The sequence below is a fragment of the Cryptomeria japonica genome, chromosome 9 (assembly GCF_030272615.1).
Source record: "Cryptomeria japonica chromosome 9, Sugi_1.0, whole genome shotgun sequence".
NCBI classification, from domain to species: domain Eukaryota; kingdom Viridiplantae; phylum Streptophyta; class Pinopsida; order Cupressales; family Cupressaceae; genus Cryptomeria; species Cryptomeria japonica.
In genome coordinates, this window is record NC_081413.1 from 485,439,555 (window position 1) to 485,511,643 (window position 72,089).

Consider the following 72,089-nt stretch of genomic DNA (forward strand, 5'->3'; position numbering starts at 1 on the left):
TCCAAATTTTCAGGGATGAAAGATATTATGATTTTGTTGCGGAATCCAAAGTTACAGCTGATTTGGAAATGTTTTGATCAGTGAAATTATCAGCCAAAGGTTGAATCAAGGAGGTTTTAAAAATTAGGGTTTTGACACTTAACCACTTAATTTTCAGAATTAAAGCACAAATATGAATTGACAATTTGTAATAGAAGGGTAGATCTGAAACAAGCATTAACAATTAAACATTTCACAAGCTCAATTACTAAAAAGAAAATTTAGGGTTTTTATGCAATTAACCTTTAAAATTTGCAAAAGATCAAACATGGAAATGTAATCAAGGCATCCAATTTTCAGATCTAGTCATGAATAATCAGGAAGGATGTTCACGTCAGGTTCACCAAAATGTAAAACGGAAAATCGCGAGCGAACCCTAAGTGTTCCCCCCACCTCTCCAAGGAGAGAGAAAGGGGGTCACTAGGGTTGACGATTTTCACTTAGGGGAGACTTTACATTCAAAAGAGGGGTTGAAACCCATAAGATCCAATCCCACACAATGCAAGATTGGATTCTAAATGAGTTTCAAGGGTTAAGACAACAAGGCTACCCTCTTTTGTAAAGAATGTAGATAGAAGGATTAAGCTAGGAATGCATGAAAAGTGAGAAAGATTCACTTATAAACAGAGATAGGAATATAGGATGAAGCTGCGGACCTGGAATTAGTAGTAAAATGTCGAGACGGTGTTGTCCTGCAAATTTGAGCGAAAGTTGACGGGACAATGGCGCCCGGCGTGCACACGGTCCTCCGAAAAATCCGTGAAACGAAGGGGGATCTGTTCTTCTCTGCACAAGGATTCCAAATCTTCAATTACAACCGCATACCTGCAACCTACACATAGAAAAGCAAGGACGATTGGGGGGTTAGGGATTAGGGGTTGCCCTTAGGTCAAACCCCGGTTTTGGAATTAACCAAGAAATGACAAATGCTGTAAATGTAAATGATTGTAATGTAATAAAGTGCCAATACCTTGTTGTAAGAATGTTTGTATTCTTACATGCAAAGCTGTAGATGTTGTTGTATGTTGTATGTTGTATGTGGTCTCCTCTTCAATGGTTGAATCCTTGTCTTGAATGCAACACTTAGCCTTGAATGGAGACTTAGAATGATCAATTGCTTGAAGGAATGCTTGAATGCTTGAATGCTTGAATGCTTGAATTTTTGAATATCGTTTCCACGTCTTGTACACATCTGTCTTTCCTTTTCAAAATGGGAGAGGAAATGTAGTTTATATACTTGTCAATTAGGGTTAAAAGACTGATTTTTCCGACCTTAGGCCGACCAAGAAACCTTATTTTCCAATTTGCAAACTAAAAGACCCGAAGCCCCATAAGAGACTGGGCCCAAAATAGGGCCAGGGACCAGGGCGCTGGGTGCCATGGTCCTGAGGGACCAGGGCGCTAGGTGCCATGGTCCTAGGGTACCAGGGCGCTGGGCGCCATGGTCCCACCTCCCGGGACAGCAGGGTGCAAGGAGGATCAGGCCAGGGTACTGAAAAAATGCAGTTTTTGATGTCATGAACAAGTTTCGGGGTCTCCATTCAGGTTCAGTGTTGCGTCGCCATCGTGAAGACCCAAATGTAGTCGAAATTACAAGTGTCGCAATTTTAGGACGCTACAATAATATAGTTATTATAGATAGTAAAGACATGTTAGACTGTAAACCTACCTAACTAGATGTGTTGGCACTGATGGTTTATGCCCACGATGATCAAAATAAGAATTAGGCTCCGTTGCAACTTTTTATTGAATGCCTCTAATGGCTTTTGCGCCAACAGAAAAATTGTTGCCCTAGGAAAATTGCTCTGGATCTTGAAAATCCGAGATAGGTTATTGTAGAGGGGCCTAACATGACCATGTAGGTTCAGATAATCATTCGCAAGTGCCATGGATTTTGACAAACAACCAAAGTTTGATAATTTTTTTCACTTAGGGCACTTAAGGGACAACGTTGCTAGGGTATGGCACTGAGTGTTTGGGCGAGTTGGGATGCAACACAAGAGTATGCCTAGGGTAAAATTGCTTAACCATACATGTTGGCACCGATGGTTCACACCCACGATGAACAAAATGAGAATCAGGCTTTGTTGCAACTTTTCATTGAATACCTCTAGCAATTTTTGCATCAATAGAAAAATCACTACCCTATAAAAATTGATCCGAATCTTGAAAATTTGAGATAGTTTATTGTAGAGGGGCCTCGTATGACCCTATAGGTTTAGATGGATCATTTGCAAGTGCCATAAATTCTAAAAAATAACCTGTCAAAGTTTGACAATTTTTTACACTTAGGGCACTTAAGGGACAACGTTGTTAGGGTATGGCACCAAGGGTTCAGTCGAGTTGGGAGGACAAATAGGAGTATGCCTAGGGTAAAATTGACTAACCAGATGTGTTGGCATTGATAGTTTGTCCCCACGATTAACAAAATGAGAATTAGGCTTCGTTGCAAATTTTCATTGAATGCCTCTGATAGATTTTGTGCCAACAGAAAAATCATTGGCCTAGGGAAACCACTTTGAATCTTGAAAATCCTAGATAGGTTATTATAGAGGGGCCTCACATGACCCTATAGGTTTAGATGAATCATTAAAAAGTGCCAAAGATTATGAGAAATAACTTGTCAAAGTTTGACAAATTTTTTCACTTAGGGCACTTAAGGGACAATGTTGCTAGGGTATGGCATTGAGAATTCTACCAAGTTGGGAGGCAAAACAAGAGTATGCCTAGGGTAAAATTGTCTAGTTGGACATGTTGACACCAATAGTTTGTGCCCACAATGAACATAATGAGAATTAGGCAAAAATCGTTGCCCTCGAAAAACCGCTCCGAATCTTGAAAATATGAGACTGGTTATTATAGAGGGGCCTTATGTGACTCTATAGGTTTAGACAGATCATTCGCAAGTGCCACAGATTCTATTAAATATCTTGTCAAAGTCTGATAATTTTTTTCACTTAGGGAACTAAGGGACAACGTTGCTAGGGTATGGCACTGAGGGTTGGTCAAGTTGGGAGGTAAAAGAGGAGTATGCTTAGGGTAAATCTGCCTAATTGGATATGTTGGCATCCACAATTCATGCCCACAATGAATAGAATGAGAATTAGGCTCCATTACAACTTTTCATTGAATGGCTTTGACGATTTTTGTATCAACAAAAAAATCATTGCCCTAGGAAAACCTCTTTGAAACTTTAAAATCCAAGATGGGTTATTGTAGATGGGCCTCACGCATGTGACCCTATAGGTTCAAATAGATCACTGAAAATTGCCACAAATTCTGAGAAATAGCTTATCAAAGTTTGATAATTTTTTGCACTTAGGGCATTTAAGGGACAACGTTGCTAGGGTATGGCATTCAACATTTGACCAAGTCGGAAGGCAAAATAGGAGTATCCCTAGGGTAAAACCACCTAACCAAATGTGTTGACACCAACGGTTTGTGCCCATGATAACTTTTGAAATTTTGCAATTAATTGTCCTCACTCATTACTAAACACAATTAACCATACTTATTACATCCACATAAACAATGAATCTTTTTGGCTCAAATATGTCAAAGTGCATAGGAGGTAGAACATGAATTAAATCCAATTTTGTTTACTTGTCATTTGTCATTATTAAGCATCTATGTTATGATTAATAACAATACCAATATGTTCATTAAATTTGGTGAAGTTGCCCGAGGCAACCAAATTTACCACTTAAGATTTAGATGGAACAAATTATATCGAATCTCAAGATTATGAAATACAAAATGCTATTGTTCATTATTTAACCAATGTTCATTATTACATTCAAGATTAAAGTTTCAAAGAATGAAGACATGCACATGAGGAATAGATTATATCAAATCTCAACTTCTATATGTCAAATTGTCGAATAATTACGAGTGTATATCCATATACAAAAATGGCATAAACACCAACTCAAACAAAGTGTATGTCCATATACAAAATACACATGTATGAATCACAAAATGTCTCTATCACATCCTAATTTACTGATGGATCATCAAAATTGATCCTCTTCAAAGCACTCTTTGACTCTAAAGGATCCTGCACAAAAAAAATTCAAACCACAATTGAGATTAGCTATATTATATAATTTACATTCAATAAATTAACATCAAAATCAATATACATTGAACTATAATTGAACTCTAGAATTGAATTCTTGTTTACCTTGGATCTACGTCTTCTCCTAGGATGGTTGTGAGTCCTAGTATATGCCTATGGAAGAGAAGGAATGTTATTGACATTTTTCATAGACAACCTATATATGTTCACAAACATAAAATTGATACAAGTTATCATATAATTGTCGGTGATAGGAAATATTTACTAAACACAATATAAAATAAACACATACTCGAGGCATCTCTTCTGATTCTTCTTTAGGTATTGTGGAAGTAGTCAACAATGATGTGAAACCAACAATTCCCTATACACAAAAAAGACAAGTACGTGAAACTATCAATCTATGCAGACGTGTATAATCATTATAAGTTCTTTAAAATCTTAATTCAATCAAATTTACATTTGATTACCTTTCTCTTGTCTATCATTGCGCTTCCAGAGTTTGGATTCCGCTGCACCTCACTTGCACCAGGTGTGTCCTACAAGAGTAAATGACTAAGTGCAAAAATATATATCGTGTAGCTATCAAGGCCAAATGAAATGAGTGAGAGGGTGTCACCATAGACCTATGTCATCTCCTCCTCGGACATCAATTGTTAAATAGATCATGTATATAAACATTGGTACTTAATACTATCTCTTATAAATATTCATTTAAAATAAAATTCATTATGATATTACAAGTTAAGTATTAGCACTATATTGTTAGTGTACAATGAAGGTACCTCCTCATCTAGCATGCAAGGACTCCCTAGGGTGTGCTCTAATTAGTTTCGTCTCATTTGGTGCACTAGCCATATCATGAACCTTATAATCAGATGTGTTAATGAGATGCTCAATAGGTTGTCCAAGAGGACCTAAGCATATGTGATTGCACATAGTGAAAGTATGCAACATACAAATATGTGGATGTGAGGAGGAAGTGTTAGTGCCACCTGATCCATCGCCAACATCAAGGTCATGTGGTTGAGCTAGTGTCGCGACCTGAGAAACCAAAAGGCCACTCAAAGATTAAATAGTCGATATAGTTTGTGATGTTGCCTTTGTAAAAATATTTGGAGGTTGTATTGGAGGTGGGAAAGTAATGCAAGGAGGGGGAACATATGGGCCTTGTACTACTCGAACTGCCCCAATTCTATCATGGGGCATACCTGCCCCCATGCCTCATAAATGTATGATGTCGAAGTAGTTGACATGCTTGACTAACACAAACTCGACATATAATTTCTTAATGAAATAAAATAACACATCGAGATTGTTGTTGGGTGGTCTATCAAAAACCATCCAGGTTAATGATCCCAAAATTTATCTCACATATCATCATTCACACACCATTTTATGAAAAGTTTTGGGTTTTTAACATCAACGAGTTGTTTAGTGCGGGGATGAATAAATTGGGTGGTTATTTCAGCTTTTGATATTTTGAGGTTCTTCACCTCGTCATAGGACAATCTATCTACATATCATTCCCTCATGGCATCTTGCCACAAAAAAACAACATTGTGCTCAAAGCTAACTGTTTCTACATTAGAGATTATTGACTTTAATGTGGCTATCATCAAGGATAAATGAGGGATTGTACTATAGACATTGACAATTCCCCTAAAATGATCCAAATTTTGACCAATTAAATCATGAATTGAAGTGGGGTTTGGTAGCAAAGGATTTGGCGGTTGTGGATTTTCATTGTTCTCAACCATATTACCTGATTAAAGTTGAAATTTTATATTTAATTAATAGATTTTAAACAACAAAGTGTATTTCAAATAAAAAACCTAATTTATAACTAAAACATGGAAAAACAAATAAAAATATACAAATGAATGATAAAAAATGAAGGAATTTGAAAAAAAAATCATACCTAATGCTTGGAATTGATGAATTTTTTTAAGGCAATCAGATATCAAATATATTCGGATATCGGATCGTTGAAAACTCAAACCTGTGGGTTAAAATGACCCACAACAGGCACATTAAAATGGCAACGAAAGTAGCAGGAATGTCAGAATTTACTTGATAGTGTAGATCGTTGTTTATGTAGTCCTCACCCATAATCTCTTTGACTACACGATTCACCAAATCATCCATCTTGTTCATAATTCTCCCCCATCTCTCTGTTTAAAGTTTGTCCCTGAATGCCATGAGCCTATTATTTGCTGCAGAAACCGGTCTCAAATTCAACTCCATTCTTTATTAGTGAATTCTCTATATTTTTCCACAAGGCCCAACTACTAATGTAGCTTAAAAGCCTAGAAGCTACCAAAAGGCGATAATTGGAATGCCAAGAAATCTGAAGCTCAAGCTACTCACATGCCTTGGCACGAGTGGAAAGTCTACCTATTGGTGTTATGATGTAACCGTTAATCGCCAATAAGGCTCCCTATTAAATAGAATGATATTTCAGATTAATCTCGATCATTCTGAGGGACCCACCACTAACCATATCATCGCTGACTAGGCTTCCGTGTCTACTCATGTCCTAGTACACTTACAACTCATATGTGTTATTACCTACTTGGAAGAAATTCATTTTAATATAAAGACATACCTACCTAGAGCTTGATGCGCTCATTTAATCTTGTCGCCTTCATCTTGGATTAATACTATATTTTAAAGGCACTTCCTTCCTTATCAACCACCCTCCATAACCTTTGGGGCACCTCTTCCTACATTGTTCTCTATCTAATCATCCTAGTCTATGCAACCTATAGCCTCAAATATGCTACCATCTGCTCTCAAATTAGCTAATTTATCCGCCTCAACATTTCCTTCTCTATAAATGTGATTAATTAAAATGTCATCAAAGTAATCTAATAGTTTTGTGGTTCTTCCCAACTTAGAATTTAATTTCCAATTCGGGGTTTGCCTTGTTCTTATAAATTTAATGATAATTTGAGAATCACTTTCTATAGCTAGTTTGTTGATATCTAAATCTTTAATCAGTAATAATCCTTTTATTAAGGTTTCCATTTTAGCAATATTGTTTGTGGTCCGACCAATTGGTCTGGCTAATTTGGCACAAATAGAGCCATCCCAATGGTGTATGATGCAACCTATTCCAGTAGTCCTAAGATTTCCTCTAGAGGCTCCATCGAAGTTAAGTTTGTACCAACCAAAGTTTGGTTTTGACCCTACGCATTGTTCCCTTGATAGCTTGCTTTCCTTTCCTCAAATCCCATAATGGGGAGGTATTATTAGACCATACCACTCTTTCCTGATTTTACTATCCCATATCAAGAAGACAATATCCTTTAAGTTACCATTTATAAGTCTGTTGTTGGTTATCTCAATTATGGATACTTCCATTTTGTTAACAAGACTCTTTATATCCATTTTCTTGTTTTAAAAAATTCTCCTATTCCTCTTTCCATATTTCCCATACCAAGATAGAGGGAGCTATTTTCCAAATTACTTTGTAAAGGCTATTGTTACATATATTTGACCATCCCTTCATAGTATCCAATAGATCATTTGATAATGTTGATTTCCAATTTAATTTCTTACATATCCATTCCCAACATTTTGAGGTATAAGGGTAGTTCAATAGTAAATGATTGACTGTTTCTTCGTCACTTTCACATAGAACACATCTAAAAGGGCCCTCAAAACCATGTTTTCTAAACCATTCTACTATTAATATCCTTTTTTTGTAAAGAAGACCATAAAAACATTCCTGCTTTTGGTAGGCATACTTTATCCCAACATAAATGTATGGGTAATTTTTTTCTCTCCCACTATTGTGCATTTACTAGCTCCAAGTAACCATCTTTCACTTTATATAATTCAGAATTAGAACCCAACCAGATTAATTTATCCACTCCCTTTTTAACAGTAATTTGTCTGGCAGTCAGGGCATCCTTTAGTTCCTACTTTTCTTCCTTTGATAGTGGTGTGTCATCCAAGGCCTACCACCTCCAACCAAGAGCAGGGTCCCCATTTGGGTACTCTATATAATCCTGTAGATAGCTACCCCAAAGGTCTTTCAACACCTCTTTTGTTCTAAGGGAGATGGGGCAGTTATCCAATGTTGTATATCCTTCGCAAGAGTCACTCCAAAAGAGAGTTTTATTGCCTTCAACAATGTCCCATGCTATTTTATCTATAATCAATTTCCTGCATTCTATGATGAAATTCCAAACCTTGGAACCTTTAGGGGGATTTGCTGATCTAAAAATATTACTTGGATCTATTCCAATCAAATATTTCCTTTGAAGAATTTTCACCCATTCCCTATTGGGTTCATTATACATCTTCCATACTAATTTTGACCCTAATGTCTTACTTTGCCAACTCAGATTTCCAATGCCCTTGCATCTACAAGCCTGCAAATCTTGTCCCAGCTAATTAATGCTAATTTCCTATCCTTCAATACCCCTTGCCAGTAAAAAGTCCTCATTTTCTTTTCCACCTTTGATTTTGCACCTTGAGTTAGTGGCAAGCATGCCATATGATATGCAAGAACTATAGATAGGATTGATTTCAATAATGTAGCTTTGCCTGCATTTGACAACCATTTACCTTTCCATGACTTCATCTTTTTTTTTATTTTTGTCACAATTGGATCCCATAGTTTATTAACCTTGCACCCTTTGTCCAAGGGTAAACCCATATATCTACTAGGATTTTTTTCCTTTCTTAAAGCCTGGGATTTGACATAATTCATCCTAATTTAATGCTAGTATATTTTCACAATCCATGTGATTTATATGAGCAACTTTTGGATTGATGAAAAAAACATTCACACAATCGAATCCAGAAGCTGCTCATATAATTCATCCTCTCTTTGGCTATCAGTGTTCAGAAATAATATTTCTAAGTTATTTGCATTGATTGATTGTCTTGAGGCCTTGGCATAATTGTTTAAAATTACCCTAAAAGTCTTTTCCTTTGACTTACTTCCTTCGCTAAAGAGCATTGTATCATCCGCAAATTGTTGATGGGTTATGTTTGCAACACCCTTTGTAACTTTAATCCCTTTAATTTGTCCTTGTGCTTGTACCCTATTAACTGCCCTTCCAAATGCTTCTACCATAATAATAAATAGAAAGGGTGAGATGGGGTACCCTTGTCTTAACCCTCTTGAGGATTCAAAATACCCTTTCAGAGAACTAATTACCTGAATTGAGAATCTAGGACTAGAGATACAATTAAATATTACATTTATGCATTGTTTATCAATGCCGAACGCTTCCATACTCTTGCATAAAATTCTCCAATCTATTTTATCATAAGCCATTTTGATATCCAATTTAACCAACATACCAGGTTTATGATTATATTGGACAAAATGTATTGTTTCCTGTGCTATGATTACCCCATCTAAGATGGATCTCCTAGGGACAAAACCTGTTTGTTCCTCCGAGATAATAAAAGGTAAGACTTTTTTAATTCTATTTGCTAGTGCTTTAGATTAGACTTTATATATCATATTACAAAGCGAGATTGGTCTATAGTCATCCAACTCTTCAACTTTGTCATTTTTTGGGATGATTGTAATAAAGGTATTGTTGATCTCCTTCAAAATTCTACTCGAGTTCCTCATGTTTTCTTGCTTCCCACATTTCTATACCTATAATATGTCGACATTTTTGATAAAAACATGCTGGAAATCCATCAGGCCCAGGAGCCATATCTGGGTGTAGTTGATTTATTTCAACTTCAATTTCTACTAAAGAAAATCTGCTGGTCAACATTTTGTTTTCTTCCTCAGAGATGATTCTAGGAATGTTTCCTAACATTAACTGTTGTGAAATCAAGTTTGAACATTCCCAATTATTAAGAGTATTCTCAAAATAATTTGTTATTTCTTGTGCTATCTCTTTTGGATCTTCCACTACATTGCCCCTTACTCCTTTAATCATGTTAATTCTGTTAACATTCCTTCTCTGCTTGGTACTATTATGGAAATATCGTGAGTTTCTATCTCCTTTGCTTATCCAATTTTCTCTAGATTTTTGTTTCCAATATATTTCCTCTTTTGTCAAAATGTCTTCATATCTGTGTAGCATTTATTTTTCTTTGACATATTGAACCTAATCCATTCTTTCTTTTATGACACTTTCATTTAATCTATCTAATTCTGCTTCTATTTCTTCTTTTTCTCTAAAGATGTTCTTAAAATGCACCTTATTCCATTGAAGAATATATTGTTTTAGCTTTTTTAATTTTGAAGTGAAGCAAAACATTTTGGACTCGTGGAACTGTTCCTCCTTCCACCATTTCTCTACCTAGTCCAAACAGTCTTTATCCCGAAACCACATTATTTCAAACTTGAAGGGACACTTCCTAGGTCTCTTCTCCTCTTCCACCTCCAATAAGGCTCGAAAGTGATTGGAGCCTGTCGTGGTTAAGATTGAGGAACTTAGTGTATGCCTAAAATTTGTTAAGTCTCCTTTAAAGAAAAACCTATCTAGTTTTTCTGCTATATAACTAGATCCCTTCCTTCTATTATTCCAGGTGAAAGAGCCATTATTTGTTCTAATGTCCAACAAATTATTATTAACCCATTCACCAAATTCTTTTTGTGCTTGAGACTCATATTGAGTTCCCCCTATCTTTTTTGTGAGATTCAAGATTGCATTGAAATCTTCTTCAAGAATATAATTTGTATTAGAATTCTGAATCAAGAAGGTCTCTAGTTTTGCCCTAGACACGCCTTTTCCCAATTATACTAGTGGGTCCACAAATACTAATAAGAAAAAAAATATAAAGAATTGTTTAAGTTGCTCACCTTTCCACACTGCCAATTTGTACTGTTTAAAATTGTTTCGAACCCAATCCTTCTTGGATCCCATAATATAGCTAAACCTCCAGTAGCCCCTTCTACTAGATTATCTTCCACTTTCCATACACCCAACTTCTTCCTAAAGTTACTCCAGTCTTCTTCCCTTAATTTTGTTTCTTGTAACATCACAATATCAACATTGAGTGTTTTTAAACTGCGCTTGAATAAGCGTTGCTTGTTAGGGGCATTCGATCCCCTAAAATTCCAATTTGTGAGCTTCATTTTTCTTTGGGAAGGCACTTCCCCTTCCCAACTCATAATAGTGATGTTATTTTGGCTTGATCCTCTGCTGCCCCTGCAATGGTTCTAAGTTCTGTTAGGGACTTCCTCCCCCTTTTCTTTGTTGATTTCCACAATCAGGGTTTCTTTATCAGGCAAATTTAGATCTAAACCCAACTTAATTGTGTTCAGAATATTCTCTTCCTCATTCATTTTTCCAAAATGTAAGTTCTCTACTTTCTCCACCTCCTCTTTAGAATCTAGCTCCAAGATTTTCCTGATTAAATTTTGTTTTACATTAAGTACTTCTAAACTATTCTCCTCTTCTGTTTCATAATCTGAATCCGAAGCATGGTTTAAGCCCATCATGTCATAGACTGCTTCTAGCTTAGCAATAATTTGATCCTCTGCTCTCGATTCTTGAATAAGCATTTCCTCCACCCTTCTATACTTGTTATCATTCTTTGCTTCACTCGCTGTCCTATCTTTGGCAGAATATTGGAGGCTATTCAATACTCTATTGACTTCTATCTGAGTTTGCTCTACTACAATTTGATTTACTACTGCTTCATTAGCAAATTGTTCCTTGTTTTCATCTCGTCTTTCAATATGTTTTGGGCTAACATTTTCGACAACAAAACCTCCTATACCATTATTGAAATTTATATTGATCCCTATTTTCGGAAAGGATTTTGTCATAGGTTCCATCCCAGCCTCATTATTTCCCTTTGTTGTAATTACATGGATGAGACCTAGATAAAATTCAAGCCTAATATAGTAAGCTGCTTGGCCTGTAATTAGCTCCAAGGGCTCTGGATTCTTTACATCTGTATCTATGTTTATAAGAATCAAAAACCTCAAAAGAATTAAGACAAATTTCTTCTATTCCAATAAAAGACCCTAACACATTCCCTATCTCCTCTAGGGTTTCAAAGTTTATCAATTCTACTGGCAGATAAGGGATTTTAATCCATTTGGGATAGCTTTTGGGCTTATATGAATAACAATTAAAATTAATTTGCCAATCAATAAAATGAAAGCTAAATCCTTTATAAATTATAGGTTTCCCAAATAGCAGTTCATTTTTTAAAGCTTGGTCTTTACATGTAATGAATAAAAAATTGTTTGGAAGGATATAGATACTTACCTGTTGCGGAAATGCCCAATACCACCATTTCACGATGTTGTTAATTAGATGCCCTAGCCCACTCCATTTTGCAAATAAACCAATTTTTTCGCAGTTATCCTAATAGGCATTCATTATTTTATTATGAATGATAAAAGCTTTAAAATCTCCCTTATTTATATTAGCTTGCCCTGCTTGTATAATCTTGGGACCTCTGTTGTGCTGATTTATGTGTGGATCAGGCTTTGGTCCGTTGATATTTACAATTCTTTGCTGAGAGTGATTTAATTAGATATTCTTGTGATTTGGCTTTTTAATCCAAGTGCCCTATTTTTTATTAATTTATGAAACTTGACTCTTGGTAGGTAGCTTCTTTGAACCAACATGGCCGAAATACTTCCCTGTTTTTTCATGAAACCCTAACCAAACAACCTTAGGTTCTGTGGTATTTTGAGAGCAATATGCAATGGCATTGCCTACCCTTGAATTTGCATGAGCCGTTTTATGGATGTTCTGTTTTAGTTTTTTGGCTCTTTTGGTTTTCCTCAATTTGACCACTTGCCATTCGTTTTTTGAGATCGGATTTATTAATGTGTTTTGTTCCTAGTATTGCTTGTTATCCTTTAGTGCGCAGATATGATCAACATTATAGTGCCTATTCCTGGGCTGCCAACATTTGTCCACCCATTCTCCATTTTCGAAAACCCATTGGGGTCTATAATCATTTGGCTTTATCCTTGAATTTGCCCTATTTTCTCTGAATCTACCAATTCGCTTTTTTGCTGTTCTCCAATATTTGCTTGCATTTTTTTAATAATATAAGATATATTGATATTGAAAAACACATTCTATTTTACTTTATATTAATTTTAAATAAACTATTAATAATTATACTAAAATTATCTTTTATTTCACTAAACATATGTTTATGATTTTAATTAAAACCCACCCAAACTATAAAAATAAAATAATAAAAAGTAAACATAAAAACAACTCTATTCAAAGGTTGGATTAGGAAACCCTAGTATGCGCCGACCACGTGGTGGAAAAAACTGACGACGAAAAAATATATATATTAAAAAATATTTAAACAAGCTTAAGTAACTTATCAAAGAATATTAAAAAAAAATTAAACAATCTTATGTAACACATATTTATACGAATTATAATAATTTGAATTCCATTCAGTCAAATTCCTCAAAAAAATCAAACAGGAAGAAGCATAAACTTCCCGTAGGCCTGTGAAATAGAACCTCAATACATAAAACACTAGTTTTAGATAGTTTTTAAAGCCAGGTGATCCATTGGAAATTGGAGGCAGAGTGGAAAACAGAAACAAAATTGATGGAGGGCGAGGAAGATGGTCCTCCATTGGCAGTGCCCATAATCGGGCACGAGCCTGAGGCTGAGGTTGAGTTTGAGCCTGTAGGGGTTACAATTATCACAGGCTACCTAGGTGCTGGTAAATCTACTGTAAGTCTAACTTCATCCATGTTATGTTTTTTCATGTGCGATATGTTTTGCCATGGCGACAGTACATAAGGAATTGGTGTGGGTGCAGCTGGTCAATTACATATTGAAGGAGGAGCACGGGAAGAAAATAGCAGTGATACTAAATGAGTTTGGGGATGAATTGGGGGTGGAGAGGGCGATGATAAGAGAGGAAGATGCCGTCGTAGAAGAATGGGTTGAGCTGCCCAATGGATGCCTCTGCTGCACAGTCAAAAGCAACTTTGTTCAAGCTCTCGAGCAACTCATAACCCAACGCCATCGGTGAGCCTCCCTTTCATTCCGTTATTAAATACAGACAGTTAGTGCCATTGACAATTTTGGCATGAACTTGCAGGTTTGATTATATTTTGGTGGAGACTACAGGCCTTGCGAATCCCGGTCCTGTAGCATCCCTGCTTTGGCTAGATGATGAGCTCCAGTCTTCTGTTCGTCTCGATTCAATCGTCACTGTAATTTCTCTTCTCTTCTGTATCTCAGATTACAAAAACTTTTATTTGCTTTGAACCTTTTCAATCTAATATATCTAGATTCAACTTAAAGTCGCGAATTGCAAACATTTGTATGTTAGCTTACAGAATCCCCTAGTAGGTGGCAGCTTAGCTGAAGGAGACTTCTGATATACGTGAATTAAAAACTTGCCTAACAGTATCTTTATTAATCAGAGATGTTAAGAACCCACCAATTTACCAGACTATTATGGTCAAAGCCTCTTTTCACTAAACTTTTTGTGAGTGTTGGTAGAGAGCGCAAAATTAGCATGTGGGTTGGGAAACAAGGAAAGAAGACAAAATGACAAGCAGTTTTCAGATCAAAACACTAAGAATTGAGTACTGCATATTTCTTAGGCATCTAATTGAAAATGTATGGGATAAAAAATGGAGAAGTGTATCGTTGGTTCATGGACTTTAATAAAACCTTGGACACAGTGCCTAGACGTAAAATTTGGGGTAAGACGGTGGAGTTTAGAATGCCAAATGAATATAGAACAGCAGTACAAAGGCTCCATGAGCAGGTCAGAGCAAAATAGGAACACGTTCAGGGTTGTCAAAACGTTTTGGAGTTGACATTAGTATTAAGGAAAACTGCCCTTTATCTTCCACTTTATTGGGATAATATTTGACAAGTTGGGAGATTGGATAGATAAGCAGGGGAAGGGGCAAGATGTGGATGCAGTTCATGTGGCCGGTTATGCGTTAAAGCTGCTGTTTATTCCAATGATCTTATTTTGATTGCAAGTCCTCCATACAATCTAATAGAATACTTGAAAACCGCAGAAATTTTCTGTAGAGAGGTAGGGATTCAGTTGAACATCCAAAAAATTTAAGATCTGAGTATTTTCTCTTCATAAAGAAATGAAACAAGTAAATTTCTTCTTAGAAGGGGATGTTGAAATGTTGACTAAATAAAAACACCTTGGCCTTTTATCCATGGTAAACTCAATTGAGAATTATGTAGAATCTAGTGAATTCAAGGAGGGTAGAAAGCTTTGTTTGCACTTCAGGACAGATTTAGAGATGCAAAATTGTGGATTAGGAAACTTTTGGGGTTTCGTAAAGGTTGCTTGTCATACTGAAATGTGTGAGCTTCAAGCATGCCAGGGCTAAAATGGAGACAGATTGGGATAATTTAAAAGAGATTAATCACTAGCAACTTTAAAATCAAAACTACTGTCCCATATGAAATCTTATTAACACAGACAAGCATCTTTCATTTGGATGCCTCAACAATGATTCATTTACTACGCAACCTGAATAAGACAGATGGCATGGAGGGCAACAGACAGCCTGCTGGTGTGCATTTTATCATTCACCGAACATTAGAATAAAATGTCCAAGGACACTCTACCCTCTCTTGAACAAAATCACTACGTGTGCTAAGATTGTGTGAAGATCACACAGTGACTCCAAGGTTTATATATGCGAACGGGCGATTTTATTTTAGATAGCTTCCTTGGTGATGTTTGCTGAAATACAAGGGGGACTTACGCTCAACTAATATCATTCACAAGTTAGGACTTAGACGAATTTGACTATAAATGCTATCTTTTTGGATTTTCAATTTTGGATTTCAAAAAAGGATAAAAAGGAGAAAGGTTTAGAAGTTCTATACTACTTCTAAGAACTCGAGAGATGGTAAAGATTAGGTGAAACTAACAACAACATGTTGCTTCGCCACACTAAGGACAACTACACAAAGTAAGTGCAATCTTCAAGGGTTGCGTTAAAGATTTTCATACTATGAATAATACCATCAGTTGAACAATATTTATCCAATGTAGAAGTTAAAGCACCCACAATATAAGCTCAGGCTAACTTTACACAATGAACAAAATTCATTTGTTCAAAAAAAGTATGAGCAATAGTTTCACCAATCTATACTTTCAAATCTTTCATTCATCTAACAACTTTGTAAGCAAATCTATTTTAAGCAAATCTGTTCTATGTTGAAGAAAGTATGCAACCATGCAACCACGTGATAACATGATAACAATAAGGTTTCAAAGCAAAATGCAAATGAACTTTTATTATCAAAGTAGCTTTTAGCAACAATTTCATAAATCTCTCCACAAAATAAAATGAGAGAATAGGAGTTTATATAGAGTTCCGGAAAACAAATGAAAGGCCGAGATCAATCTAAGATCAACGGTTGGGATCAAAACACCAAAACCCTAATTAGGGTTTCCCATAATAGCAATAAGAGCAAATGCATGGAAGACAAGTGGCATGAGGAGCTATCTTCTAGGAAGGTGCATCCTTATCCTCTCGAGTGGCAGTATGTTCAATGAATCTGGATACGATTGGGCTGACCTCTTCCATCGTGACGTGTGGCAGCATATTCACCTTGAATTCCATTCCATCCAAGTCATCTGTATACATGGCAAAAGCATTCTCCCATTCCAACTCCTATTTTTGGAAGGCATCCTGGATGGTTAAGAAATTCGATGCCTTAGTCAAATTCTGTTTCAGGATTGGTCTGGTGATGGCAAAGAAATTCTCCTGTGTTCTGAGCTTAGATTTTCCACTTGCATATCATTTTCTCGAATAGTCTCTTTCCCAAGAATATCAGCAGCTATGAGGAAAATCTTGTTTTGAATTTCTCGAATTTGCTCCTTAACTTTGATACCATCAGCCTTCACCTTTTCTAGGACTTCACTTCGTGCAACCAATGCCTAGTACCATGTGTTGAAATCATATGTGGCCCATGCTGCAATTGCCTTTACATCAATTAATTCTTGCTTAGGAATTCTTTTCAACACCGCACGAGATTATTCTATCCTAAATACCATGAAGATCATCCCAAGTTTCTGCCATGTTTGCAATTCTGAAGAGCAAAGAAGAAGTCTGTTCATATGTCAACATTAACTTTTCCACAAATGTACCAACTTCTTCACTGTTGCTTGCCATCCATTCTTTGGCCTCTTTGGCTATCACCTTCTCGTCTTCAAAATCTCCAATTGCTTCTTGAGGAAGAGTAAAAAATGGAGGAACCATTGTATCACCTTGATCAAGAGGCTTGGTCAAGTGTTGAATATACTTCTTTAGGCGCTCAATTTCCTTCTTGCATTCTCTTTTCTTCCCTATTTCCTTATCCAACCTTGCCTTGATGGAAGTGACTGAATTGTCCAGGTCTTCAACTTCTCGACCCTTTGTGGTTGGTCCCAAGTTGATAGTGGTGATTTCATACTCCTGAGAAGTAGTGTCTTCCTTTGCCTTCTCCACTTTCGGCACAACAATCTGAACTATATGGCAGCCGGTTTCATCCCTTTGAATTGTGGAAAACTTCTTGGTTGTCTTCTTTACAACAACCTTCCCTAATCTAGCCAAGAAATTAGCCGTGTCGTTCTCTTCTTGAACCTCCACTGGCGCTTTTATTTTCATTCTTTCTTTTAACCAATAAGGAATCGTGGGCTGTTCAATACCCTCTTCTTCCTGATTGCTTCCTTCACACAGATTATTCTGAAATACTTGAAAAGAGGAAATCATTCCCTCTTGGAATCCTTCGTCCAGAACATCCATCTCATTGTCTAACTCGAATATCTCCATGTTTGTAGGAGATGGGGGCTCTTGATCGTCCTCTTGGATTGATTCCACATTTCCCTCATGGATTGGAGAAGGAATCTTTATTTCAGCTATTGACTCATCCTCAATAGTTAATACATTGTTCACATTCTTGGATGTGGTAGAATGGGATGGCTCTGACCTCTGTTTCTTTTGAGCAGGTTTCTCATTCATAATTTTCTTCCCTTTTGACCTTGTAGAGCCCTCAACTGCTTCCTTTCTTTTCCTCGAATTAATGCTTTCAATTGGCTCAGCACTTTGAGATGCTCTCTCATTAGAAGAATATGATTCTATTACGCCCATCAAGTTATAAGTGGGTCAAATTCTTTCACTTCAACCCATGAACCTACTGTTCAACCCACCATTGTGAATACTTGACAATTGGCCGCATCAAGGTGGCTAAATTTGCGAGCTCTGGTTCTGACCATCTCATAGGAGGACGAGGCCTATTCTCATCAAAGCGTGGTTGAGTGTAGTCTCCATCATCCTCTAGTTGGTCAAGTACACAGAAAGGCTCGGTTGTTTTGATCAAATTTACAAGTAATCTGGACCATAGTCTTTTCCTGACTTCAAATTCACCTCTTGCATTTGCCCAAAAGTCCTTGAGATCCACCCTGTGTCTATACTTCTCTCCATTCACTAATCCAATGTGATTGTGGGGGTCAAAATTAGCCCTGGATAGGTAAAATACGAATGGATACCAGTGCATCTCTAGCTTGGCACCTTTAGCTGCCTGTGTCGATGGGCAGGATTCTAGCATATTTCCAATGAAAAATGGAAAGGAAATGGCAGTCTTGTGCTTGGCTCTTTGGAAGCCCTCATATGTCTCCAATTGCCTAAGAACTTCAAGCAAGATCATTCTATTGGTGGGATAAATTGGAAGCCGGTAAGGACGTCCGGTAAATCCTTGGACTCTTACATATGTGAATCTCGGATAATGGATAAACCAAGATCCATACTTGCTTATCAAGTCTTTGGCTTCCGAGTGAGCCTTTGATGAGTTCCCCCCTGCACTATCCTAGTGATGTACATCAAAAATGCATCATTCACTCGTTTGAAATGAGACTTTTCATGAAGTTAATCAGTCCTGTGTATCTGTAGTTTCTTGCTAGTAGGTAAATAATATAGGAGCTCATGTAAAAGGATTCTGTCTTTTCCAAATTTCTCAGCTGTTCATCTAGGTTGTTGCTGATTATCTGAGACCACTTGAACATTTTGACACCTGAGGTGATCTCTTCAATAAAGTAGTACATCCTAGTTTCAAATGGCGCACCTTGAGCGCTGCCCATTACTCTATTCAATAGCAAAATAATATCCCCATAATCCTCCTTGAAATCAGTGCAAAGCAATTTCTTTGGCACCTTTTTGAGGGTGGGCCTTGGCTTCTCCAGCCATAGCTTATTGATAGTTGTCGCGCAAGGCTCAAGCTGGTCCTCATAAATTCTTTGGGTTTCCTCCTTGGTTTTGAATGAAGTCTGGTTGTAACTTGGGATCTTGAATGCATCCTGGGTGGCCAATTCTCTGAGATAAGCCAACACTCTCCCGTCCAGCGCTATGATCTGCCTTTCTTGGGCATTATAGTGCAAAGCACATTCAACCATCAGCTCAGCACATTCCACAGGTGGTGGAAATCCAGTTGCCTAGACAAGGCCATTTCTCATCATTTGTCGAGCAATCGGTGTTGGTAAGTATCCATCGTGCCCGTAAATTCTTCTTTTAAAATCTTTGAAGTCTACATGTCCAAGGTTGGTGTCTCCAACTTTTTTCCACTTGGAATTGATTTTGGATTCAGGCTGCAACCCTTTGCTGGCGAACTTCATCTGGACTTTTCTTGAGAGTCCTCCTTGATTGGTCATCAACCTGCAAGAAACATAAAAAAAATTTAACATTATTTTCAAGAAAACTTAAAGTTTTAACCTCGGTTTTGGACCTTTTGCCTTAAAATCTGACCTTCAGTTTGTCAAAAAGCTAAATTTCTGTGGAAAAATCAGACTGAAAAATGGAAGAAGATGGCCCAACACTTAGTAAATTTTGTGAAATTTGGTCCAGAAGTAAGAAATAAATCAGTCAATAACTCAAATTCTGAACCTAAAGTTATACTTTTGACTGGATCTCTTGATGAAAATCTGCCTTCACTTCTGGAAATTCTTAATGAATTTTGTCCTTTACTTAGAAAATTCACTTTTATCCTCAAAAATCTTCCTTCTAAAATCTACCTTCCTTGACCTTGAGAGAGAGCTCTTCAATCTCCGAACATGAGAAAGAATGAAGTGAAATGACAAGTAAAGATTGATATAAGGTTGAAAATTTCGACCATTTTGGCAACTTCACATTTTACCTTGGATTCATCGAACCTAGTCTCTTTCATTTCCTCCAAACTGGCAACTTAATCTTCTTTGAAATTTTCTGAAAGAAAGTTTCTATTTCTGCACTTGGCGCCACTTCACTCCTCATCCATGTATGTTTTAGAAAGTTTCCGTTCTTGTTTTGGGCACCATTTTTCACTTAGCCAAAATATCTTCTCTTTGTCCATGTAAGCTTATGAGTTGGCATAGAATCTTTTGATTCTTCTTGTGTTAAATTTTTTTCTCTGTGTTGGGAACATTTTGAAAAATAATCCCAAGTGTTGAGTAAATTTTTTCTTGTTGACTCCTAAACTTTGTTAAACTATGCTCATGGTGGAGTTCATGTATTTCATGTCATGTTTTGGCGAACTTGTCCCTTTCTCCAATCATTTCTTCCTTCAAAATGTCAAGGCAGACTTGGAGTGTCCTGTGCCATTTGTAATTTGACCTTGGCGGACTTTGGATGTTCTTGGACATTTGCAATTTAACCTTAGCGGACTTCATAGTTTCCATGCCATTTCATGGCGGACTTTAGCTGCTGTTGGACATTCCAGTCATGTCTTGGGTGGACTTTACCATATGTTAGGCCAAATTGTCAAAAGCGGACTTCTTGTTGGTTGTGCCATTTCGTCTTGAAGGTGAGTGGACTTTAACATAGTTTGGACAATCTTGAGTTTAGCCTTGGTGGACTTCAGCTGCTGTTGGACATTTTGCTCATGATGCATGGTGGACTTTGCACATTTACAAGCCATCCTTGGGCGGACTTCATCTTCCTTAAGCCATTCCCACCAAGTGCTGGGCAGAGTTGCTGGCTGCTTGGACAATCTTTTGGAAGGGGTGGACTTCATGATGGCTAGGCCATCTTCTTTTTCCAAGGGCGGAGTTGATCATAGGTTGGACATTTTGAGTTTAGCCTTGCGGACTTTGGCCTTGGCAAGACATTTTCAATCATATGGCATGGCGGACTTTGCCATTTTTTGGACATTTCCAATTCTTGCCACAGCCTAAGACAAGGCCTTCTCCATTTAGAAACTTTCTTGCCATGAACACTTGGATGGATTTTCTTGCTCAACTGTTCATGTTTGTTTGAAACTTCTGGGTCAACGCCTTGTTTGGAGATTTTCCCTTGCTTTTCACACTTAGAGATACAATTTTTTGACTTTGAAGAGAGGAACCCTATTGCCATGACTTGAGTGACCCAATCCTAGGTCAACTTTCCAAAATGCTGAAAAAAGCAAAAAAGCAAGCCAAAAAGCTACTTCCCGGATTGTTCCCAAAGTGCCAAAAATAAAAAAGCAAAAAAGCAAAAAAGTAGAATCCCACAAAAATAGGAAGGTGTCAGAATTGACCCTAAGCAGTTGTGTTTTTCATCCTTTGGGCCTTCGAAGCACTTTGATGGTGTCTAGACACTGTTCCGAGCATGATTTCCTTGACTGACCTTGATGACCTCTTGAAAACTCCAACTCCAAACTATCAAAGTCTAGTGGCTAAGAACTTTAAAAAGCAAAAACCTGGGGGTCCCCATTTGCGATGGGGCGATGTGTGAAAAGGTCACAACATGGCCCAGAGCAGTAGTTGGTAAAGTGCTAAGTAGGAGAAAAGGTAGTTGGATGAAACAAAACAAGAATTGGATGAATAGGAGGGACATTCACTTACATGAATTATGAAACATTAATCAAGGAATCAAAGAGTATGTCGGAAGAAAATTCAATGAAAACATGTGGACAAAACAACTTGGGAGGAAACAACAATACTAAATGAGTTCGACCCCAATATTGAAGCATGTAAAGGGGCAAAAACAAATGGAAGGTCAACTGATTATGGCATCCACCCCAGTTCTAATGTGAAACAGGTAGATGGAAGCTACCCAAGGAAGAGTGGAGAGATAGAATATGCTTATTTTGTACTGGAGAGTTGGTTGGGTTTACGACAATTTATAATTGGCTAAAATGTATATTATGGCATCTAGGCCAAATATGGGAATACCTTAAATGTTTATACTATGCTTGTGCTATTTAAGGAAGTGAGATTAGCTAAAGTTGAAGAATTTTCAATAAAAAATCACAGTAGGAAATCCAATCTCGGAAAGGAATGCAGCTTTCTCTAGGATGTTTAATGGGGAATCCCACTTTGCAAACCTCAATCTGGTTCTTATGCTACTTATAGTCCCATAGAATATTTTGTTCTCATAGACTTTAATAGAATAATCTCATTTCAATCCATTAAGTAACCTGAAAACAACCTTTCTCAATCTAGAATCCTACCTAAATTGGGGCAAGCTCGAGAAATTTAGGATTAGTATTCAAGGATAGCCAGAGAACCCTCCCAAATTTCAAAGGCAGAAGCTAAGGGATCCCCCCTGCTCCCACACAAATGTAGAAAATGTAAAATATCATTTCAATCTATTTATTCACAAATTCACGAACACCCATTTGTGTAGAGAAACAAAGCTGTCAAAATAGGCATATAAAGAGATTTTTGATTTTTTCCCTATCTGCTGTTCCATTTTTATACAGTGATGCTTTGTAGGGGATGATTGGGAATACCTTGTGGGATTGAGCTGCTCACAACATTTTCTTTTTAGGAACATTAGTGAATATACTTAGGCGACCTTGGGGCTATCCCCTGACATTCTTGGTTTTTGGGAATGTTGGGGGATGTTTCCAAGATATTTCCCATCCTTGAAATGTCAAGGAGAGAAAGTGAATGTCTCTCATCTCTGAAGATTTGATTTTGTTTCCTTGATTAATGCCTTTATGAAGATATTTGCTAGTTGACCCTGCATACTACAAAAGATCAATTCAATATTTCAGTTTTATACTTATGTTTGTATACAATGATGATGACCCCCAGTGTAATTGGTCTTGGCATGAAAAGCTGTATTTTGCATGAGTTCTATCCAATATGTTGGTTGAAAATTTTGTACATCCGGGAGGATGTGTAAAATTGTGGTTTCAGCCATAGTGTGTGAGTATAAACTCTCCTAATTTAGGGAAGGCTCCCCCTTTTCTACTAACTAAATAAAACTAACTCAATCTAATACGGGCAGGACAACAACCTTTCCTCTTTTTTTCAGGAAAGACTATATAGTCTTTTCTCTTCACAGAAAAGTAATAACAATTGTAAAGTAATGATAACAACAACTTTTTAAAATAAAACCAAGAGAGGAAATGAAGTTTCTTGAAAGCACAAAGACTTCCGTTACCTCCTTCGGGACGGGAAAACAACAAACAAGCACAAAGCCTTAAGTTTCTAAATTCCTATCTACCTTTTTTAGAATGATGAAATAAGAACAATGTACAAGATACGACAGTGCAAAGTCTGTTAGTATGTTGCACCTTCAAGTCACTTTAGATGGGAATTACTACAAGCACAAAGTCTTGCAACTCTTCTCAACTTCTAATAACAAACTAAATTCCACCTTCGGTATTTGCAGCACAAAGTCTGCAGATATTTAGAGTGAAGTTCTTCTTAACAACTTTCCACAATCTCAAGCAAGTACAAAGGAATGCTCCAATATGACATAAGAACACAAAGGGGCACAAAGTATGGCTTCAACACAAAGTTTGAAATTCCAAATCTTTGATATTACTTGAGAATAAACAATTTACAACTTCAAAGCTCAAAGTCTTTATGAGTGCAAAATTCTGCAGAGTTTACTTGCTTGCCAAAAAGATAAAAATACAATAGATCCCCTCAAGTATTTATAGGAGAAGAGCCTTGAGAAAAAGGTGGGAGGATCCCAACTAACTTGATAAATTCTCTCAACCACCATGACTTATTCCAACTACAGTCCTAATTTAACTCAACTTGTAGTTGCTTTACATGTAATTATATTTTACAAAAATGCAAGTGAAAGTGACACTTGCAATTACAAAACTTGTTTTTACATGTAACTTGTCGAAAAAAAATTACAAATACACAATTGAAACTATTCTATGTGTTCGAAGACACGACTCTAACTACATCATCCTTTGTCTGTGATGATCTTCATGCTGCTTCAGGATTTTAGAACTTGAAGTATTCAAGATTAGTGAAGACATTTTGAACCGGAATGATAATTTGCATCCTTAATGATCCCCGTGTCCTTGGCCAACAAACTTCAACCTTATCACAGGCTTGGGGTAGTACCATTTATTTAGGAAGGAAATTCTTCTCTTCATTGTGTTCTTTTTCCATGCTTGATTCACTTTGTCACTAGATGATTTCATGAGGATTATTGACCCTTGGGCTGCCCCATGAATTACTATTGTATCTCTTCTTCTTTTGTTCACTGATGAAGAACCCATAACACCTTATTCAAGATGAAATTGTTATAAAACAATGCCCATGCCTTGATTTGTTGGTTTTATAGATCGTGTGTGCAAACAAGACTGACAAGGGAAGGGATAAATTAATGCAAAAATGGGCTCACAAGTGAATTTCGGGTTTTGAGGACTGCATCACATGTGGAAAAACAAGAGCATTGACTTGCATTTGTGGAGAACAAACATGCAACTTCATATGTTTGATGGGAAAATACAAGTTTGCACTTGTAATTGGATCCTATAGACTCATTTTCAAGTGTTTTTGAGTGCATTTTGGACCAATTTCGGGTTTTGGAAGGCTGACTGCAAGTGCAAGTATAGGGAAAAACTTTTACACAACCACTTGTAATCGAGTCTTGAAGATCCGACTACAAGTGTTCTTTATTTGCAGAGAGGGAACATTTAAAACTTGCTTGTGAGAAAGAAACTTGCAGCCGCCTTGTGGAGATCCGACCATGGAGGGAAGGGCATTAAAATCAAACTCAAATCTGCAAAAACATGGCAATGGTAGAGCAAAAATAGGGGATTCAATAAAGTTTCAAACCTTGCCAAGTGTTCTTCATGCCAAAAATCTCTCCAAATGGGGTACATATGAGCAAGAGCAAGTAAAAAATCCACAAAAACACTTGCAAAACTAATTTTGGGTTTGGGGAGACTCATTACAAGTTTAAAATAACTTGTAATTTCTCATTGCAAGCATTTCGGCTTTTTCATGACCCATTACAAGTTGAAAATGTCTTGTAATGCTTTACTTGAAGCAAATCGGGTTATTTTTGGTTCATCACAAATTTCTTTTTGAAAATAACTTGTAATGGGAGCTTTTAAAATCACTTTACAAGTTTGAAAAATTGACTTAAAGGCCAATTTCGGGTTTTGAAGTACACTTTACAAGTTGAAAAGACTTGTAATTTCAAACACTACCATTCACTTCAAAAAGTTCCTACCTGCAGTGACTTTACTTGCAATGCATCTAAAAGTTCCCCAATTTGTAGTGACTTTACTCACAATGACATTTAAAAGTTCCCCAACTTGCAGTGACTGCTTTGAAATCCGAAATTGCACAGAAAATGGCCAAAACGAAGGCCAAAAGTAACCAAAATTTTCACAGAGATGGAAGATAAGCTCGTGATTGATTCCCATCAAGAAATGTAGACTTTCCACCTTGAGAGGCGTGCCCTAGAGCCTTAAAATCTTGTAATTTTGTATTAAAATCTCCTACTTGCAGTGACAGCTTTGAAACCCGAAATTGAAGAAAAACCCAACTTTAAGACAATGAAAATTGACAAAAACGGAGGTGGAGGACTTGAATTCATCAATGGATTCCTAGGAGATGGAAAAATGGCTTGGAAAACGTGTCTAGAGCCTTAAAATCTCAAATTTTCAGCAAAAATCTGTGGGGTTGTCCCAATTTGTGCGAGTTCATAAATTAGGACAACATAGTAACCGGTTGCAACTATTACAAAAGGGAACGGCAACTGCATTTGATATGAATTTAGGTCTATAAGTGTCTTGAGCTATACTGCACAACATTGACAACTTGTTGCTTCTTACTATCCCATGAAATCACTTTTGAACCGATTTTGAATGCATCACCTTGTATTGACTTTACCTACACTTACATAACTTGCCACATTTGTGTTTACATGTCCAATTAATTGAAGTTGACTATTGTGTTAATACTTTATATTATATATTACTAGTCTTTTTATGTACCCTAGGATTCATTTACTAGCTTCTAGAATGACAATGGGGAGAATATAAAACATGATATAATGTCAATCACATAGCTTGAACTTAAACTTGTAGGATATGATAGATGATACTTCCTACCAAACTATTCACAAAATAATAAGTATCTGCCTAACTCAATAGAACTTTCCGCAGCTGTACAATATCATATTGAATCTCTTTTATTTCTTCTATATATACTTTGATTGAGACGTGAAGGTAATGTCCTCTTTTTGCCATCCTAGTTAAGTATTAACTACAAGGTCATCAACATGTATGATCACAATCACCATACAATGTGCAAAACTGGGTCTGATGGCTATTTTAAATACCATTATTTTTGAATTAATTATCATTTCCTGCATACCAGTAAGAGCCTGCTTGAGTCCTTGTATTGCTGTATTCAACTAATACGTGCAATGGTTTTTTCCTTGCTTTTTAAAACCTGAGGTTCTTCCAAGGCTTGGGAAACTTGTATCAGAAGTAATTACCGGTAACAAACTAATTCCATTGCACATAGTTCAATGTAATCAAGTCATTGACTGTTGTAAACTAAATTCTGCTTACACATTCCAGTGACCGATGATGCTGGCACGACATGCCTTCTGGCCCCACATGAAACACTTTTGACCCGGAGCTACATTGGATCAGCAAAGGTCACAAACGGGGGACCTCATCCCCAATTATCAAAGTCAAGGCTCAAACCTGTGAGCACATTGGATCAACAAAGGCACAAGCCTGCAATCATAATGGCCCAGTGCGGGTTTGAACTTTGGTGGCCACAACAACAACACCACCTCCACTTAAACAACACCACCACCACTTAACCAACACACTATGATAAGAACCCCCAAGTAATTAATATACTTTAATGCAAATATTTTAATTATTTACACTTAATAAATTAATAAGACATATATTATTTAATGAATCTATATCCATGATCCAATGTATAAATAATCAATAAACAGACTTTGACTTTTTCCATCTACGGGACCATCATTGGTGATCCCTCAATCCAGCTCCTTTCCTCTCTGCACCAGCCATCAAGCAGTAGTGGTATTGAAGATGGTTTGTTCTAGCTAGATTGCCTCTGCTTACCCTATCGCTCTTGGATGGATGTAAACAAATTATCACAGCTGTAGCTGTTAGTTCAGGGGCCAGCCACCTCTGTATACTTTTTCATGCTCTCGCTTTAGTGATGGATGAGCCTTGGCTTCAGCCTCCTCCTGCTCAATAGATAGTAGGTATTTTTGAAAAGAAAAAACAAAAAGTAAAAAAAATTATTAAAAAGAGCACATGTTTTTTGCCAAAACCTGTTAAATTTGGTTTGGGTTCACCCAACTCATCTAGGATGAACCCACAAACCCAAATATGCCTCTTGGACATCTTCCCACCTGCACCAGACCAGTATTTGAACCTGGAGTGGATTGTACCCAGATCTGGAGGTTTGTTGGGAAATACGGGTAACATAGCACACAACTTGAAATCCAAAATTCCTTCTAAAGGGTCTCCCAGTACTGGCACACTACTCGTTAGAAGTTTCCAACTATCAGAGATTAGCTACCCTATTGGCTATCAGGCGTAGGCCTAGTCAACATCTTGACAACTCTATAGTCAACCCTGGCATTGCCCTTGGCATCTCTAACTTCTGTAGAGCATTTCTTCCCACGACTTTGGTTGTATGTGTAAGATTATGATATACATATCTGTTAAGCCTGTTCTTGACCTTTGAAAATTTAAAACATTTTGAATCCATTGAATCAATCTATTTCATTAGCTGCAGCCTGCCATACCATATTGCATTCAATATCCTAAATTATGCATCAAATCCTTCTGTTGCATTGTTCGAATTGAATTTTTAATATATTTGTATTACTCAGCCTTAGTCATATATGCCAAATTGATTAGCATTGGAAACTTTTCCGAAATCATGTTACCATACTCTGCTTGCCTGAGAATCTGTGTGAAGGTAATCATGTGATTGATTAGGTCTTGATATTAGCAGTATGGGTTTTAAATTTTAATAGAAAATGATAGAGGCTTCATAAGCCTAAAATGTTTACCAGAACTTCAATGCATGCTGAATAGTTATTTTATGGTGGTTAGGTTTCCAGGAAGTTTTGATTGATTTCATAGGAACATATTTAATTCATCTTTACTGATATCATGTGATTGTTCTTCCAATCTTCAACATCAAACGAATGCCTGGGAATGTTGTGAGATTCATCAGAATATGGTAAAAGATGATACAAGTTTTAAAAAGAGAGTTTTAAAAAGGTTGAAGCAGCTTAAAAGTTGGTTGTGACAAGTGACAACCATCTAAGATGTTGACATAATATGTTTTAAAAGAATTTTTGACATTTTTGGCATTTTCATGGTTCATAGAACCTTCAAACCTCTGACACCTCACTTAAGTGGCCATTTCAAAAGTTCATAAAATCTCTGAAAGGTCGAAATGCATTCTTTGTCTGCATTTTTATAGTTTGCTGAACCTCTAATTGTCTAAAATGCATTTTGTCAGCATTTTTATGGTTCACCAAACCTCTAATTGGCTGAAATGCACTTATTTGGCCTGTTTTAGGCTTTGGGAACTCTTTATACCTTTGATTCATAATGAAGTAGTGAGAATTTTTGTTTGTTTGTCCTAAATCAGGCCAAAGTCTGGATATCAATGTGCATTTTCCACGTCCAATCCTCTTGTGTGACTAATGAAAGTGTAAGCTTTAGAACAGGTTATGATAACCATTAAATACATAAAGGATGGAGGAACTTCGTCAGATGCTGTTGTTGCAGGGGTACCATGGAGGCTATGCATAAAATGGATTTGTTGAACAGGCTTTAGAAACTTTCAAGCAAATGCGATTGGTGAGTTTAGAGGCAAATTCCACAACCTCTGCCACACCCTTCATACCTGTGTGAGGATGGGAGCTTTGGTGTAGGTTATAGATGGTCATCAAAGTGTAAAGGATAGAGGAATTTTGTCTGATGTTGTAGTCACAAGTGCTCTGACAAACATACCTGCAGAATGTAGAGCCATAGACTGGGCCATGCGCCCTACAGAATGCCTTAGACCAAGGTCATCACATGGTTGCAGGATATCCACAATGCAAATTTGTTGAAACAGCTTGCTAAAACTTTCGAGAAAATGTATCTGGCAAATGTAAAGCCAAACTTCCATGACCTCTAGTAGCATCCTCTTTGATATGGATAGCTTAGCACAATTTGTAGGGACTAATACCATGAAATAAGGTTCTTGGCATCTTGTATCTGATGATGGATGGAATTAGACCTATTAATAAAAAAGATGGCCACATAATTTGTTCTGGACAAGTTATTCTAGATCTTGCAGGTGCTGTTAAGGGACAAGTTATTCTAGATTTTCCAGCTGCTCCTTCAATCCTTGCTAAATGATTTGTTTTTCCTTCAAACCCTGCTGCAAAATTTTTGCACAAACCAAAAATGCATTTGCTATGAAATGAGGCTCTTTTTCATCATGTAAGGCAAATTGGGGTGTGGGGGGCTCTCAAAGAAAAAAGTTTAAAATGATTTTTTTAATAAATTTTTTGAAGGGGACGGTCAGGGGACATCATAGATGTTCCCAACTGTCCCCTCCAGTTTCTTGCCGTGTCCTTGTGTTTTGGGAACATTTCCTGACAATTTTTTTTTTGTGGGGGGGTGTGTGTGTGTGGCCTAGGGATGTTCCCTAGGTGTCTCCTCGTCCTCAAAACATCCCAGAAATGGGGACATGCCTAAAAAGGTCGGGATGCAAATAATTGTAATATAAATAGTTATGTCTTCTTAACATAGTGATCAATGAAATCACCTCCATCTTCTCAGAAACTAAGACCATAGAAGAAGTTTGCAAATGCTAATAATAGCTATACCACTGTCAAGAGGTTGTAACCAGCTTTCCAAGGGTTTGAAAACAAGCTCAAATTGAAATTTTATGACAAATTTATGGCCTTTAGAAGATCGAGTATTAAAATACCAATTTCCCCTATAAGATTTAAATTTAGATACATGAAAATTCAAATTTTGAAAAATGGTGTGAAAGCACTTGAGAATGCCAAATGTTACTCCCAGATGCACTAGCTGTGCATTACTTGCTTTCCTTTATCTATGTGCTGATTGGTCTGCCACTTGTTTTGCTGCAATCCTTTGGCTGGGATGAGGGATCAATTTGGCATAAATAACAAAAAACTTGCCCAATGACTGTTAGCTCACATGTCAACCACAAAACCTAAAATTAAGTATCAGAATTTTAATTATTTTACACCTAAGCCATACTAACCCATTTAGGCAATGTCATATGACACTCACAATATGCCACATCACCACTAGTCCATGTTAGTGACACATCATCATCAACACTAACCTTCAAATGGCAAACAAAATGCCAAGGGAAGGGTCATTAGAAATTATAAGCCCTGACCTAAGGGTCCTTAGCATCTACATGTTTCAGCTACAAATTAAGTTTTGCTTGCAAGAACACCTACCATGCATGCATCATTGTTTTGTTAAACCACCATTATAAATATTGTGCTAGTGCTTCAAACCTTGGTTTCATATGCTGCTTCATGCGACTGCCTAGTTGCCTAGCCCTTGGTTGTGTGCCTCCACTTGTGACCACCTGCTGTGTTCTGTTTGCTCTAGTGTAGGTTATTGAATGGACACCCTCTAGCCCTAATACCATCAGGCCTGTGAAAACATATAGGGCAAATTTGAAGGCTCAATGGATGAATTTTGTAGTTAACCAAAAATGGCCCCTTATTACTTTTCTGCAAGGAATTTAATTATGCAATTAGATTTGAAAATGCTGCAGCTAAAGAGGACATACTTTAGAAGTCCTATTTTTCTTATAAGTTCCACTTTTGTTGAACTCTTCTAGGAATGTAGATGTGAAGTCCTTAGCTTACAAATTTGGATGAATCTATCTTCTTTTCAAAATACTCATCCTTAGAGAATTAAAATTTTGAATCAATATATTGTGAGATACCATTCCTTCTCTGTTCATTCTTGCAGCAACAAAGGACTAAAACCCAGGGAATTTCAGTTCCTAAGCTTGAATATTGTGTGAAATTTAGATATACAGGTCCATAATCAAACAAATACAAAATTTCACAAGCATAAGAAAGAAAGTATGCGGAGTTGTCAGGAGATACCAAAAGAAGAATATCACTCAATAAAATGGATTGAATCAATTCAAAAGTGATTGATAATGTGTCAGATATTACATCTAGTCATATACCTCAATAGATGAGAAAAGGGTAGCCTCTAACCCAATATTCAATAATTGTAAGCTACACACATAGGCATGTCAACACAGCATGTTACCCATATTATACACATAAACCAATGGTACACCAAGCCTATCGACAACTCAAAGGCATCTGAAAACATGTGTTTCCCACATTTTAACATAAAAAATTACAAAAAAAAATATATTTTGAAAACACTGGTGGTCACTGCCAAGGCAACTGACCTTATGATTATTTAGAGTTCCAAGATTATCGCCTTATACTTCTATGGTGGTCTTGGGTAATAAGACACTGGCCAAAAAGATAGGTTAGCGTGTTTTGAACATTGATTCTTTATACCTTGAAGCTAAATAAAACTCTATGAGCAGTTAAGTAGCAATAAAAAAGATAAATGGAGAAAATTATTGAATAATTCTTGGCACATTGTCAAGCATTGTGTGGGATGATAGGGTTTTCTATCCAATGATTGAATGCTTGCCTTGATTTACATACATACAATGGGTCCTACTTGAGGTAGAAATTTAGAGGAAGAGAACTTTTCACCTTTGATTCTATTTCAGATCTTCTCTCAAAAACATGTTTGAGATGTAATAGAGGGAAGAATGGAAGAAAAAGAGTATTTTGCAATAATAGGAACATAAACTTATCCCTATTTACATAGAACAGCCTTGGAGAAGGATAAAAATAAAGAAATTGAATCCAGTCAAGGAGCAAGAAAAAGGAAAAATAGTATTGAAACACTAGTCATGAAGTTTATGATATGCACAACAAACTAATAATTGCATCTTACTTATCCTTTAAAATATAGGCAATGTAAGGACAATTCAAGTGATCTGAAACCAAATTTTGAGAAGAAACTAGTATCATTTGGACCAACTTAAAGGATATGTTGCAAAGCTATTACTCTATTACTATGATCCCATCATTGTTGAAGAAATGAACAAGCATCTGGTTATGGATCTTGATATTTCCCAGTTTAAGTTATACTAGTGCTTTAACAAGCATATGGTTCTGTGTAATGTCCCCACTTTGAAATATAATTTAATAATAAATAATAATAATAAAATTAAAATACAAAAGAATAATAATTAAATTAAATTACAATATAAAAGAATATAATTAATTATAATTAAAATTTGATTAAAGTTAATGAATGGTCAAAAGGCATGAAATGATAAGTTGTGACTCCCTCAAATATGAGATATAAAGGGGAGAAGAGAACTCATTTGAAGGGGGGATAATTTGTGAATCAGAAGTGCAAATCTGATTTAAATAAGAAGTGCAGATCTGATTGTGAAAGGTTGTGTCCCTTTCAAAGGGCGGAAATAATCAAGAGTTGCACTTTCTCAAAGGGTGCTAATGGTAAAATGTTGCATCTCTTGCCAAAGGGCATACACGATGAAGAGGTGTGACCTCTCCCTCACATTGAGAGATATAAAGGAAAGGAATCAAAGCATCCAGTGAATCACCATAGATCAGATCATTTCAGAACTGTTATTAAGTTACAGGCAGTAACATCCTTGTTCTTGGTGGTATGCATGGGGACGTGCTTAATATGTATGCTTAATATATGAAGCTTGATAATGTTCTTATGCAGAATTTAATAATAATATTAATATAGACTACAATATGTATGACAGTCATATTTAATTTCATATACATTAATAGTACATGGAAGACTATTATATATATAGCTCAGTCCTTAGTCTTCTGCTAATGCCTATGGAGGATGGGAATGATTTGTGTAGGGAGAGGCGGAGTAATTCTGTCACAAGACAGGTAAGTCCCAAGATGGGGTAAGGACACATTTCTGAAGCCTTGAGTGAGAATCCTGAGATGGGCATGAACTGGTGTTCCTGAAACCTTGAGGGAGCCTACTTGTAGACTGTTTCCAAAGGCCCTAGCACAGTATTTCCACCATCCTTGGTCAGGGTTAGGGAAGAATTGAGGGCAAACCCTTAAAATAATTAGTATTAATTGTATTATGAGGAATTAGATGTTTTCCAATCTCAATAACTTAATTTAAGACATAATAATGTTTAATAATTATTGGGAAACAAGTAGCCTTCTGGTATGGGACATTACATTATGGATCTTGATAATTCCCAGTTTAAGTTATACTAGTGCTTTAACTCTCATGTTTTGGTGCAATACAAAATGGAACAGATATGCTGCAGAGCTTTTTTTCGAATTAGTAGGGGAAGAACACTAACAAAATTAAAACTCAAAACCCTAATCTGAACAATATGTATCACTATTTACAATCTGTGTAGGTTTGTTTTTTGGGGTGATTCATTTATAGCAAATAAAACTGTAGGTGTGTCATTAAGCATGCAATACAAACAAATTTATAGTAAACTATCATGCATATGTTGTTCAGCTAAAAGTAGAGATTGATTAAAGCAAGTATAAATAAAGCTAGGATTGGTTTAAAACTTTAAACAACACAAAAGATTCAATAAATAGGATGGAATGGCATATAAAGCTACAAGACCCACTTTACTGTGACCTGCAATACAAAGCCTGCATTCAACAGTAAAGGCACTCTAATTTAATGCACCTACACATACTAAAGATGTTATGAGATAAACAAAGTGATTGCATCAAAGCTACAACAACCAATTTACCACCTATTGCAATACAAAGCTTTTAGTAACCGTTAAGCAATATCCAAATCATAAAAGCTCAAGCAGTATCGCTATTGATGAAATGATTGAAAATGTTTGGAAGATGGTAAATATTTTCTGAAATCAGGCATTTGATTGGGTATCTTGAACAAGTGAATTTGATTGAAAGCATCTGTTACAGGTTGGCGAATCCCTGCAAAACTGATATAGATCACTACTGGTATAATGATAGCTTCAAACTGACACTTCTGCTGTAGATCCTTGCTGTCAAACAATGTGAGAAAGAAAGATATAGCTGTTGTTTCTGATAAAAACTGAGTTTCCTTTGAATATGGATTGTGCTTCCATAAATAGAACTGCACAAGTTCAGACCAATCAGTCAGACTTTTATAATAGCATGCAACTTGACATGGATGCAAATTGAGTTTGACAAAATTTTGACCCCCTTCTTATAGGTGGTGCATGCCTATATAAGTAATTGCAGACTTGGTATTTTTAGAATTGTACCTCCTACTATATGGCACATGCCTAAGTGTGGCAATGCACATTTCATATTTGAAAGTTTGTCTTCCGTTATAAAGGCATGTCCTTGTACACCATGGTGCAAGTTTTAACTTCAAAGCATACTTCACCATTCTTAGGTGCTCATCCATGAAGTGCACGGTTGACAATAGCAATGTATATATTTTATTTTGAAAATTTCACACACACCATTTGGTGGCATGCACTAGGTAATGCTGATGCAATTTTTGGCCTAAAACTCACTTTCCCCATTCTTTGGCACATGGCTTAACATGTTTGCATAGATCTTGTGTCAAAAACTCATATACTCTTTATGTGATGCTTGCCTAATACCTGTCCAGCATATTTTTGTCTTGAAGATCTTGTTTCCTTGATCAAAGGCATGCATCTTTCTGCTATCTTACACATTTTTTACTTAAATTTGTTCCCTAGTTCATAGGTGTGCATCTCTGTTCCTAATTGCGGACTTTTGGATTTCGTAACATCTTTTGCCCTACAGTGACATGCATCTGTGTGTGTTTCACAAATATGGACGTCAAAGTGTAACTTTTCTTTATATACGTGCATGCTTTTGCATATCTGTGCATCATTTTTGTTTGAATCTTGACATCTCCACTATATGGTATGCACCAATATGTGGTGTTTGCAACCTTTTACAGATAAGGTGCCTTTTACCTTGTTAATTGTACAGTTGATCATCATCTTGCAAATTGAATTTGAAGTTCCCTGTATTCATTGTATGGTGTGTGCCCATATGTGATAATGCAGATTGTCATACCTTAGAAAAATCTCAATTTTTTTCTTCATTCATTTTCTTCCATTCATTGTCATGTCAGATGTATTTTAAAGGTTTGACAGTTGACCCTGCAAAGAAAAGAATGAAATGAGATTAAACAATATATATAAACAAGACAAAGACATAGCCACTTCATTTGATGACAAGGCAAGGATTCAGCTTAAAATTTGTCCTTATATGAAATTTTGTAATGGGCACAAGAAGTTTTCCTCCATGTGCTGGATGGTTTTATTTGTCAAGTATTTTTATGTTGATAATATAGTGTTGGGAGTGGCTTTTAGAAGCAGCAAATATGAAACAACCCTCGTCAGTCACAGAACCATCATACCTTTCTTTCCTATAAATGGGCAATATTGTTAGAATGTTGAACCCAACAGAAATTGATTGTTCAGACTGTGTGCTGATATGTCTCTTAGGTTGTCATGTTCTGAGGTGGGATGATTTGAGCTAACTCCTTTTTCCTAAACTAGAGATGTGCAATGTCATTTTATTGTCTGGAAGCAAGTTTAGATTGTATGAAATTGAAAGAGATAGAGGAGATAACATTTAAAGAAGATTAAGTAGCCATGGACATGATGTTTATGTGTGTAACACTGAGAATAATTCTAACCATGTTTCTTTTAGGTAGCATTGTTTTAACTTTTATCTCTTGTTTTTCCTTAAGCAATAGAAAAACTTCTTATTTATTGCGTTGCTTTGATTGTGCTTTTTTGTAGGTTGTAGATGCCAAAAATCTTCATTTGCAGCTCAGCGAGCAGCGTGAGTCTGGTGAACTTCCTGAAGCATTTTTGCAGATAGCATTTGCGGTAGGTGGGTTGTCAGTTTCACACCTTATGTTGTACTGTTTAGAGTTCTTAGATTACAAATAATTTGATTGATCCAAAAGATATTGCCATGTTTTAGAAGGAAGCAGAAATGGAATATTGGGTGATTTGAACCATAGCTGCCATATTTTTGTATTTTTTAAATGATGGGTTTCATCATTAATCATCTAATTTTTGATAGTTTTCATTGATAGGATGTTATTCTCCTCAATAAGGTCGACTTGATTGTTGAGGAACATGTAGACATTGAGAAGTCTAATGTTGTAGACGCGCTAAAAAGGGATATTCAAAATATCAATTCATTAGCACATATCATGTGCTCAGTCCGATGCCATGTTGATCTCAATCTTATTCTTGAACGTAAGGCATATGATGCTAAGGTGAGTTTTTAACATAGGATGATATGTATTTATCTCGGACTTCTGTTCTTATACGGTTTCGCTGATATGTTCAGTTTGTGATTCACAACTTCTTTCAATATTATGTTTCCATACAAAACTGACATCTGAAGAATAATTTGCAATGCAAAATTATGGGTCTCTTCAAAAGCAATTATAACTGTCTAAAAAATCATTTATCATAGATATAAAATGTTTGGTAATCTTAGTTTTAGAGTTTATATCATTATCATTGGGAATTATTTTCTAAATGAGTATGCACAAAAAGAAATGTTACTGAACTTCGTCTAAATTTTGAAGATAAATGTTTTTTTCTTTCTCAAGTGTTGAATCATGCAATATAGTGTATACTTTGTGCATGTTTCCATTGCTTGCAAAAGTATCTATTAGCTGCTATAGAGAAATCATATTGCCTTTAGTGAGACATTGTAAATTTTCATACCCTTTATTATTCAACAGATCTTGTACATGGGGACCATTCCTTAGTTGGGTAGCATTTAGGGCATCTCTATTTTCTCCTAAAGGGAAGAAAGGATGGGTGACTTTTCTTAATCTAGCTTGAAGTTGGCGAGTTAGTGAATTTTGAAGTGGAAGATAGAAGTTTTCCCTAAAGAAGAGTGAGCAGCGGATGCTTTTGTAATTAGTTGAAGATTGTAAATTTAGTAGAGAAAGGACAATTGTACCTTCTCACACATTTCTGAAAGTTGAGTTTTTTTGGCCAAGAATAATGTAGTGTTCCTTGAGGATGCATCCCTCTATTTTTCAGGGATTTATCTAGAAGTGGATGCCTCGAGGATGTGGGGATAGGGATAGAATGTCCCTCCCTTTGTTACAATTTATAAACAAATGAGGACATCTTGGTATTGGTGTGAATAGGGTTATTTCCTTAACTAGTTCCACTTTTGGGTTACTTTTCACACCTTATCTCTTAAATTTACTTAAGGAACTTTTAGGGCATTTTCACTTTGTCACATACTAAAGATTAAGACACTTGTCATAACCTTATGTTGTCCCATGTCTCATCTTTTCTTATGTAACCAAGCCTCTCTCATACATTGTACATACATTTTATTTGCATTCTTTGATGGGAATCAGATTATTTGTCATATCGATCTTTTTAGTACGTTGTGCTTTTCATTAGGCATCTAGTTCTTGAATGACTGTTTTCATAGCCAAATCTTACATGGCATTGGAACTTATTGAGTGCCTCTAGTTAGTCTTTTAGGATAGCTTGTATTTTTTTTGAAGCAAATAGTATGCTTTTCTCTTGTATGCTTGGATGATCTAGAGAATTAGAAAAGTGTGATGGAAATTATCTGGAGAATTAGAAAGGTGTGATAGAAATACAAGATTTTGGGAGAGTTTCTATCGTGGCTTTGTATTGCATATGCATTTGGCAGATTGGTGAAGCAAATATGAGCTCACCATTGTGTCTAGAGTGCTTGAGAAAATCAGATTGGCTTTTTGTTTTGTCCTAGTTGGATATTGGAGGCCAGATCTACAAGGGTTTGAAGTTGGGAGGTGGTTGCTAGATTCAGAAGGTAGCCATACTTTTGGAGCATTTTGACTCATATTTACCTTGCCATCATATCTAAACGGCCCAAGAACCTAAAGATTGACTATCAATTCATTGATTTTGGAGTACTTCATCTCGAGCCCTCTTAGAAAATTCACCCTCTAGTTGGTTGTACAAATCAAAATATTTCAGAATTATAAAAAACAAAAAAAAAAACATTGTGCTAGTTTGCATAGGAACAATCATTTTTTTCTCTGTGAATTAAAACAAATAAATTTCATAGTTTTTTTTTGTAAAATCCAAAAAGAAAAAGAAGAAAAAAGTGTTATCCAATAGGTACCAACCCCTATCAGGTCTCATATTACAAAGGGGCATGCCTTGTAAGGTGTGAGGCCCCATAGGGTATTACAAGCCCTATGTTAGGGTTGTGACCCCTAGTGATGTGTTTTTTATGCACATGCAAACACAAATAAAATACCCAAAAGTATTTTATCCTCTCTTGATCAAAGTCTCTCAAATGCTGAAGATTCGCACAAGGATCACTTGAGATAACTCTCCAAGGTTCCTCAATGTCGGGTCACGACGTGTGGATAAGCACAGTTGGTCGTTGTGATTGTTGTTCCTCCAAGAGGCCTTACATTATACATGAATGCTTGAATCACTGGAACTTTGATTCTATCTACTCGTGTGGAGAAAAAAGAGCAAAAGAGAAGGGTTTAGGGAGACTATGCTACTCCTAGGAATGTAAGAGAAGAGTGAATGATTCGATGGAATCCTACTGGGAAAGGTCTCACCATCAAACCGAACAATTTAACACAAGCTCAGTGCAATCTTCTTAGGTGCAATTCAAAGATGTTTAAATCATTATCATCAAACATTGATTTCCATTCAAGTTAATGCATAAACAATGGATGCTTAACAATTGAAATTAAGCTCATGTAATTCCAGTTGACCACACAAGGCACACCTATAGTCAGCATGAGGCTAGTGGTATGGACTAAATGGATTCCACACAAATGCATTCAATAATTTCTTCCGTTCAATCTAATCAACATGAAAGTAAATGGGAAGTAGAAACCAGAGACTTGTTGAAATAACACATTTCACCATAACTTCAATGAAAAGAGTATTTCTAATTACTTTCTTAACAACAATTCCTCCTCCTAATCTATTCTAACTGCTTGCTATCTAATATCTATCAAGGACTCACTATTGACTCTTCTACTAACTATTCTCTATTTCTAAACTATCTATTATTTTTTACTAGTGAAGAGCTTGAGCTTTATATAGAGAGCTCATTACAATTCAAAGGTTCAGATCGATTTGAGATCAATGGCCGAGATTTTACAATGAAACACTAATTAGGGTTTATTACAACAAACTTTATTCTGGCCAATGAAATAATTACAATGCTCGGACACATGTCATTTCTGGAGCGTTTGACCAATAGATAGTGGAGGTAGGTACATTGGAGTTTGCAACCTCCCATTTTATCCTTTGGTCACATCGTTTGTTAAGGATTTATTAATCTTTCTCAAGATTACACCTTTCCATTTTTATGAGCATTTGTTATCCAAATCGTACCTTTGCTCTTGGGAGTAATTCAGAAATGGATTATTGAATCGTATCCTTAAAGAAATAATTATTTTATTTTGGAAATGTAATTATCCTTTTCATAATCGATGCAAATAGAATATTAATTTATTTTTATTTGAATATTTCGAGAAAATTATTAGTAATAAATATTAAATAATAATATTTAATAAATAACTTTCAAATAATTGTTCGTTGGTCATTATTATATTAATTGCTTCATTTAGGATATATATAACGATCAAGGAGGGGACATGACAGCCTCCCCCTCCATATGCAATCTAGTTGCCTCAATCTTTTCAGCTGGAGTTATTGTTTCACAACCTTTCACCCCTTGACCACCTATCCACAAAATATGGCAATAATGTCTCGTTCAACTGCCCTTATATTCTTTTTTGCACAAATGGCAATGCTGTACTCCTCCTTGAAATTTTCTTCTTATCATTTCTTGATGCAAATTGTAATAGAGTTTTCTTGGGGTTAAATATGCCTTTTGCAAAGGTTTGAAGTGTTCTGAAGGACATTCAAATGGGTTTGAACTTGCTGGCCTTGCTACATTCACACTCTCAGAAGAACCCTCAATGGCTGCCATACTTCTATGAGATCTAGGTCTACTTTTTTGTTGCATTTGAATTTCAATCTCCTCACTATTACTACTCTCATTGCTGCTAATGATTTTTTTTGGATAAGAATATATCCAAGATAGCTGCAAGTTCAAATTAATAAAAAATAAACTCACAATGCCCTCCTTGCCCTCCTTATGTGTTAAAAAAATTGAAAAAAACTTGAAAAAATGCAAAACAAATGTAGATGAAGAAATTACCTCTAATGTAGTGGATTTGATGCCCTAGTCTCCTCTTCAACACAAGTTTGCAAATGTTAAAATGTAGAGTTTTTTTTTGATTATTTTTTTGATAGGTGAAATAGGTTTAAGTTTTGTTTTAAAGAGTGGTTAAGCCGGGGGAGGGGGGGAGGGCGGTGAGTGGGTGGGTGACCTTGTGGGCCCGCCTACCCTTTTTTAATTTAAAAATGTGTTTTTTTAAAACTCGTCCCAAAGGGATGGGACAGTTAGGGGACATTTGGACATCCCCAGTCCAAAAGGAAATGTTTCCGAAATTTAGCACAAAAAGGAGACAAGGAGGGGACGTTTCTTGGATGTCCCACATCCCCAAAATATACCCTAGAGGAAATGAGCCTCCTGGTGCAAGGGGTGTATCTTCGAGGAGTGCTGCTAATAGTGTCTTCTCACTCTTGATATTGACATTCAAGTCCTTTCATGCCAACTTGCTTCCTTATCATATGGATGAAGCCTTCAAGATCATATGCTTTTGATTTTGCATCGTCCATATTGTATTTGCATACGATGTCGGAGATTCTATCATAACCTTCCTTTCCCAATACAATGAAGTTTGAGAATTTGGCTTAGGGAAGGGAGGATTTCTCCTCTTATGACTTATAAAATGCTTGTAGTTTACATTATTCATTTGCTAAACTACTTCTAGGTATGCAATCCTTGATGGGACATGAATTGGCAACTTGTGTGAATTGAGACTAAAGTTAAATACTTTGATGATGGTGTATCCTCCATGCAAGAATTTGACTCCTCAATATAGTTGTGATGAAGAAGTATTCAAAGATATAGTAGTGATCATTAGAGTTGTTCTTGTCTAAGTGAGGAGTCCACAATGGCACAAGCTTGAGCATCCATTTAGGCAATTTTGGATAAGTCATTTGTACATCAAGCTTACCATCCCACTCTCCAACCAATACATATAAATTTATATGGCACAATAATGAATACCACTTGAAGGTTCTTCTTTCCCTTGTCTTCTTTTATTCTACAAACTTTTGGCTAGAAAGTTTGCATAATCATACATAGTGTTCACATTTATGCTTTGAATATGAGAAGAAAAGATCAATGCACCTTTAGAAATCATGGGTTGTAGTCCAACCCTTGTAACCTGGCACATTCAATTTTTGAATCAAGAATTGGTTCCAATTTCTTTCCCTATCACTTATCTCTATAATTTCACTATATAACTTAGTCTAAGCCTGATATATACTAAACTTAACCTCTACATATCCAATCGGGTATGAGCCTTAGAATTTAGGAGGAAAACCTCTATGACCTTTGGCATTGTATACAGTACAATCCATAGTGTTGTACATTCTAGTCATCCATTCAACTAATTACCACCACCTTCCCTAAATCAAATTTCGATGTATTACAAAGCAAAATTTAATTGCATGATTTCTTGAAGAACGTATTGAATTATTTGTCCCCACTTTTAAAAGTAATAGGGTTTCAGATTACACTATTGCAATCTTCAAGTAGACCAACAAAAACTTCTCTACTAGTGGATCTTTTGAAGGATTTCATTGCCCAAGGCAATAGTTTAGTTAGATCTTGGGTGAATTTCCATTTGGATGACATTGTGAATTATAAAGAAAACCCAAGTGGCTAGGGTTTTGATTTGGATGTTTAAGGCTTGAAATTAATTCACATAACAATTTATCAAAACTAAAAGCTTCGATGATGCAAACAATATTTGTCTTAGACAAGAGAGGTTACAACATAGAGGACAATACTCACTTATTTGCTCTTCACGACTTTTGGAAGAGATTGGCTTATGATAACTAACCCTTGGATAGATTATAAATTTGATGGTTCTAGTTCATTGGGTTCTTGCAAGTTGCTCACCAAATTTTATGAATACGATGTGAGATTAGGGCAAGGCAATGAAGCATGTATAGCCCAATTTCCTTTTTGATTTGACTTGCCAATGTTTCTCAGGAATAGGCACATGGGCTAAACCATTTGAAAGAGGATGAAAACTAGTTGATTCTTTTGTTTCTTTGAGATAAATGACATTGCATGACAATGTTATTTAATTTCTATGATGGGCAGGGACTTGATGTGGCTAAAAGACCTTGGTGCAAGAATCTTGTTGGTGCACTATGTCATATAGGATTTTGCATTGGGTAAAAGCAATGATCTTTAAGACAACTTGGAGTGCATGGGGTCCATTTGACAATTGGTAGCATAGTAGAGGTCCATGGGTACAAGAATAAATCTATAGAGCGCTTACATGTGGCAAGAAATGAGTAATTGCTCCATTGTGTTGGTTTGGAAGAATTGGACTTTCAAGGAACTAGCTTGAAGGCAAGCCTTTGGTGTGGAAATAGGATAGTGTTACAATAGTGATTTAATTAGGCCAATTTGTGTAGGATCCTTGAAATCAAAGCCTATCAATCAAAACTCTTCTTATTGGTTCAAAGAGTTGAGAAGACAATTGTCCACCTTTTATTCATCGTGTTCCTTCATAATCAACACTTGAGACCCACCATTTGCAGTTGCTTAAAACAAATAAAACAAAGGTTGTGCCGCTATGCCAATATGGGCAACAGCAAGTGATACTATTCTTGAACAAAGACAAAAGGAATGCATGTTTTGGTACTAGACTTTTAAATGGTTACCCAGGAAGGAAATGGGGATTGAGAGTAGTGGGTAACTTCAAGCAATAAGATAAGTGATGAGGCTTGAAGAGATAACTTGACAATACAAAGCCGATGGTGTATGGGCTGCACAAAAGGAGCTTCCTACTATTGCATAGGTTAAATGCACATGTATGGTTTTCTTTAGTGTTTGGGTATACAAACAAAGCACCTTACACATAAATGCTAAATTGGTCACATAGAGCAAAAGATGCATAGAATTTTAGAATGGCATTAAAATTTTGGCTTTAAACTAGGGAGTTTCAAAGGTAAGCGCAAGATTAGGACTAGAACACTGCTTTAGATCAAATTGGGGTGACAAGAGCAGCATCAAGGGACATGAAACCTGCAAACTTCAAAGTTACAACAAAAGCCACTATTTCTTCCCATCAATATCAATTTCCATTACCAACCTGCTTGCATACAAATGCCACTAGCCAGCAAGCTAAAGCCTCATAGGACCTCCACATGCCACAGAAAAGAAAAAATGCATTTAAAAACCCAAAAAAGGGCCAACTCTGGGATAATATTCAATATAAAAAAGATTCACCCACAAACAAAAAACACACAACAATAGATTCAAAACACTAAGCCAACAAAACCCAAAACCACAAAACAAATGATCACCAAGAGAACGAAATCACTAATGTAGCAATGAAAGATATAGAGCTAGCATAAAGAGAACAATGGAGGATGACTTTTTGGCTTCCACAACAAAGTTCTCAACACCAGCTCTCCTCCTATGCAAATTGCATATACTTCCAACTATCTACACTGTCTCGTCAGGCTAATCATTTAAGGAAAAACAAATAATATAGTTTGTAGAGTTTCCAAAAATATGTAAAGCCCAAAGTGTGATATCAGGTGGGTCACTATATGTACTCATTCAATTTCCTATCTAGAGTGAAGAAGACTAAAAATATTGAAATTATAAGGGTTTTGAAGTCAGCACTGCAGGGTTTAAGCCATGCAGTCTTTTGCGGAGCTGTCTTGATTGTATTTATTGGCATGCCTATTTTTTAATAAAGTCATTTCCTTCTACATTTATATTTTCTGTTCTATTCATGTTTTATTGCTGGTCATGATGAGTACTTTTGTGGATTAGTCTGCTTTCTATATTATTTATGTTTGGACATTTCAACACAGAGTAATTTCACACCCCAATTGTCAGGATATATTTTGATCTAAAATCTTTGCTATTTGGATGATTTATTTTTGCAAATAATTCTTGGTACTGTTGTCTCATCATTTTTTAAAACATGAATTATCCTTGTTTCTTTTTGTAATATTCACACCTTGGACACTACAATTTTTTTTTTACATTCACAAGTACCAACTTAATCAATCAAACTTCTTGATCTAGCTTAGAAGTAGCAACTTCTTAATTTCTCCAATTGCCATACCGATGACAATTCTACATCGCCACTTATGCTTGCACTCAAAGGTGGTAAGTTCTTGAGGTTGGGATCCCTATTAGACCTAGACTTAAGCCTCGGGGTTCATTCCAAATGACCCTACCTACGTATCCCTACAAGAGAGGTCAGAGGCTTCGTAGTTCGTCCAAAGTGTTAGAGGGAATTCATTCTCTCCTCTTGTATAAGAGGTTTGATCTCTCTTTAAACTAGGACTATTTATCAAATTAGTCCAATCATAATATAGTGATGACCAATTGCCATCAAGTATCGTTCAGAGATAGACAATCACTTAAGGGTCATATTCTTTCACAATTTTTCCAATTCCATAAAGAGTGATTCAAGCACAGTTCCCATAAACACATGGGACTAGCTCGTACATATCACACACATGATGACCAGCTCTACCATACATCACATATACATAGTGACTAGCTCTAGCACATCATATATTTAGAGGGACTAGCTTCATTGTAGACTTCTTATATAAGTGATTAGCTTTAGTAGGCATCACATACCTAGTGACTAGCATTTACACACTGAGGAATCAACACATCCATAACAACTAGCTACCACTTGCCCATAGTGCATCCTAGATTAAAGAAATGTCGGTGCACTGCACACTACATCGTGGGACACATTCTCTTGTCTAGTCTTTTGCACCAACAAGCAAGTGGGAACAAGGTTTGATGTATCCCATACTATATCGAGTGTCTATCTTCATCCTAACAAAGCCAAGTATTCCATTTCCACATCAAGATATGCCCAAAGCTTTACCATGAGATTGGTCCAATTATTACCTACCTTATCTTCATTAGAAATTCTCTTCCTACAGTCCATCAGACGGCTAAGCAACAAGGACATCCATCGCCGACATGCAACTGGCCCCAAGGCCCACATGCTCCTGACATAATCCATCCAAAACCCTAGGTCAACATGGGTTTCCCTCGCCTACATGCAACTGGCGTCATCCATCCGCTAACTAGGTGGTACGGCTAACAATCTACTGGCATAGTACGCTCCTTGACTATTGTCAATCTCGAGCGGATAAGCTTATCTTGAGCAGGGCATAGGATTTATCCTTCAGCGATCACCTCAGATAGAGTGGACTAGTCTACGTGCTAGAGGAGTACTATCCTCTACCTATGCCCTCGTAGGGTCCTACCTCCATCCGTTGCCGTAAAAGTCAGCACCTGTACTTAGCTTAGCACTATAACTGAAAGAGAGGTTCCTAATTCGGGAAAAATAGATCGTAATTGACTGATCTAGGAGTATACTCAAAGTCTTATAGGTCTAGGATTAAATTACACATCCGCCTAAGATCACTTGGATCCAACATAAGATTGCCTTTACTCAATAGATAACAAATTGACTATAAGGTGGTCTACCCTTTCACTTTATTAACTTATCATTCAAAAACACAATACATATTTAGTATGAGTTATAAGGCTTCCTTAATTCTTTTATAATCCTCGAATGCCTACTCGGCCTCATTTGAAGCCTACAAAAAAAGAAAGGTCAATAAGTTAGGAACAACCTCGAACCTTGGAGTTATCCCCCCCTAGACCTTACCCCTACGGACTTGAAGTCACATGGGCATCCTTCACCCAAGGACCGCCTACGTTCCTGCTTCCAAACGGGTCAAAGTCACACGTAGTTCTCCTTACAAGGTCTCTCAAAAGAACACCTACACACATGTTCCCAAGGTTTCATCAGCTTGATTTTTGGGCTAGGCCTACTACTCAACACAAGCTACCTTAGTTTAGACCAACTCATAAGAAAGCAGTTCCATGTGGAATACATATAATATGTTCTATTCTAAGGTTCTTACACTGAAGGGGTCAATAAAAATTCTTACCCCAATAGGCCAAATACCATTCTAAAATTATATAATGTCTTATTATTTCATTTAGAAAGGAAGATAAAATAACATTAAATAAGCTTCCTACACGTATTGCCACTACAATAGGCTTTTCCAATACTTAGTTAACCAATATGGTTATGTTTAATACTTTTCCAACTCGATTAGTTTATTAGTAACATACACCCCAATGTAGGAGTACACAACCATTTAGAGTTTTCCACAAGGGATGCAATGCTATATGTATTAATATCAATGCATATGATAATTAATGTATCATCTTAGGTTCAAGCTTAATGAGATAGAGCGCTATATATGTTTTAGCTCAATTTACATTAATACCCACATAATACTAGATCTTATCAAATAATGGTGTCAAATCTCATAGCTACCTATTAGGATTCCTTTCACTAATTATCAACTATAATTAGTGCTTAACAATGTGTAGAGAAAGCCAACCTTATTCCCAAGTTAAGTTAATCCATATAAATACTCTCCAACCATTTTGTTTCATACATGAGTGAGATATATACCTTGAGGTTCCGCAATCCTTGACATACTGTTACCCTTGAAGAACCTAGGATGGTCAAGTAATGAATGAAGACTAGGTAAAGAAAACAATAAGAACACATATGCGATGTTACTATAATGTATTGGTTTAATGTGAGAATGGGCATTACTCTGATTAAGATCTCCAACTTCTTTATATTTTGTGGTCACAATTGTAACATCTTATAATTAAATAAGTAGTGAACCATCACCCTTCTTCAGTGACGCAACCTAGACAACGACACTTATAAGGACAACTTGTCCAAATCAAAGCCCTACACATAAACTAGCCAGAATAGCATAGTTAATATAAAATAAATCTAATTTAATTATAGGACCCATCCTTACTTCATATGATAATTCTCATATCTAGGATCTCATCTTTAAGAGGTTGATAGACCTTTCAATCGCATGAAGCCTTTACCACGGTATTAAAAGATTATAAAGTACAAAGTTTTAGCATTAGAAATATTTTTAGTAAGGCGTGGTTATAGTGTCACTATACAAGTCACCATCACAATAACATATAATCAAGAACCGAGACTCATACTAGTTATATCTTATGCTCGATTCATTATATAAGGTTATATCTATGACTTCTTTGTCATCTTGTTTCTCTTAAAATTCAATCATAAAGTTGTTCAAATTATTATCCTTTGGTTACAATAAGTTCTTAGTAAATTTTCCTTATTATATCCTAAAGGTTCATCTCCATGACACTGAGGTTGGGTTGATGGCTTAACAAGAATTCTCATAGTTTGCATGAACCATAGATAATCATCGGTCCAAGTCACCATTCCATATAGTGTATGTACTTCACATGAGGTTTCCTTATTGAATTCATAATTACCACATCCAAAAGTTATGTTGTATTGCAAAGACATGTAAGGTTTAATTGGCTAGCACACAAGAATAAACAACATCTCATAGGTATCATATATATGATTGAGATCCTTACTACTCTAATTCAGCATGTCACTAATACATTGGAAAGTATCATTTACAACATGACCCCCTTCCAACACAATCCATTCCTAAGAATTTATGATGAAAGTGAGGTCATCAATTTGTGTTAATGTTATGATCATGATATGGTGTACACTTCTATAATTTCTACATGATAGATTATCATGTATCCACGAGAATGATTTATTCAAACTTAATTAAAGTTCTACCATGATGCATACCCATTCATCACTTCTAAATTTATACTTTAGTAATAGGGAACCCATAATAGACATGACGGATATCCTTGAATTATAACAATATTGTGGTAAAAGTATAATATTATATTCATCTCTCCAATAAATTTTAAATTGACCTTGACATTAAAATTTCACTATTTTATGATGCCTACAACCTTACTTAGGAACCATCATAACTAATCTCTATTGTTTATCCAAATAGAAGTATTACAATTATTTCTCATATAATCAGTTCAATATTTGCTAGCTTAATAATGTCATTCATACATTATCATAAGCGTGTACCATTAATAAATTTGTAACATTATAATCTTAAACAAAAAGGATAAATCTCTTTTTAACATCAATCACATGATTGACTATTTTCGACAATAAATAGGTGAATGAACAATCCATTATCATTTATAATGAACAACAATGCTGTGGTTTAGCATCTAACCTGGTGGCACCTAGCTTTCAATTGGGAGCATGCTGGCAGCTACTGCAGAGCCTGACTTTTCACCTACAATTACATTTGCTTGAAAGTTTCCAAGCCTTTTCAACAACAACAAATTGTGCATAACCTCCAATCTTTGCATTCCATAAAATCCCTTTTTTTTGTTTTAGGCATTTTGTCAAACAATTCACATGCTTGTCTATGGTTCCTTATGTTGAACATGTCTACAACAAAAGTTGCAGCCACACCATTTGGCCAAACCCCCTCCAATTCGTGAGCAGCATTATTTGGCATCTCTGTCTTGCCTCCATTTGTGGCATCTGAAAAACCATTCATAGCCTTCCTACTTCTTACACTCCTCTATTCCTTATTTGCACACGATTCTCTCTATAATTTCTATTTGCATCAATCTTTGGTCCTCACGGGTTTCCTTACTCATGCTCAAATGATCTACTCATCATTTAATCAAATTCCGAAAAACTTAACAATACCATTTACAAAATGACCTATTTGCTGGCCTCTCAACAGCTTGTCTCACTCACATACCTCTATAATTCTCCATAACTTACCCAAAGGCAAATTCCATTCCTCTGGTGTTGTTCTATTCATCATCCTCTTCTTCCCACCACCACTCCCTTTTACAGAGTTCTGTCTTTATTTGTTATCTCTGCTCCCTATACTTCTTATACAGCCTCTCTTTTCACTTTCCACACTTTCCATACACTCAGATCATACTCACGTCTCTCCTACAAGGCTGACACTACTCACACAATGCAGCCCTCTGCTCACCTTTCCTTGGCCACTTCTACCCTCAACCTCTCCTTTTGGCAGAGACCCACATGCTCCGCCCATTTACCATCGTGGTCTTCCTTTATATATATATACATACTGCACAGCCCATTCTTCATTCCTCTGCCGAATAAACTTACCACTCTCTTGGGTCGCTGCCCATACACCTACGCAAGCCACACACTTGGCCAATGCAGTTGCCTGAAAACTATAAAATCCTTCCCCAATCCATTTCTTTTTTTATCTTCCCTTTTTGTGCATTCCATGAGACCATATTTTTATGGCTTTCCTCAATTCGCAGGCTTCATTGAGGTCCATACTTCTGTCAGGAGTCCTATACTGGTACCCTTCCCGAAGGTACTTAGCAACTGAAAGTTCAAAAGGAATACCATATTGTGTACCCAAGAGCCCATACACAGCCCATACCTCCTTACTTCAAGTACTTTGACTATTTTTATTTATTTATTTCTAATTTCCAGTCATCGACCTTTGGGATGTGACACTTGTTTTCTTGAATTCTTTAGAGTCTTCTCATGTTTATTCATTTGGCTGTCATACATGTGCTTTTCAACATGCTAAAAATAATCTTTGTCAATTACAATTTAATTTGGTGGTGGTAGGTTCTATTTAGGCCATATTTGTGAATCTAAAAACCAAAGTTACACGGAACTGTAACAAATGATACATGTGATAGGAACCTCGGTAACTGTTACCATTTTTCTTGATTGTGCTATTTGAGAGTGAACTTTTACTCTAGTTTTAAATGATTATATACATTGTTTATATGAATCATATCTCTTATTTCCAAACTGCCTTGAATATATTCTCTGAAGAGTTTTAGCTTTACAAAATTTTGATAGGGAAATTTTCTTTGTTGACTAGCATGCTGCACATCTACAATCTTTGTTGGTTGAGACCAATTCACAAATAAGTAGCCACAAACATGATAGTGAAGTGAAAACGGTGTGTGTGGTGGAGCAAGGATCAGTTGCACATGATCAGGTACATATCTATCAATCAAAGCTGCATTTAAATAGATTTCTAGTTGTACTCCAGCCATAGCTTTAATGTTTTATTTTCATCCCATATGCATGACCTATGGGTGTTTTATTATTTAGTATTCTATACATTTTTTTCATCAGTTTATTTCAAAGTTCCTCTTGGTAACTGAATAAATATATTGCTACTTTCTCTCCAATAAGTATCAATTACATTATGTTGTTCAAAGACTACTGAAAATGAATGGGCATTGCTAAAATATTAACATATGTACAACTCTTTTTATAAATTGAAGTTTAATAGCATTTCATGATAATTATGTTTGATACAAGTATGAGACATGTTCCTTATATGCTTTGCTATGTTATGTAGTTGGCCTCACTTTTGCATTCTCTAAATGGAATTGCTATTATTTTATTTGGTGATTCTTCTTTTTTTTGTTAGTAACCTTCAACTTAGCTTCCATGACCAAGGAATATCTCTGTTGCTATAATGCCCCCTTGTTTAAATAGGATTTATTAATAAATAATAATAATAATAAATTAAAATATAAAAGAATAAAAATAAAAATTAATATAATTCAAATTTAGTTAAGTTTAATGAATGGTCAAAAGGCATGAAATGAAAAGTTGGGACTCCCTCAAACATGAGATATAAAAGGGAGAGGAGAACTTTATTTGGAGAAAAGAGGAAAAAGGAAGAAAGAAGGGAGCAAAGGAATTAATGAAGCATTAATGGGAAGAAGATAAGGAAGTGACTCTTCCAAAGGGGCAGCAATGATGAAAGGTTGTGACCCTTTCCAAGGGTGGTAATTGTGAAAGGTTGTGACCATTAAAAGAAGAGGTGTGACTCTCCCTTACATTGGAGGATATAAAGTGGAGACATTTTCATATGAGAAGGTAGGATCCATGGAGTAGAACAAAATATCTGAAGCGATAAAAGCAGATTTATGAGAAGACCTAAATCCAAATTATAAGAAAATCTGGAAGAATGATATGAACATTTATCAAAGAGATCAAAACACAAATACAAATCTGCAAACAATAATAAAGCAGGCATCGAATGAAAAGATGAGGAAACATTAAACACACACACACACACACACACACATATATATATCTGAGTATAGGTAGCAGATCAGATTGATATAAACAGCAGACCTGTGCATTTAAAGAGGGAAACAACATCAAATTGAATCTGTCCAAATTACTACAGCAGACTGAATATACATAACTTGCAATAACTATACAAGTATATTTAGGCAAGATTTAGTGTCCTCCCAAAAGGGGACATTACAACATACACCACTTAACAGTCCAGCAGGTGTCACTGAATGGTACAGTTGGGGTCCTAGCACTATGAAGACAACAGGAACAAATCCCCTCAGGAACTGCTGGGCTAGGTTCAGAGTGTTCATGCCAAACATGATGGTGCTGGGTCGTGCTGCCCTATGTGACCACTAGAGCGAGATGTCTAGAAAGTGCTGCTGTGCCCAGGGATTAAACCCCCATTTGTGTTCCAAATGCCGTGGGTGTGATTAAACCCACAACTTATCAATCTAGGAAAACATACATAAGGAACAAATAACTGTATACAAAGTATAGTCTAGCAATTTTATAACAATAAATAATATCTAATATCTCATAGGATACGAAGCATAATATATTTGATTGTATTCTGCACATTGAACATATTGCCCTCAAATCTCTTCCTCAAGTGAATCTGTATGGCACAATAAATCATACAGGGTTGTAAATATTAGTATTAGTGAATTTCCATGAAAGAATTAATGCATTGTTTAGAAGTAGGAGGAAAGTCGTAGGCAGGGACAACTACTCTTGATATTAGATTATCAACTTGGCAAGCCAATGCACTACTAGAAACAAAGAAATTGTCCACATCCCTTTGATTCAGCCTATCCAATTCATTAGTCCACCAGATTATGCATATATAGAAAGCAGTAACATCAAGATGAATAATATTATCTTGTATTGCTTAGTTCAGAGGAAAATTCTGTTCACATGCTAATCCAACCGCAAACACTTCTTTCCAACATGCTAGATCCATGAATTCTCTCTTTCTATAGAAATGGATATGGATTACCACAAATGCAAATGTTGTAAGTTGTAACTACACTAAAGCAACTTGAATCTACAACAGACTACTAAAGAAAGAAACAGACAACAAGGCACTGTTAAAATGCATAACAAGAGGCAAGAATCAATTGCAGTGGAGGAAAATGAAGAAATTGCAGGCCCTGTTCATGCTACAAATGCAAAGGAACTAAAGTGCTCTACTAACAAAACATTTTGGAGCTCTGTGTGTCTCCAAATCCAGCTTTCAAAAGAGTGTTAACCTCAAATGTTAGATGAGTTTCACCCCTGCTGAACTGTTCAATAATGAATACTCTCCCAATATAGCTATGTCAAGGACCCCTGGCTTGGTAGATGTGCAAACCCTTACCACCCCAACCTTAAAAAGCCATGCGTTTCAAGCCAATTCCATTTAGTGGTCCTTGCAGCACTCTGTCTCCTTGGCCAACATAAAACATAACTGTATGTGATGACAAATGGAATATATCAACCTTTTAAAGATAATGTTGGTGGATGATTTTCACTCATATACATTGGGATACTTTCACTGAGGAGGGGACAAGGAGGAATCCTTGTGCTCATAGACAAGCATAGAAACCAAGTTTCCTTGGTGTTTGAGCCTTAATGGCTGTGACCACCACTTACTAGATACAGTGAAAATATGCATATGCACCTGCTGATTTGGATGATACCTAAGAAGCTCCAACATACATGGATATCACACATCAACAATTTGCTTTTGAGTAACTACACGAAACCTCTGAAGAATGCCGACTTCCACTTCTATTCTACACTCAAGACTAAAATGATTAGATGCATGCTAAATACTATTGTAAAATAATGTAGAACAAAAACTACTTTGATGTTTAGCCTGCTATATGCTAACTAGTTCAAGAATAGGGGATAGAGGGAGGATAAGGGTTCGAAAAAGGATAGGGTTTAGAGAAACAAATAAAAGGGTGGGCAAAGGAGTGCCAAAGAGGGGCAACTTGATAACCATGTCTACAACACAATCAATGTGCTTGTTGAGTCCCAGAACCACTGCTCCAAAATTCTATAACATGATTTAACTTTCAAGGCTGGGGGCTGTCATCATGAAAGTAAAACCAAGGTTCATTCATAGATTATGGAGGGTTAAAGGCCAATGAACGAGAGTGAATAAACTCTCCAACACTTTGGTCTTTGATTAAACCTAGGAGGGTATTCCTAGATGCAATCCTAAATGGAATTGAAGGTGTGGAAAGGTACAATAAAATGGCTATGCAGTTGTATCCAGAGCAAGCTCAATTCCTAAAGCTATCACTGGTTAAAGATGTGCCAACTGCACATTACCTCTTACAGAACCAATGATAACATCATTCTGGGATATGCAAGATGGTGACACAAGGACATGATTTACCAAGTATTTCTGTTGGTAATGCTCACAAACAGTATTTTCCCTATCTTTTATAACTGAATCATGAATTGAAGGGATCAAAAAATTAACTTCAAACTATTAGATAATGATTTTGTCTTTTTAGAAGCATGATTGAATCATTTGTTTCTTGGGACCGGTGCTTATTCAAATGGGTAACAGAGTCACAGTTTACAAGAGGGAGAAATAGTGAATGGAAACATAAATTATGATCTAAGCATAAATGCATCACAGAGGGGTGTAATGTCCGCTCTTTGAATAGGATTTAATTATAAATAATAATAATAAAATCAAAATACAAAAGAATAAAAATAAGATTAAAATAAAAATATAAAAGAATAAAATTAAAATATAATTAAATTTAATGAATGGTCAAAAGCCATGGAATGAAATGTTGTGACTCCATCAAACATGAGATATAAAAGGGAGAAGAAAACCTCATTTGAAAGGAGGATCGGGGGGAGAAAGAAGAAAGGAGGGAGCATGTGAAACAAGGAGGGATTAATGAAAGTAGAAAGGAAAGGGCAGAAATGATGAAGGGTTGTAACTCTTTCAAAGACTGATAATTATTAAAGGTTGGGACCCTTGCAAAGGGCAGATATGATGAGGAGGTGTGACTCTCCCTCACATGGGAAGATATAAAGGGGAGAAGATTTCATTAGAAGAATATATCCAAGGGAGATCAACCTGGGGAATAGAAAATAAGCATTGTAATGAATAATCAAAAGCGCAGATCTGATTTGAATAACAAGACAGCAATGAGGAGACATGACCTGTTTGAATGACATCTCTTTCCAAAGAGATGTGTCTCCTCAATGAGATATGAAGGTATAAAAAGAGTAAGCAATTAATGGAAGAGGATCATCTTTGAATCTCTCAAGCAGAATCAGATTCCAAGCATAGTCAGTAAATAAATACATTTGCTGAGGAAGATCGAAGCATTCAGCATAACAGCACATCAGTCCAGGATCGACTTATAGAGGTTGAACAGCATATAAACCAAAGTGAATTCATTTTCAGATTAGGCATAATACGACAGACTGGTACTATATCAGATCTGCTTTCCTCGGCACTATCCTGCTTACAATCACTTGTTGCTTACGCATAAAGATAATGCTTAAGCGTATGTTCCTATAGAATATAAGATATGCTTGATTGTCTGAACCTCATCTTGTAGGAAGGGCCTGGGGTGTAAGCAAAAGGGTTTTAAGAGGGCTAAGTAGGCCTTCCTAGAGTTGACCATAATGGCTCCTAGGACCAGAGGGCACTTACGTAGAAGAGCCAAGGAACCCACTTACGACCTCTGCCCAACTCCGCAAGATGGTACTTGTCTTTAGGGAGATGGGACATTGATGGGGAAAACAGGTACAAACAACCCACTAAGTAGGCCACCTCGGTGGATGTCCTTATTGAGTGCTCACCAAGGCCAAGAGGGCTCTAGCATTCATTCCGCTCTTGGGCTTATTGTAGAAACAGCTTTGGGCAGAACCATCATGTCTCTTCCTCCAAAACCCTAATACGCTTGTATAATATTATTGATAGTATATGAATATGATGTGATCTTGTCTAACCTAATGATTGAATATATATATATATATATATATATAACCCTAATTTGTTGCAATGCACCGCTGAAGAAACCATTGGAACACGCTGTTCTTCCATGCTAGAGATCATCAACTTTAATGTGATTGAATCAAAGTCCATTGCTAAAACATCAAGTATCAAACTTTATCAGTTATATGTGGATTATAATTCTTTTCTCCCTGTGATGTTCTATCATGACTTTCCTAAGTTTTCTCTTCCTGTTTATGAGCTAATAAAATATAGTTATTTGTCAATAATACTGTTGTATTGCTGCCTAGTTTAAGCATTGTTTGTCCAACTGCCATTTTTGCTGTCTCTTTTTCACTATTAGAGGATAATGGTTTTTTGTAATATCCTCCATTAATAGACTTACCTTTTTCTTAGGTGAAAGCATGGCTTGAGGAGATTCTTTGGGAAAGCAAGGACAACATAGAGGTGTACCGCTGCAAAGGCGTCCTTAATGTTGTCGGCTCTGAAGAAGTTCATATTGTACAGGTACTCAATTAGTGGCCTTTTGTATCTACATTTTTGAAGAGCAATGGATGGATTCTTTCTTTAATGGATCAGAATTGTGATAGCATAGCTTGTTTAAAGCTCATAAAGGTTGTGATACAACTTACAGGACCATTCCACTTATTAATTAGTTATACTAAGAAAAGGAACCTTGCGCATAATATTTTTGGCAGGCAGTACGAGAACTATACGAGATTATTCCAATTCGAAAGTGGAAAGCAGGGGAGAATCGTCTGAATAAGATTGTATTTATAGGCAAGATTTACAGAAGGCACCCTCCTTTATAATTTGTTTCCATCAAGCTCTTATTCATGTTTTACTTAGAATGTTGAAGATTTAACTCTGATTTATTTGACTGTACAGGTAGAAAACTGGATCTTAACATCCTGTCTGCATCTTTTAAATCATGCCTTACAAGCTAAAAAAAGTGGTGGAAAGATGGCGTTTGCATTGTCTGTGGTCCAACCTGCAGTTAAAATATGATTGCATCTTTTCAAATTATATCATGTAGATTTAGAAAATATGAACCAAAAATTGGGATAATTTGAATAAAATGTTTGGAGCAAAAGCACTTAATGTAAAATTTTCCCTAAAAATTCAACTGTTGAGATTTAAAATGGAAGATCGAATCACTATGTCAAATCAGAAAAGAAATTTGAGGTCTCTCATTAAACAACTAGCAAATCAGAAATGATGATGATACTAAGGCTATTCTGTTAAATGGTTTGCCTTAAAAATACAAGATTGTTATTTTTACTCTTAATCAAACAGCTTCTCAAACCTTAGAATACATGATTTCAACCCTTTTAGTGGGAGAAAAGATAACAAATGCAGAAGATATGAAGGTTGATTTTCAACATGAGAATGTATTAAACTCATGACGTAATAATACAAAGGGGAAATTGAATGTTATTACTGTAAGAAGGGTCACACAACTTGGACTTGTAGAACTCAAATGAGTTTTGTTCTCAATGGTAAATTCTAAAGACAAATAGAATGAAGTTAACTTAGCTTGTGTTGAGGATAAGGATCCAATTGATGATGTTTTTGTCAATAATTTTTTCTGTGAAGATACTAGTAATGGATAGCTATTTTGAGCCTTCACTATTGGAGATAGAGGCTGGAGGATTTTTATCATTTCAAGCCAACATCTTTCGCAAAAATATTCTTTTGTTTTTCTTTTCTTGATGCTGACAAAATTGAAGAATTCATATATTATGAAGTTTACTTTTTAAAAATAGGAAGGGATTAGTGAACTCAATATGAATTGGTGTCCAAATAGTTTGGGAATTTATTGATTTAGGATTATACCCTTTAGAGGGATATGAGACAACTTTATGGAGCACTATGGATGACTCAACATAGATTGTTGTACAATAATTCAAGGTACTTGTGCTTTGAGAGTTTAGGGAGATGGTAATTCGGGGACTCAAGAATTTATCTTGGGAGCTATACCCTTTTGAGGGTTATGAGGTAGTTTGATAGAGTTACACTTGGTTTAAGATTTTTTTTCAAAGAAAAAGCTTCTAAAGAATATACATTTGATCGTCTCAATAATGTTTTTTTGTTTAAAATGTAAACCTTGGGGATGGGGGGTGTTTGGGAATATTAAGTTTTGCATTAATATAGTCACCTTAGTGACTCTCATTTATTTTTGTTATTAAAAAATAAGTTGCATTCTTATGTTTGAAAGAATTTATAAAGCAACATTGTAGACGCTATCTAATGAACTCAATTATATAATTATTATTTTGTATATTTTTTGTGCAAATGTAACTTTTTTTATTATCTAATACTAGACATTATGTGTCGCATTATAGTACCAAAATTGCACAATAAATAACCTTGTAAAAGTTTCTAATTTGAAATTTTTCCAAAATCCACTTATCTACTCCCTCCTAAAACTCCCTAAGGGTTTTCCTACAACCAATATATTCTACAACAATGAATTCACCCATAACAATGCAAACAAACCTTGATAATCTAAACATGCATTCTTGAAGGTTCTCCACACCACCAACACACACATTACATCATATGTAGACAAATACTAACAATCATGCATGTACAAGGGTACATAATCCAACAATGCTCATGTAACTAGTCTTAACACATCAAATGCACAATTTGATAAAAAAGATAAGAAAATCCTAGAAATAGACTAGGGAGTGTCATGTACTTTAGCATGACGACTATGTAGGTTATTGAGCACCCATTTGTCCTAGAAGGATATTACTCATCAATATCCATCAATAACAATGAGTTGTGAAATGCTCTTTTCTCCAAGTCATGTATCCTAAGGCATTTAACCCTTGGTGTAGAATTATTTTTATTATATATGAATCACATTTGACCCCCACTCATTTTAAGATTTATCTTGTTTAAACTCACTTGGCTTGATAGGTGAGTTCCTTTAAATCTTGGGCTAGTGATGGGAGGCCACTCCTCTACCATATAGCTCATTCTTAAGTGTGCAATGGTCCAAAATTACAATATTGGCTTGGCACATAAATCAATGCAAAAAATCAACACATTGTCCAATGAATTAAAATCATAGTTACACAATGTGACTACTCAATCCATAAAATAAAACATTTGAATATGGCTTGTTTTTTATTTTTTAGAAGTTGGAAAAGAATTTAAGAATTGCGAAATCCATCATTGATGACATCATCATGAACCTTCAATTTTTTTAAAGACTTAAACATACTCATAGATGTAGAAAATGCACAACATATCATTCATTTACTCTCTCAACACAATTTTAAATTTTTTTCTCACAACCTTGGCTTTATTCTTGCATTTTTTTAACTTTAAAAGCAATACATAAATAGATGAAATTAAATTCATTAATTCATTCTTATAATGAGAAAGCCATATTCATCCACCTAATGTGGGCTTGACAATGAAGAAAAACCATTTCAAATGCATGAATAAAAGATAAATAACTTTGAATTTTAACTTGAAAGCAATGAAGAAGAAGATTTATTTTTTTATCACACTTTCAACAATTTCTGTCATTCACAAGTAATCAAATTCCCAAGGCACTCCAATCCCAAGCACAATCTAGAACTAAGAACAATTTGTATGAATTTTATTTCAAAGGAGAAATGAGAGTATTTCAAGCCAAAAACAAAAAATAACAAGTGAAGTCCAAATAAGTGTATTATCTTCTTTTTAATAATTTTTTCCATTTCCCTTTTGCGAGATCTTTCAAAGTAGAAGCTTTTTCATAACTTGAATACTTTTTTTGTGTTATAAAAAACTCAAATTAAGATCCAAGAACCAAAAGGAACCATTTTATATTTTCTTTGAAAATCCAAGCTCGACAAGACGTTGGACCAAAAGAAACAATCCACTAAGTTAAGAAAGAATATGAAAAGAATAAATCTTATCAAACTATTGTCTAAAGATCTTAAATTGTCATTAGAGAAAATGTCTCTCATTGCCCTCTTATGCCATTATCCCTTCCACATAGAAAAAAGAAAGGTGTGAGCCAAAGCCAACTGAAAGTGCCCAGGCCCCACCAATGGCCAAAACACCTACATTTCAAAGCACATAATTAGCATATCTTTTATCAAGTAGAATGACCCTTGATATTGTTGTTCATAAATTTGATATCATAAGGATAGTTCTCTCTCCACCACGTTGAAGTTGAGCCTTTCTTCTCACAAATGTTGACACCCTAGCCCAATTAATAAACCAATCACCCTTCCCAACAACGAGTGAAGAAAATACCATCAAATTTGTTAAACATTTGAACAAATTCCTTGAGAATCACTTTCAATCTCCAATTCTTTGTTGTTCCCCCTTTCATTGCCCTCATGACCAATTTAGAATCTCCTTTGACCCATAATTTTCTCCAACCTTTATCTCTAGCTATTATTAGACCTCACAAAATAGCTCTAGCTTTAGACATATAGTTTGTGTCCACATCAAAATCCTTAAGAAAAAATATTTTAAAGTTAACCCTCATGATCCTGAAACACACCACTCCTAGGAAATTTTGGATTTCTCTTTATCAACACCATTAAAATTGAATTTAACCCAATTTGACTTAGGACTAAGTCAAACACAACACTTAGAGATAGGAGTACTCATTTTATTGGCACCATCAAGATAATTAAATTTGGGCCAAGCATTTGCCAAAATGACCTCCTCCTTACACACCCAACTATTTAGAAGACTAGGGATGTTTTGGGAAGTTGCCCAAACTAACTCTCATATGTCGAGGAACCTTTGCTAAAACTTCCGAGTCATTTTTTAGTGAATAAAATGATGATCATTACTCTATCAAATTTTTTGCACATGATACATTGAGAAGGGTTGTGCTTTCCAAGAAGCTAGAACCTATCCCATGTCAAGGTTCAACATCTCCAAGATATTAAAAAAAAATCATTATCATTAGGAAGGCATACATAGATCCAAATCATCATACTAGGAACAATATTTTCTTTTTTTGAGCTAGTAAAAAAATAGTAAAAAGTAGAACTCACCGAAACCTTACCACATTCAATACTACCCTAGACCAACACATCTTTCTTGTTGTCACCAGGGATAGGCTAACTTTGAGCTTGACTTAGAGCTAAGAACATACACTCTCCAACTTTATTCTTGGGGATGATAAAACCTTCCACTTCTTTGGAGGAGAAGCCTCATAAATATAATCTTTCACCATAGTACTCATCAGGTCTTCAAAGTGAGAGATACGACAATGAAACAAATGACTATCCTTCAAAGCATGATGTTCACTCCACCTATCTTGCCAAAATCTAATTTTCTCTCCATTGCCAAGTTTTCATCTATGTTAGGTTTAATCAACTTACAACACGTCTTAATATAGTTTCAAATACTGGAGCCCAAAGGAAGATTTGATGTGTCTCTAAAAAGAGATTTTGGATCATCCTATAAACATTTTACTTGTAAAACTCTACTTCAAAATCTATTCCCTTCTTCATAAATTCTCCATGTCAACTTGGCCCCTAAAGCTTTATTCATTATCTTTCAATTTCAAAACGCCAAGCTACCCATCTTTTTAGGTTGGCAGATATCCTCCCATTTCACCAAGTTGTATTTGAAAGAATTTATCTCTACCACTCCAAAGTGAATTGCATTGAGAAATATCTAAAATTTTAGTAACTTTTCTTGGGGTTTGGAATACAAACATCACATACACAGGGATTGAAGCTAGAAATGATTTGATCAAAGTAATCCTACAAATGAAAAACAACCATTTGACCTTCCAAGTGGCTAACTTGCCTTGAACTCAATTAATGACATGGCTCCATTCCACTTCAAACATCTTATGAAGAAATGACATACCCAAGTATTTGATAAGAAGCACATATTCTAGAATCAATAGCATTAATATTTTTATCAACAACTAGTTTGTAAAGGGATAAAGAGATATGTAGTCTCTCTATTACTAGGAATCATTAATCAGCAAATACCTTGTAGGCTATAAAAAGATTTTGATTTGATACCACCATAATTACCCCAAAAAATCATTTGTACAAATAACTTTCAAATTTACAAATTTAAACTAGAAATTTCAAACCCTAAAATTTGTCAAAATTTTCATTAATAATAATACCCTAGATTCATAAATGAAAATATTACAAGAAATAAATACTCTAGAGCCTTTTTTGTTTTATAATGAAGTCTCTAATGCATCTAAATATGTTACAACAATAACACAACCAACAACATTTACACATCACCAATTTACTAGAAATATTAAACTAAAAATCACTACAAACAGTTACAAAACACATTAACTTGAGAAACTACAATCCTACAATTCATTGAGCATATTCACAACCTCTAGATAAGATTTTCAAAACAAAACCAATTTTTTTTCATGTTTCAATCCTTTGAAACCAATTTTTTTTCTTCCTCTGATTTCTTACAAATCCAACGGGTTTTATCCTCAAATTTGATTTTTTAAACATATGGCCTCAAAACAATGTAAATAAGAATTTTTGGTTTTAAGATTAATGATCTCTAGTGAATGTATCCACCCTCTATATATAACTAAGATAAATAGTTTCTCTAATTGAATTTTGTGACATTCAAAACTTCACCCATTTTTCCTCTTCTTTCCTTCTCGTCCCTTACTTTCTTCATTCACTTTATCTTGCCATACTTTTTATCTCTCTATAAACCTTATTGAATTTTCCTAGAGTTTGCAAACTTATAAACTTTAGTACATCACGAATCATGTGACTTCTTCCGTCCTTTGTCACACTTTTTTTTAGTTCACGAACCTTCAAAATCTAGGACATCTAACTTCATGCCATCTCTTTCCTTGTTGCACTTTTTGGGAGATTGAAAACTCACAAACTTTTTGACACTTGGAACCTTGTCGCAATTGCACATGGTTCACCAACTTGCTAACTTTGTAATAGGACAAACTATCTTGCATTTTCACATGGTTCATGAACTTGTGATCTTTACAAAAATAATATCTTGCTAGCCTTAGCTTCTTCATCTTCGTTACGTCCCATACCTAGAAAAAATTTCAATTGTTGGCAATTTGGCATTAAGTTGTCATTGATGTCAACCAGTTTGGCAAGGTCACCAGTAAGTAAGAAGGGGTGATCGATATGATGGCAATACACATGAGAGTGAGTAGACAGAAGGAAGGCTACCGATACACATGACTTGGGTCATCTATCGGTAAAGAAGGCTTACCGATAAGGCATAAATCGGGATGAAGGTTGTTTGTGTGTTATGAAGGCACAACTGGTGAACATAACAAAAAGGATGTTTGATGGTCAAACTGGTAACATAGACTAAACTGATAGTCAACCTGGGTCAACAAAGTATGTCAAACTGACATAGGAATCCAAACAGAGGTGGATGTTGACAAGCATGACAACTGGATGCCAGGTGGAGGTATTGCATAGGTCGGTGGAGTGTGCATCGATGTAACAAATCTGCATGCAGGTCGACTTTTATGAGGAACCCGCAAGTCATGAAGGATGCCAGAAGATTGCGGCTCGAGGAAGGCAAGATGGAAAATCAATCACATTGGTCTTGCAATAAAATTTGATCTCCGTACGTGTTAGGTGAAGGAAACAACAAAGCCATTACTGGCAAGTGACAAAGAAAAGCAGAAAAGTGTGGTGTAGACCTCCAGATTTAGAAAATGCACATTGGCATGTAAAGTTTGGCTGGTGATTGATCATTGTCATAAAGATCATATCCCTGAAAAGCAGATCGAATCAAAGGGGATTTGGATTGAGCTGGAAAAGGAAAACCTAACACGACAATGTTTGCATGCATTCTTGGCGGGAATCCATGATTATAAATATACAAGCTCGAAACAGAAAAGATTGATGCTTGAAGAGGAGAAGAAGAGTGAAGAGAGCTTGAGTGCAGATAAGAATCATCTTCCTTAGAATTTATTCTAAGAAAGTTGCAGAGTGAGTCAACAAGCAAACCGATGAGAGGGTTTAGCTGACAGTGATCGAGTACCGGTATAACTGTAGCAGGTTCAACAATTGAGCAAACCGGTAAGGTGTGGTTGAGCAAGGTGGCATCCAAGTGTGACACAGTGAGTTGTGAGACTGATATATATATATATATATATATATATATATATATATATATATATATATATATATATATATATATATATATATATATATATATATATATATATATATATAGAGAGAGAGAGAGAGAGAGAGAGAGAGAGAGAGAGAGAGAGAGAGAGAGAGAGAGAGAGAGAGAGAGAGAGAGAGAGAGAGAGAGAGAGAGAGAGAGAGATCTCATAACCAACAGTGTGAGATCCCGTAAAGAAAAGAAGACTGTTAACCAATAGAGATCTATTTGACCAAAGTGTTGCAGAATTCATTTGCAACAAGAAGGCATAACTGTATCTAAATTGTATTTCAATATACATCACCAAGTTGGAGCTTGGTGTAGGGGTTGGTGCCCTAAATCTTTGTAATTCAGTTTTTCATTTGTGAGGCTGGATTGGAGCAGTAGTCTCCAACAACATTTCACACCGAGGTTTTTCCCATATTGGGTTTTCCTCGTACATCTGGTGTTGTGGGCTGTATTTGTGTGATTGTCTTCTCTGGTCTCATCATTTGCTTTACTGGTTTAATTGTTTAGTACTTAAGATAACAACCGATATTCTGAAGTTTCCTTAGAATAGGAAAGAGTTTAAGAACCACCGATTCACCCCCCTCTCAGTGGTACTCTGTGTTCAACATCAATATTTTATGCAACTTCACAAGTAAACATCCAAATAACTATTTTTTTATATCATGAGATAACCCAATGACCCAACCACACCTTGCCTCAATCTTACCTTTGTTTACTGAGTTTTGTGATATGGAGAGGGTGAACTAAGGCGAGAATACCTCGATGGATGATTGAGTGGGCTCAAACAACCCAACCATCGGGTAAACCCAACCGATGAGAATTAAACTTTGGACCTACATGGGAAGAAATCAAAGCCTTAGCACAACCTTACGAAAAATAGGGAATAGGAAGATATTACCTCCAATTTGGGAAGGTTAGAAAGGGTCCATTATAGTCACTAACATTCCTTTGTCTAGGGAAGAATTTTCTAGTTAATTTACATAGCTAGATCTCTTTTCATTGAGCTATCTATATAATCACATCCTTATCTACATAGTTGAAGCTTTGCACCACCTTTTGTAATACGTGGAAATTTTCACCCTTCTCTCTTTATTTTCATTATTTATGAAGATAACTTTATTTTCATTATTTATGAAGATAATTAATTCTTCATGCAAGTTGTGTTTTGTGTTTATTTCAAATTGTGTAACAAAACCAAATCATTACACACTTTCATCTATTTTTTATATTCTAATGGAGCATCAAAGACACTTGAATAATTCAAGAATGATATGCTACTTTATATAGATTGAATATCCTTTTACTATCTAAAAAAATATTTACTTTTACATGTTGATGACTTGTTTACTTTGACATGCAACTTCCTAGTAGTTTAGATAAACATCAAACTGAGAGAAAACATAATGATAAAAATTGCATATCCATGCCTATTTTCCATCTGTTTTGTGAGCACTTTAATTAGAGTATAAAAAATGTGATAATCTCTTACAAATGACATAATTATGTTTGAAATTGCCTCACGACATCCCATACTCACTCCCTTTCATCACTAATATGAAATTTCTAATTCATAATCCCTAAACTTATTTTTCTCGCTTTAAATCAAAGCCATGAGTGTAGATTGGGCACAAGTCATTTCCACAATCATGGATTAAATCCTTTCACTTTTAAATTTGAAAAATAAATTTACCCATTTTCAACCACTTCATTAGCCATTATGAGTTGACTTTGTACATATTGTGTTGATTTGTGTGCTTGGTTGTTGTATGTAAGAATACTCATTCAAAATCATGTAAAATATAACTTTGCATTGTCTTTTCAAGAGATCATTCTAGGAACTTTGCATGTTTGTCTAGTGTCATCAAATTTTTTTACTCAAAGCCATTAAATTAGTCCCTCTGAGGGGTTGACCTATGAGAACATAAACTTGGTGATTTGATAGGTTCTCCAAAAGTATTTACAAACATTGCAATCCTTGTAGACATTTATATATCATATTTTAGAGAAAGCAAATTAAATTAGTTCATATTTCTGTCAAATCAGAGTTGTGCAAAAGATAGGGTTTGCAATTGTAGAGATCACATCCATATGGGTGAAGTAAACTAGAGCAACATAATATTTGAATTTTTAGAAATAGAGATCTTCATCATAAATAGCCCTAAAACTCAAGAACCAAGGTGAATCAATTTCTATCATTTGTCACGTTACTTTTTCATTAACCATTGCCCACTTGAATTTTATTTTTAATTTAACTTACTTTTCACATTTATTTATATTTTTTACAATTATGAATTCCAACCCCTTTATGTAAATTAATTTATTTTTAATTAATTAAATAGCCAAGAAAATTAAATAGGGTGCTATAAAACCCCTTCAAATGGGTTGATCTCTTTTGAACAAATAAAAATATCTAGATATTTTGCTTGTGAAATGAATACATAAATATGACAACTAAGAGAAAAACACACTTGCTTCAATCATCTTTGAAATTCAATTATTTGACATAATAATTCATAATATGACTTTTATAAAGCCTTTCCAAAACATAATTACCTAGAGGAGAAAACTAAACTCTATAAAGTGCACTTTTACAGGGATCTTCAAAAAGATTGCATGCTCCATATTCTCTTATTCCATGCACTAGACATTGAACTCTTTAATGACTCCTATGAGCCAGTAATGCAGAGGAAAGCATTTGTTCAGTAACACTCATAGAGTGTGACATTCACCCTTAGCCTGAAATAAACATCTCCCTCATACGCATCAGTGTCAATGGTAGCAATTCCTCTGGCCATTAAGAAATCACCAGTACCCCCAACAACAGATATATCTCTGTATTTAACCATAATGGGGTCTGCTCCATTGAAGGTGAGGGTGCCCTTGTGATGAGTTGAATTCAGCACAAATGTGAATCCAAGCCAAGAACTGAATGTATTCTTCATGTCATAGAAGTAAAAGCCCTGAGCTCTTCCCACTGGAGGAGAGTGCAGATTGTTGTCAAGAGTAATAGGATCATCAAACACAGCAAGATTTCCAAAATGGTTATTGCCAGTCATGATGGTGAGATTAGCTCCTTGAGGGGCTCCAACAAGTGCAGAAGTTGCATTATGGGCATTTTGGCCATTGTAGATTATATCATGAAAATATAACACAAAGTTCTTGCAGGGCTTGGGAAGCCTCTTCCTCCCTCTGTGGCAATCTGCAGATTTCAACACCATGGCAGACACCAGAAGCCACACAAAGCATAAATGCAAAACTCTATCAGATCTCATTGCCATGGTGAAAATATCTATGCAAATCTCTGTATTACAGATGGGAAAACAGGGCTATTAGGAAAAGAAAGAGAAGTTCTTAGTGATGCTTGCCTGCTTCATGTTCCACTGAAACTCTCTCTATATATAGAATTTATCTGCACAAGAAAAAAAGATCATGTGGGTCATATGATATTGATAGGTAAAAGATCTTTGGTGATATGCTTTAGACCAGATAAGAATAAGCCTTAGTCAATTTTTTTCGCAGACTCGTGTTAGAGTTCAAAGTGAGTTTTTCCACTACTTTTTATGTAGAAAGTGATGGGACATTGGAAACGAATTGCATGCTTTACTGAATTCTAAGGGACCATCCTTTTCTTTATTCGTTTTCGTGGGTATTTAGTCTACCATATGGGCTTGACTGTAGGTGGGTGGGAAATTCTCTTACGGCTCTCATGGGCCTTGAAAGACCATTGAATGGTTTATTGGGATTTGAGAATGGAAGTGGGTTGGTGGAACATGCAAATATAATATATTGAGTTTTTTCAGTGGAATTTATATGTTTTTTGAGTTAGTGGTATTATATTTTATGGAAACTATTTAAATGTATATATAGATTTTGGGAGCATTTTTAAGTGGAGAATGATATTTATTATGTTGTAAGGGATAAAATTCTTCTTGTTTATCTACACTACTTAAAAACATTATTCATGCAATTTGTACAAAATGTTCTCGATAATATTTTTGTTGTAACAATTTATGGTGCCTCAGGGAATTTTTTCCTAATTACCACTTCTTTTGCATATCATTTGAACTAAAGCTTAATAATCTAGTAATTTTGAGAACTCTCCTAGAGAGTGCAACCTTTGAGTACCAAACATCATATATATTTCCGCTAAACCAAAAACATAAAATTTATTACATACTTTATGATATTTTAGAGATAAGTTGAACTGTTAATTTATTTTGGTGTGGGGAATTAGTGAATTCATTAGCAATAATGACATTCGCATGGTTCTCAAAATATTTTGACTTCAATCTTCTTTTGAGCACCAAACCTTCATTGATGAAATGGGGATTCTCCAGTAATTAATGAGCACTAAAATATATTGTCTTGATTTTGGGACAAAAATGAAGATAATAAATTTATTTCAATGGTTTATTTCTCAATTATCAGTTTAAGTTTGATCCTATACCAATGTGAGGCATAAACTTGTGAAAGGCATACTGGTAGCTTGCTTAAGGGTTGAATGTAATAATTTAAGTAGAATGAAATGCACTTTATCCCAACAAAAAACTATGAAAAATAAAATCTTATCTTATCATAGCTTTTTAACCACTAAGCATTTCATTGGTTAGTCATTCAAACAAATGGTTGGTTTAATCAATGAAAACCTTAACAAGTGGTCACCGGTCAATGAAGAGGCAAAATTTGGACAAGTCATGGAGAGAAACAATTATATTCATACAAAGGATGCAATTAATAACAAATGAACATTCAATTGTTGAAGGGTGTGATTATGAACATGTAAACGATATCTATGTAAATGTGTGATTAGCATCATAACAATCAAATTATGGGACGTGTCTATTCCAAGACAAGAGTGGATTTACCCTGCAATGAAGAGATGCAACTCCTCGACTTCACAAACACATATATAAGAGTCTTTCACATCACCCCAAGACATCAACGAGTTGGAATTTGTCTTTATTTATTTGTATCCTATTTGGATATGCTCTCTTGAGCATTTATGCATTTGGTATAGTGGGTTGCATTCTTCAAAGTTTACATTACAAATAGCACCAAGACAATTGTATATTTAAATATGAGACAATAATTCATCCTTCATCTATATAGATGAAAGGGAAAGTTTATCAACATCACACCATTGTGAAACTAGACACAACTTGCAAACATCATTGGAATTATTCAAGAAGGAGATTCAAAGCATATATTCAACAACTGCCATATTAGAAAGAGTAGAAATCTCATTTAAATCTATAGATTGAAACATCTGACTTACAACATATTCTACAATGTTATATCAGACATAGCGGAGTTGTTGATCAAATATCATTCTTGCATAAACATCATCAAACATATTAGGAATAGTAGAGATAATCCATCTATACATAACATTGGTTGCATTGCACCTAGTGTATATATATTGACCTCACATCATCATATTACAAGTGGAAATACTTGTGTATCAAATTATTCTTGTATTGATTATCATTATTTATTAGTACTACTAGTGAAATTGAGGAAATAAGTCTTTTGCAATCAATTCTTATGAGTTAAATGTTCCTACTTCATATATAATAACATAAGGGGACATTACAATGTCCCCCACACAGAAGTAACTCTTGTGCCAATGATGAAATCCTAAAGATGGATCAAGATCCATTTTTTACAAACAACATTTCTCCCATTAAGAAGAAATAGATCCATTGGTGATTGGAGAAGCCATTCCCATAAATTGGAAGAGGTAGGAATCCAAATCTAAATGGTGCGTGTCTCTAAAAATTTCTCAAATGTCTTTATGTTCACAAAGGATGATGATGCCACAAACCAATAAGGTACATGCCCAATAAATGTAGAAGGTGATAAACCAGGACTCTGTGAAAACTAATGTAGAATAATCTCTATGGATAATGAAGATGGGTTGACAACACTAATGCGGGTGTCAACAAAGAAGAGATGAATATCCTCAGAATAATTGTTTAGATTTGTAATATGAGACTCTACAAACAAGGATGATATGTTAGCAAGATATTATAGTGTCATAAAATATATCCCTTTACAATTTCACACTCATTTTAGATCACTTTGGTGGTTGTGCCTTATGCTCTTGATCTATGCCCGATTGTCCTTAGTTTTGGGGCCATTTTCAAAGGCTCAATGAAATCCCCTACTTAAATACCCTTTTTAGGCCTGAAATTCTAGGACTAGGGCACCTAGCACCCTTGTCCAAACATTTTGGCCCCAAATTTGAAATCATAATGGTTGGATTTGTAAGTAGTGGGAAAGTGCTCCTTGATGTCACACTTCTTAAAAAATTAAACTCGAAAAGGTGTAAATTTTATATAAATACAACTCCCTCTCTCATTTGAACTACTATCTCATATATTTCCTATCAACATAATTCAATTTTTGATCAAATTCAATCAAGCATCTTCAAGACAATTAAGGAGAAGTATATTATCAAGGATTCAAGCATCCAAGTTTAGCAATCATGATCAAGTTTTATGTGTTCCTCCATGATAAAGGCATGAATTGAAATATATCAAGAAACATCAAGCTTTATTTGAAGCTTCACAACAAGGGGTTACACATCAAAGGTATCATTTGTCATTTCAATAATTTCCTTTAAAGTTTTAAGTCTCTGCCTACCAGGGGTATTCTCTCTTTCATCCAACATTATTGTAGTGAAGGTGGAAACACCAAAACATGATTTGACTTGTGCAAGCCCCTATACAACACAATATTTTCCCTCTTTTACGTGTGTAAGTTATAGATCCAACAGTTGAAAGTTGTAAAATTGTACGTAGAGTAGACTGATATGCATAGTCCCAAATTTTGAATAAACAAAAACCCTAGACTATAATGATTACCTTACTTGTCTAGAGGGAAAGATCTACAGAGCCTACTGATTAAGAATCTGAAGCCTCATTTGATGAAGACACCTATATGACTAGGGTGCCTATCTCCATACTCTAATACTTTTAGCTCTAGATTTCAATTACAAGTTCTTCTCCATCTCTTGATTCTAGATTTGTACTTCTATGTTTGTTTCTAGTTTTGTATATGTTTGTTTATGTTAAATGTTATCAATTTTCTATCATTTAACCTAGATGTTGCATTTTCATATCCAATCATATCAAATAAAAAATGAGAGCAATTAAAAATAGTGCCCATCTCTCCTTAAGGACTAAGGTTGGGCCTAATTTATTGTTCTCTCAATGAAATGATCCCAAGTATTGGAAATATTGAATAAGTATGTTCATAGTTTGTATTGTTAGGCTAACATCTCCATTTTCTAATATTTTATACACAAATCCCAAGTAGCTATGTTTGGAAGAACAATATCCCATTGCATTGAATAAATGGGGGCCGCATATGTGTTGATGCCAAGATGATTCGGGACAATAGAAAATGTACATTGATATGGAGTCTTAATGTGAGGAGTGAGAATAGAGAGACAAGCCTTTGATCCATAGGAGCATGCAAGACCTATGATCAACTCAAGCATCTCAAGAGTACAATGATCATAGAGTATACAATTTGTTTGTGCAAGGGGAATGAGATAATCTACTGCAAGATCCTATAGAAATGGAGAGATATGATGGTCCCCATAGATCTCTCAAAGATGAGTCATAGTGTGTGGGGACAATCAATGCTCAATAAAGTACACATAGTGTCAAAATCAACACTAGACAAAATAACTCCTACAACATGGTCAAGATGATCCTCCAAGTACACTTACCTTTCCATGTGGCTAGTTGAGTGACAAGGCCATATAGATAAGGTAAAAAATAAAGCCACCTGAGATGTGTCAAGATGCCATTTCGCCAAGACTCATAATTACCTTTTGCTAGAATGATAATAGAAGGTTGATAAAAAAAAATCATGATACCTCTTCAAAATGAAATAATCCAACCCCAAAAATCTTAGTGCATGTGAATCAGAGAAAATAAATTCCTCTCTCACAAACATATCCTTTCCAAGTACCAAAACGTTTAAGTAATTGACTAGAAAGTGAAAACACAAAAATATTAATAAAATGTACTTGGGGAAAATTCTAGACAAATACATGAAGAGATTTGAAAATCTTTAAATTACCTTTCCAACACTGCAAGAATTGAAAACATTGAAGATACTTGTTAAAGATATGAGCTCAGAAGTTGAAACAAATGATCTCTTTTATTGGGAATAAGTAAATTTGGAGCTAAATCTGAAGATGCAATCCCCACCACTAGAAATTTCTCAAAACTAGCTTTATGACGATATCTTGTTTGCCTAATTTTGACTCCATATGCAAAAATTTTGACCAAAACAAAAAAAACCATTCTAG

General features: G+C 35.6%; 2 protein-coding genes across 2 annotated transcripts; one reads left to right on the plus strand and one right to left on the minus strand.

Moving 5' to 3' along the window:
- Positions 1–13,484: 13,484 nt before the first annotated feature.
- On the plus strand, positions 13,485–56,936 carry LOC131031960 (uncharacterized). Its single transcript, XM_057962827.2, has 9 exons — positions 13,485–13,779; positions 13,868–14,079; positions 14,153–14,267; positions 36,179–36,268; positions 36,481–36,666; positions 50,423–50,542; positions 56,018–56,128; positions 56,320–56,401; positions 56,510–56,936. Exons 1-9 carry the CDS (start codon positions 13,651–13,653, stop codon positions 56,566–56,568), a joined length of 1,104 nt encoding a protein of 367 aa, XP_057818810.1. The 5' UTR covers positions 13,485–13,650; the 3' UTR covers positions 56,569–56,936.
- A 9,295-nt stretch (positions 56,937–66,231) lies between these two features.
- On the minus strand, positions 66,232–67,145 carry LOC131031961 (dirigent protein). Its single transcript, XM_057962828.2, has one exon. The coding sequence runs from the start codon at positions 67,039–67,041 to the stop codon at positions 66,463–66,465; it is 579 nt and encodes a 192-aa protein (XP_057818811.1). The 5' UTR covers positions 67,042–67,145; the 3' UTR covers positions 66,232–66,462.
- Positions 67,146–72,089: the final 4,944 nt, after the last annotated feature.

Excerpts from the sequence above, each read along its gene's own strand:
- LOC131031961 (XM_057962828.2), bottom strand. The coding sequence starts at position 67,041 with ATGGCAATGAGATCTGATAGAGTTTTGCATTTATGCTTTGTGTGGCTT.
- LOC131031960 (XM_057962827.2), top strand. The coding sequence starts at position 13,651 with ATGGAGGGCGAGGAAGATGGTCCTCCATTGGCAGTGCCCATAATCGGG. Across the intron at positions 14,268-36,178 it reads GTCTCGATTCAATCGTCACT|GTTGTAGATGCCAAAAATCT; the intron begins GTAATTTCTCTT and ends GCTTTTTTGTAG. Across the intron at positions 56,129-56,319 it reads AAGAAGTTCATATTGTACAG|GCAGTACGAGAACTATACGA; the intron begins GTACTCAATTAG and ends TATTTTTGGCAG.